The sequence below is a fragment of the Bufo bufo genome, chromosome 7, assembly GCF_905171765.1.
Source record: "Bufo bufo chromosome 7, aBufBuf1.1, whole genome shotgun sequence".
In the NCBI taxonomy this organism is placed as follows: Eukaryota; Metazoa; Chordata; class Amphibia; order Anura; family Bufonidae; genus Bufo; species Bufo bufo.
The window spans coordinates 14,561,348-14,633,436 of record NC_053395.1 but is presented as its reverse complement, the minus strand read 5'-3'; the positions used below and the strand labels follow the sequence as shown (position 1 = coordinate 14,633,436).

At 45.3% G+C, this 72,089-nt stretch overlaps 2 protein-coding genes across 2 annotated transcripts; both read right to left on the bottom strand.

Moving 5' to 3' along the window:
• Positions 1–18,822: 18,822 nt before the first annotated feature.
• On the bottom strand, positions 18,823–21,952 carry LOC121008699 (serine/arginine repetitive matrix protein 2-like). The gene is made up of 6 exons (XM_040441395.1): positions 21,701–21,952; positions 21,254–21,638; positions 20,904–21,193; positions 19,879–20,873; positions 19,232–19,498; positions 18,823–19,174 (listed from the first exon to the last, which is right to left on the bottom strand). Exons 1-6 carry the CDS (start codon positions 21,950–21,952, stop codon positions 18,823–18,825), a joined length of 2,541 nt encoding a protein of 846 aa, XP_040297329.1.
• Positions 21,953–44,368: 22,416 nt separating this feature from the next.
• On the bottom strand, positions 44,369–71,632 carry LOC121008698. Its single transcript, XM_040441394.1, has 8 exons — positions 71,505–71,632; positions 66,149–66,481; positions 56,990–57,292; positions 56,591–56,875; positions 56,293–56,379; positions 49,561–49,929; positions 49,101–49,433; positions 44,369–44,755 (listed from the first exon to the last, which is right to left on the bottom strand). The coding sequence occupies exons 1-8, from the start codon at positions 71,548–71,550 to the stop codon at positions 44,676–44,678; spliced, it is 1,836 nt and encodes a 611-aa protein (XP_040297328.1). The 5' UTR covers positions 71,551–71,632; the 3' UTR covers positions 44,369–44,675.
• Between the last annotated feature and the right edge of the window lie 457 nt (positions 71,633–72,089).

Sequence of the window (72,089 nt, the reverse complement as noted above, 5' to 3'; positions counted from 1 at the left end):
TCTGTGTTCCTCCTTCTAGACCTGTCCTCCACTTTCTACATTACTCTGTGCTCCTCCTTCTAGACCTGTCCTCCACTTTCTACGTTATTCTGTGCTCCTCCTTCTAGACCTGTCCTCCACCTTCTACATTACTCTGTGCTCCTCCTTCTAGACCTGTCCTCCACCTTCTACATTACTCTGTGCTCCTCCTTCTAGACCTGTCCCCCACCTTCTACATTACTTTGTGCTCCTCCTTCTAAACCTGTCCTCCACCTTTTACATTACTCTGTGCTCCTCCTTCTAGACCTGTCCTCCACCTTCTACATTACTCTGTGCTCCTCCTTCTAGACCTGTCCTCCACCTTCTACATTACGTTGTGCTCCTCCTTCTAGACCTGTCCTCCACCTTCTACATTACTCTGTGCTCCTCCTTCGAGACCTGTCCTCCACCTTCTACATTACTCTGTGCTCCTCCTTCTAGACCTGTCCTCCACCTTCTACATTACTATGTGCTCCTCCTTCTAGACCTGTCCTCCACCTTCTACATTACTCTGTGCTCCTCCTTCGAGACCTGTCCTCCACCTTCTACATTACTCTGTGCTCCTCCTTCTAGACCTGTCCTCCACTTTCTACGTTATTCTGTGCTCCTCCTTCTAGACCTGTCCTCCACCTTCTACGTTATTCTGTGCTCCTCTTTCTAGACCTGTCCTTTGCTGTCTACATTATTCTGTGCTCCATCCTAAAGACCTGTCCTCTGCCTTCTACCTTTCTACATTACTCTGTGCTCCTCTTTCTAGACCTGTCCTCTTCCACCTTCTACATTACACTGGACTTCTAAGCTCAGATGAGCAGAGACTTACATCAATAAATGTCAAGATATAGAGAATCTTCTCCTATAAAACAATACATGAATGTGCTCAGCTCCTTCTGCTCTGTAACATGCTACCAGCAGATTGACTCGCATTTGAAACGTGGGATTTTCCCTTTAATACATTGCTCCATGTTGATACGTAAGCAGTTTTTTAGCGGTCTAGAAAGTGGCTGGAAAATATTCCGATGGTGCTGTCAGGTATGCTGACCTTCGTATTCTATGGTGGTGAAAGGGTTGAGTCACAAGGAATATTATACCACTCTCGCAATGTTAATTGATCGTTTTTCTGCACTGATTGTGTTACACAGCGTATTGCATCCTATTCTCTGAACAAATAACATCATGAAAGAGGGAGAAATAAGTGACTGATGACAGGTGTCTGATAACCCTTTCCAGGCCTGCAACTTCATTCATATTTGTGGGCCCGTACATAACGCTCTGGATTGTCCCAGACAGAGGGGGCGTTCGCTGGTACTTCCTTCTTCTTCCTCTTCTGACCCACTGGTTCCTTTCACAGCTTGACGTTCCGCCTAGCTATCCTACCGGCTATGCCTGCCACTGACTGCTTTTTCACTTATATACCCAGTCTTTAATTAGTCTCAAGTGTGAACCACGCAGAATCTAATAGTTTACATTATGCAAGAGCCTTAGGCCGTATGCACTTGGCCAGGAATATATATTTTTTTTAAACGAAAGTTGCAGTAGAAATTCAGTGTTAAAGCTTGGATTTCAGCCACAGATTAGCTCAGGGATCCGTGTGTGGATTAGCCCACAGTAATTCATTGGAGCTAATCTGAGGATTTTCAACACAAAATCTACAGGAATAAAAAAACGGAACGGGGACTTAATAATGTAAACCCTCTGTTATTCTGCGCTATTAGATTCCTGAGCTTCTGAATAGGGTTTTCATTGATCGTCAGCGGATTCTGCTTGAATCTTCTCCTATATTCTGAATAGGTTTGGTATATGCTTTTCTAGAAAGGAACTCTAGAATTGTAGCCTCAGTAACTCTTTTCCTATATTTCATAACTTGGATTTTTCACTGAAGAAAAACTCCCTGTAGAAGAGAAGGTGAAGGCAAATATCATCCAGACATGTAGTCTATGCAATTCCTGTGTGTGCAAAATTCTCTTGTTAAGGCCTCATACCCACGAACGTGTGCGGTCCGCAATGCACGGGCACCGACTGTTGGGCAGCCGCATGCGGATCGCGGCCCCATTCACTTGAATGGGGTCCGCCATCCGACAGTCCTGCATGCACTACTTTTTCGCGGTGCGGAGGCACGTACAGTAAACCCACTCCGTAGTCCTTCCGTGGGCTTCCGATCCGTGCCTCCATTCTGCATCTCCCGGATTGAAGTGAATGGGTCCGCGATCCGTGATGCGGGATGCACACGGCTGGTGCCCGTGTATTGCGGACCCACCACAAAACGACCACAGCCAGCACACGACCCTAAGGCCCCTTTCACACGGGCGTGTATTCCGCGCGGATGCGATGAATGAGTTGAACGCATTGCACCCCCACTGAATCCCGACCCATTCATTTCTATGGGGCTGTTCACATGAGCGGTGATTTTCACGCATCACTTGTGCGTTGTGTGAAAATTGCAGCATGCTCTATTTTGTGCGTTTTTCACGTAACGCAGGCCCCATAGAAATGAATGGGGTTGCGTGAAAATCGCAAGCATCCGCAAGCAAGTGTGGATGCGGTGCGATTTTCACGCACGGTTGCTAGGAGACGATCGGGATGGAGACCCGATCATTATTATTTTCCCTTATAACATGGTTATAAGGGAAAATAATAGCATTATGAATACAGAGCATAGTACAATAGCGCTGGAGGGGTTAAAAAAAAATATAATAATTTAACTCACCTTAATCCACTTGATCGCGCAGCCCGGCATCTCCTTCTGTCTCCTTTCTTAGCTGTGTGCAGGTAAAGGACCTGTGGTGACGTCACTCCGGTCATCACATGATCCATCACATGATGTTTTACCATGGTGATGGATCATGTGATGGACCATGTGATGACCGGAGTGACGTCACCACAGGTCCTGTTGCTGCACACAGCAAAGAAAGCAGACAGAAGAGTAGCCGGGCTGCGCGAGCAAGTGGATTAAGGTGAGTTAAATTATTTATTTATTTATTTTAACCCCTCCAGCGCTATTGTACTATGCATTCTGTATGAAGAATGCTATTATTTTCCCTTATAACCATGTTATAAGGGAAAATAATACAATCACACAGAACACCGATCCCAAGCCTGAACTTCTGTGAAGAAGTTCGGTTTGGGTACCAAACATGCGCGATTTTTCTCACGCGAGTGCAAAACGCATTACAATGTTTTGCAATCGCACGGAAAAATCGCGCATGTTCCCGCGACGCACCCGCACCTTTTCCCGCAACGCCCGCGTGAAAGAGGCCTAAGGCTACATGCACACAAACGTATTTTGTTTCCGTGTCCGTTCCGTCTTTTTTTGCGGATAGGATGCGGACTCATTCATTTCAACGGGTCCGCAAAAAATGCTGGTGGCACACCGTGTACTATCCGCATCCGTATGTCCGTTCCGTAGCCCCGCAAAAGAAAAAAAAATAGAGCATGTCCTATTCTTGTCTGTTTTGCGGACAAGGATAGACATTATTGCTATGGATCTGCAAAAAAAAAAAAAAAACGGACCGCAAAACGCATGCATTCGTGTGCATGTAGCCTAAATGTTACTATTAATTAAATTAAAATAAGATGGAGCCCAAAGAATAAATATATCCCGCTCTCCACACCAAAGATTTCTTGTCAACAAGGCCGGCGACAGCTCTTGCAGAGACTGAAATATATTCCGCTCCGACAGGTGGCAAGATTCTGAGGATACCACTTGTCCACAAAGGCCACTTATAGACTTAGAAGTATGAAGCCAAAAATAAGTGTTACAGTAACTCAAAGGAGACCAAATTCCATCAACTACAAAGAAAAGCCTATTCACAATTCGGAGTGCATGATGCATACAAGGCGAGCCGATCAGATACATTTTTCAGTCCGCCGTGTGTGCGTCGCGCACTTTCCTTGGTCCCTATTACAGAAATGCTTATTCTTGTCTGCAAAACAGACGTTCTATAATTTGTGGAACAGCTGCACAGATGCAGACAGCGCACGCATGACATGTAATGTCCATGGTTTTTGCGGCCCCACAAATATTAACGGGCCCACATCCATCCAGACCGCAAAAAAATGCAGAATGGACGCTGACCAAAAATACGGTCATATGCTTGAATGCTAACTGTGAAATGTTACCCTACCTGAGACATGTAAATACTTTGTGTATTGTCAGGGCGCTTATACAGTGATTTGTGGAGCAATCAAACAACAGATCGCAGAAACAGCGAACGCCGGGAATTCATGGTGGAAAGTTTCTTCATAAATTCATGAAAGGTATTTGTGAGTTGTTGCCACTCAGTAAAGACGCTTTAAATTATTCACATTCGGGCTGCGTGCACATGGGACATAAAGCTGCGGTGAATCCATGGCATTTTGCAGATTTTGCTACAAATTTGCTGTGGATGTCACTCTGCATTGCAAAGGGTAATAAAACCCTTAGCATAAATTTAAATGCAGTGGATATCAAATCTGCCCTGCGGGTCAATACGGGCTGCAGTTTTCTCTCTGCGGCCTGTGGAGGACTTTACTGCTACTAGAATGTATTTTCTGTGAAGTCATACAACTGAATCTGGCAGCTCCATTGTCTAAGAAAATATTCCTGATGACATTATCGGCAGGGAATTTTGAACCTTTGGACTCTACATCCTGGACACTTGTGATGCGTAAAGGGATATTCCAATTGTAACAAGTTATTCCCAGAGGATACAGAATAAGAGCTCATGCACACGACCGTATGCCCTCCGTGAGCGGGCCATATGTCCCGGAGCGGCATGCATCGTGCGCATGGGAGCGCACAGCATCATAGATTACTATGATGCTGTGCGCATCGGGCCGACCGTGGGACTATTGTCTCGCACTCATAAGATCATATGAATGCAGGACAATAGTCCCGCGGGCGGCCCGATGTGCACAGCATCATAGTAACCTATGATGCAGAGCACGATGTATGCCGCTCCGGGACATATGGCCCACTCTCGGAGGGGATACGTCGTGTGCATGAGCCCTAACTATTAGGCCGGTGGGGGTCTGATTGCTTCAACCCCCATCGATCAAGAGAATGGGGACCTGGCATTGAATGGAGCAGCAGGTCATACATGAGCACCACCACTCTGTTCATCTCTATGTGACTGCCGTCGATAGCCAAGTACAAGTGCTTGGCCATGTTTGATAGCGTGCATGCTTGACTATAACACACCATTGAATCATAATAGCTCGATGCTCCAGAACTGTTATTGCATGGGGAATGAAATGATTTACTAAAACAGACATGTCAGGAGAGGTGACAGCTCCTAAACGAAGGGCATCCAATGAATGCTTGTATGGATTCAAGCAGAAGATGCATAGGTTGCTCCAGGGGCGGATTGGCCATAGACCTTACAGGGAGATTTCCCGGCGGGCCGATGCCCAGGGGGTCAGCCAGTGGAAGTTTTTGGGGATGTATTTTGTGCTGCTGTGGCAGTATTTTGTGACGGACTGTGGTATTTGGCTCTGTTGGGGCGGTATAATGTGCCACAATATGGTATTGCTGGCCCTGCCTTCCATCAATTTGGACCCAACTACAAAACGGGGCCACTCTTAGTCTTTTTTCCAGGGCAACTTTAAGTTCCCAGTCCGCCCCTGGGTTGCTCATTTTTACAACCCCCAAAGTGCAAGCATGCTCCATACCACCTCCTCTCAGCCTGAGGCTAATTTCACACTGGCGGGGAACAGCCTGCCAGATCTCTCTGCGTTCCGGCACTGCCAAAAGCTTAAACGTCGCTGTCTGACCCCATCAACTACACTGCTCAATAAAATAAAGGGAAGACTTAAACAACACAATGTAACTCCAAGTCAATCACACTTCTGTGAAATCAAACTGTCCACTTAGGGAGCAACACTGAGTGACAATCAATTTCACATGCTGTTGTGCAAATGGGATAGACAACAGGTGGAAATTATAGGCAATTAGCAAGACACCCCCAATAAAGGAGTGGTTCTGCAGGTGGTGATCACAGACCACTTCTCAGTTCCTATGCTTCCTGGCTGATGTTTTGGTCACTTTTGAATGCTGGCGGTGCTTTCACTCTAGTGGTAGCATGAGACGGAGTCTACAACCCACACAAGTGGCTCAGGTAGTGCAGCTTATCCAGGATGGCACATCAATGCGAGCTGTGGCAAGAAGGTTTGCTGTGTCTGTCAGCGTAGTGTCCAGAGCATGGAGGCGCTACCAGGAGACAGGCCAGTACATCAGGAGACGTGGAGGAGGCCGTAGGAGGGCAACAACCCAGCAGCAGGACCACTACCGCCGCCTTTGTGCAAGGAGGAACAGGAGGAGCACTGCCAGAGCCCTGCAAAATGACCTCCAGCAGGCCACAAATGTGCATGTGTCTGCTCAAACGGTCAGAAACAGACTCCATGAGGGTGATATGAGGGCCCGACGTCCACAGGTGGGGGTTGTGCTTACAGCCCAACACCGTGCAGGACGTTTGGCATTTGCCAGAGAACACCAAGATTGGCAAATTGCCACTGGCGCCCTGTGCTCTTCACAGATGAAAGCAGGTTCACACTGAGCACATGTGACAGACGTGACAGAGTCTGGAGACGCCGTGGAGAACGTTCTGCTGCCTGCAACATCCTCCAGCATGACCGGTTTGGCATTGGGTCAGTAATGGTGTGGGGTGGCATTTCTTTGGAGGGCCGCACAGCCCTCCATGTGCTCGCCAGAGGTAGCCTGACTGCCATTAGGTACCGAGATGAGATCCTCAGACCCCTTGTGAGACCATATGCCTGGTGCGGTTGGCCCTGGGTTCCTCCTAATGCAAGACAATGCTAGACCTCATGTGGCTGGAGTGTGTCAGCAGTTCCTGCAAGACGAAGGCATTGATGCTATGGACTGCCCGCCCGTTCCCCAGACCTGAATCCAATTGAGCACATCTGGGATATCATGTCTCTCTCTATCCACCAACGTCACGTTGCACCACAGACTGTCCAGGAGTTGGCAGATGCTTTAGTCCAGGTCTGGGAGGAGATCCCTCAGGAGACCGTCCGCCACCTCATCAGGAGCATGCACAGGCGTTGTAGGGAGGTCATACAGGCACGTGGAGGCCACACACACTACTGAGCCTCATTTTGACTTGTTTTAAGGACATTACATCAAAGTTGGATCAGCCTGTAGTGTGTTTTTCCACTTTAATTTTGAGTGTGACTCCAAATCCAGACCTCCATGGGTGACCTCCATGTGATTTTGTTGTCAGCACATTCAACTATGTAAAGAACAAAGTATTTCAGAAGAATATTTAATTAACTCAGATCTAGGATGTGTTATTTTTGTGTTCCCTTTATTTTTTTGAGCAGTGTATAATGGAGATCGGCAGAGATCTGGCCGCAACCTAGCAAATATGCAGAGAATATGGGGCTGAACGGCGACATTTAAGCTTCCGGCAATGCTGAAATGCAGAGAGATCTGGCAGGAGAATGTCCCCAAATGTGCCAGGGTTCGCCTAGCTTGATGGTCCTGGCAAGAGTGAAATTTTGGAACCTGCACCGACTTGCATGTTGGCTTTCTCTTGGCTGCATCGCAGTTTGACGACTACCTGGACCTGTACCCCATTGCAAACTAAGCTCACTTTTACTTGACAAATTCAGTTTCTGATAGCAATTGCGTTTTCTAAAAATACCTAACTTTTACTATGTTTTCTGTAAAGAGGTGCAGGAGGGGTAACCTTCACCACAAACATAGATATTTTGAGATTGCGGACACTGGGCAGAGGGCAGGGGGTTTATTTCAGACTTTTGTTGGCGCTTTGGGCTCTTGACCTGATTCTCTGTAATGCTTTTAAACCCAGGGCCATGGGAGCGATTAACGTAACATGATGCGGGGCATGTCCCAAATATAACCGCCTGGATCAGGCTTATTAGAGAACTCTCTTTACACAGTTACACTTCCTGCAGCCGCAATTCAATTGGAGATGAGAACATTGAACTATTTGCTTCCCCACATCTGTCTTCTTGAGGAGCACTCAGATCACTGATTTGTATTTGCTTAAACAGTTGAACATTTTCACGCCCTCTCTGCAATGTCATGAACAAGATTTTATGTCCAGAAAAGCACCTCATTGAGAGAACTATGCAATTAGCCGGTATTGCTGGGAGAAGCTGTGGCCACCACACGTCCACTGCAGGAGAAGTGTGATACAATTCATGGATGGGCCAGGTCCTCTAGAACAAGAGCTTTGTGCACTGGCTAGTAGAGGATGTCGGAGCCAGACCAATGTCTATGACATCTTTATGCCATATTACGACATCTCCATGACCGGGAATTGCTGACCATATGCTCTACTTTTCATTCGTGGGGTTCTAGAGTAAGAATTCTGTTGAAGATAACAACGTCTGTTGCATAAAACAATGTCATAGGATTGACTGCAATGTTTTGCTTGTTTTATAGCTAGATGAGGACCTAGAAATAATGTAAGCTAAGCTTCAAGGCCCAATGCCAATGCCTGAGAATGAATTAAGAGAGGGATATACACATTATCAAAATCTACTTGACAAAGGTATTGGCTATCAGGCTCGCTACCCTGACCCCCCCTTCCCCCCAACCACCAGTCTTTTCCAAATAATGACACAAACAACAGGTTGGATTGTATCGGCCACAGCAGCCATTTTATTGTTATATATTTTAATTTCCCACTAAACATTTTTAACCAAAAATCCATATGCAACGGCATATGACATCACCAACATATGTATAACATATAATAATACAGACGAGGGAGGTCCTCGAAGCCCCAACTGTTTTAAAAAAACCTCCTCCACGGGGTACTCCATCTTGCCCCAAGCCGATGATCGCCAGCTTGGAGGCACCACTGATGGACCAAAAAACCTGCCCTGAAAATACAACCATGGGAGTCCAGCCCCAACCATGGAGCCCTCCCATCCTCCATAACCTGATATTCCACCAACTCCGAGGACCTCCCGCCGCCTCGACTGCCATGACAAAAACATCACCCCACCCCAAGCTGCGGCCTGCCAACAAACCACCTGTCCACACCAATGACATAGCTACATACTAAAACAAGAAGACCAAAAAAGAAAAGGGGTGGGAGATAACTGACCTACACTGCGTCCTTAAAGGGTTTCTGTCACCCTGCAAAACTCTTTTTTTTTTTTGGGATAGTTAGATTGCTCATAGTGCGATATAGGAGAATATAATGCTATTACTTACTTTCATGCGGCCGATTCTTATAAAACGAACTTTTATAATTGTTAATGAGGGGCTCTACCAGCAAGTAGGGGCGTCTACTTGCTGGTAGCTGCTGCAGAAATCCGCCCCCTCGCCGTGTTGATTGACAGGGCCAGCCGTGATCTCCTCCTCCGGCCGGCCCGTCAGTAATTCAAAAAATCGCGCGCCTCGCGTCATTCGGCGCAGGCGCTCTGAGATTGAGGAGGCTCGTATCCTCAGCACTCCCTCAGTGCGCCTGCGCGATGACGTCTTCTCTTTCGGTGATGTCATCGGCGCAGCGCACTGAGGAGTGCTGAGGATACGAGCCTCCTCATCTCAGAGCGCCTGCGCCGAATGACGCGAGGCGCGCGATTTTTGAATTACTGACAGGGCCGGCCGGAGGAGGAGATCACGGCTGGGCCCTGTCAATTCAACACGGCGAGGGGGCGGATTTCTGCAGCAGCTACCAGCAAGTAGACGCCCTACTTGCTGGTAGAGCCCTCATTAACATATTATAAAAGTTCGTTTTATAAAGAATCGGCCGCATGAAAGTAAGTAATACCATTATATTCTGCTATATCGCACTATGAGCAATCTAACTAGCCCAAAAAAAAAAAAATGAGTTTTGCAGGGTGACAGAAACCCTTTAACCTGTTGGTTTCTTCACCTAAAATGGCCCCTTCTTCACTCCTCCCCACCTCTTTATTACCTCCCCATTTCTTCCCGCCCCTAACTTTTAAAAGCCACCAATCCCCTCTATTCTTGGCTTGTCGACGTCTCCCCTCGTCATGCTGGCCTCCCCCCAGGTTTTGCCCTCTAGCCCGGCCCCACTATCTCACTTCTTAAATCAATAAATATATCATGAAGTCACTTCATTGCCCTTCTCTGTCTTCAGTTCAGCGCCTATATGACTGCGTCATATGAAGAACCTGGTTGTTATCCAGTGTTTCCATCGGAACCAGTCAATCCCCAGTCACTGGGCTACTCACTGTATTTGGAAGGTTTGCAGTTCAGGTCCTCAGTCTGCAGCATCGTTTGGCATTGCTGCAGTAGAAGAGAGGTTAAAGGAGTCGTCACACGAAAAATATTGTGCATTTTTTGTAATTGTATTTAATTAAAATGAAGTATAACCATGGAGATATTTAGTAAAACATATCTGTATATCGCCACCTGCTGCTTGTTAATTTTTTTTTTTGAGGTGGTCGCACATGCTCAATTCCATTCTTCAACTGTCTCCAGATGATTTACTGTGCAAGCTGTGACAGTGACAGGGAAAGAGCTACCGCAGAAAAGACATGCCCACTGAGAAAGGACAACCCCCTGAGCTGTGATAGGGAGAGAACTGCAGCAGAAAAGACACCCCCCCGAGCTGTGATAGGGAGAGAGCTGCAGCAGAAAAGACACCCCCCCGAGCTGTGATAGGGAGAGAGCTGCAGCAGAAAAGACACCCCCCCGAGCTGTGATAGGGAGAGAGCTGCAGCAGAAAAGACACCCCCCTGAGCTGTGATAGGGAGAGAGCTGCAGCAGAAAAGAAACACCCCCTGAGCTGTGATAGGGAGAGAACTGCAGCAGAAAAGACACACCCCCTGAGCTGTGATAGGGAGAGACCTGCAGCAGAAAAGACACACCCCCTGAGCTGTGATAGGGAGAGAAGCTGCAGGAGAAAAGACACACCCCCTGAGCTGTGATAGGGATAAGAGAGCTGCAAGCAGAAAAAGACACACCCCCTGGAGCTGTGATAGGGAGAGAGCTGCAGCAGAAAAAAGACAACACCCCCGGGACTGTGATAGGAAGAGAGCTGCAGCAGAAAAGACACTCCCCCTTAGCTGTGATAGGGAGAGAGCTGCAGCAGAAAAGAAACACCCCCTGAGCTGTGATAGGGAGAGAACTGCAGCAGAAAAGACACACCCCCTGAGCTGTGATAGGGAGAGACCTGCAGCAGAAAAGACACACCCCCTGAGCTGTGATAGGGAGAAAGCTGCAGCAGAAAAGACACACCCCCTGAGCTGTGATAGGGAGAGAGCTGCAGCAGAAAAGACACCCCCCCTGAGCTGTGATAGGAAGAGAGCTGCAGCAGAAAAGACACTCCCCCTTAGCTGTGATAGGGAGAGAGCTGCAGCAGAAAAGACACTCCCCCTGAGCTGTGATAGGGAGAGATCTGCAGCAGAAAAGACACTCCCCCTTAGCTGTGATAGGGAGAGAGCTGCAGCAGAAAAGACACCCCCCTGAGCTGTGATAGGGAGAGAGCTGCAGCAGAAAAGACACACCCCCTGAGCTGTGATAGGAAGAGAGCTGCAGCAGAAAAGACACTCCCCCTTAGCTGTGATAGGGAGAGAGCTGCAGCAGAAAAGACACTCCCCCTGACCTGTGATAGGGAGAGAGCTGCAGCAGAAAGAACATGCTCCCTGAGCTGTGATAGGGAAAAAGCTGCAGCAGAAAAGACACTCCCCCTTAGCTGTGATAGGGAGAGAGCTGCAGCAGAAAAGAAACACCCCCTGAGCTGTGATAGGGAGAGAACTGCAGCAGAAAAGACACACCCCCTGAGCTGTGATAGGGAGAGACCTGCAGCAGAAAAGACACACCCCCTGAGCTGTGATAGGGAGAAAGCTGCAGGAGAAAAGACACCCCCCCTGAGCTGTGATAGGGAGAGAGCTGCCGCAGAAAAGACACACCCCCTGAGCTGTGATAGGGAGAGAGCTGCAGCAGAAAAGACACACCCCCTGATCTGTGATAGGAAGAGAGCTGCAGCAGAAAAGACACTCCCCCTTAGCTGTGATAGGGAGAGAGCTGCAGCAGAAAAGACACTCCCCCTGAGCTGTGATAGGGAGAGAGCTGCAGCAGAAATGACACTCCCCCTTAGCTGTGATAGGGAGAGAGCTGCAGCAGAAAAGACACCCCCCTGAGCTGTGATAGGGAGAGAGCTGCAGCAGAAAAGACACACCCCCTGAGCTGTGATAGGAAGAGAGCTGCAGCAGAAAAGACACTCCCCCTTAGCTGTGATAGGGAGAGAGCTGCAGCAGAAAAGACACACCCCCTGAGCTGTGATAGGGAGAGAGCTGCAGCAGAAAAGACACTCCCCCTGACCTGTGATAGGGAGAGAGCTGCAGCAGAAAAGACACTCCCCCTTAGCTGTGATAGGGAGAGAGCTGCAGCAGAAAAGACACCCCCCTGAGCTGTGATAGGGAGAGAGCTGCAGCAGAAAAGACACACCCCCTGAGCTGTGATAGGGAGAGAGCTGCAGCAGAAAAGACACTCCCCCTGACCTGTGATAGGGAGAGAGCTGCAGCAGAAAGAACATGCTCCCTGAGCTGAGCTGCCAGTCTCAAATAAATCTAGCAGGGCAGCATGGTCAAAGGGGATTCCACCCTTGAATCGGGTCACCAGTCAGCCCTGGGAACCTAGAAAGGACCATAGGGTAGTCTATCTAGTAATTCTGCTGTCAAGGAAAGCTAAGTATTATGTTATCAATGGTGACTCGGAGTGTAATGTGTCAGCACACTGTACTCTAATAAATGATAGGATTAAAATAGAAATATGAAACAATAATGTCTTGTGTGGATAATAAAAATTTAATTAAAAATTACTAAATCTACATTGGTCTTAAATTGTCCAGGGCGTTAGATTGCACAATTAAAGGGAACCTGTCATCAACTTTATGCTGACCTCACTGGGGGCATAATAAATTAGTGACAGAAATGCTGATGTCAGCGGTGTGTCCCTCATGAGCTAAAAGTAAGCGGTTGCCGAGAACCAGCATCATAATCATTGCAGCCCAGGCCTTGAAAAGAGTCAAATCTACCTGAGAAGAGTCCTGGTTATTATAATCTCCTGCTCTCCCCGACCATCTGCTGATGGTTGGCAGTTATCTCCTAGAGAGAAAGGGAGAAAACTCGGTAGGAGACGGTCAGTCATCAGCAGGTGGGCGGGAATTCATGAATAACCAGGACTCTTCTCCGGAGGCCGGGACTCTTTTCCAGGCCCAGTCTGCGATGATTGTGATGTCGGTTCTCGGGAACCACTTACTTTTAATTTATAAATGACAGACGCTGAAATCATCTCACCTGTCTCTACTTTATTCTGCCGTTAGTCTGGGCAGCATAAAGGTGATGACGGGTTCCCTTTAAGACCGGCACTTTGGGCTGCCCGCGCGCCAGAACTGAAATCTAGATTTCAGGTGTTTCCAGCACACATGTTGTTGAATGTGTCGGCCCGCGGGCGGCCACCTCCTACCCTCCTTTTTACAAAAGTGGTGAGATTGTTGGAAAGAGAGAAAAAGTCACTAATTATGGCATAAACCGGTAACTACATGAATCAAATGACCCGAAGAAATTACCAGGTCATTTGATGTAAACCATGAACGGTATAAAAAACCAACGGACACAAATGCAGTTCTGGAAAAAACAATATTACAATTATACAGTAATTTATTAGCGCACCCAAAACAGTGGTGAAAATGTGCGCTCTCTCCTGTGTAAAGCTGGCCTTGTACAGCTACGTCAATGAAAGCTCTAACTAAAGCTAGCCGTACACTGCCGTCATTGTCATACTCTTTACATGTTACCAAACAGCGCAACCCTTATAGCTGATTGGTCAAAGAGAATCACGTGACAGGCTCTACGGAAACATGTTGTGGAGTTGGGTTTTTAGCTGGGAGGCTCATGCTGCTTTGGCAGATCCATATCTAGGCCTTACCTCACCCAAGGCAACTTTTCATTTCATTGCCCTAACCTAGCACTTGAACACGTGCCCACCGGCTCCACCGACCTCGGATGGTCTCATTCAGTGGGTGCAGGTATTGTTATTGGGGATTATCAGAGACGCTTTGTTGCATACACGGTAACTGTCCACTGATTTGGGGAGGATAAACCAGAAACATACCGTTAGGCAGCTGAGGTTTAGGATCTCAATCCTGCCGATACCATAACCATCCGTCCCTGAAAAAGAAAAGAAGTGAAAGTCTGGGACTCTTCTCCAGCAGAACGTGTACACGGAGCGCCTCCATTCACTGTGCATGATCCTGACGTGCAGTGCATGGACAGTGAAGTCGTGCCCTTCAGTGGTGCTGTGTACATAAGCCCTATCTCACTGGATACGTTTAAATTTCATTTACTTTATTTTGTGGGAATGATTAGGTACGGTATGGGTAGGTTTGGGACCCTAAACCCCAGCTGCGTAACAGCGCGCGTGTCATTAGTGGACCCAAACCAGGTGACACATTCCCTTAAGGTTAGGTTCAGAGGATTTTGGGTGTAGGTTTAAGTGCGATTTTGGTACCGGAGACTGGTTCGGATCTGTGCAGTTCTTGTGGCCGAAGGTTTTTGGCATTGTTACTGCGTGGACCCCTCGCAAAGCTGCAGTGGGGGCCTGCTAGAGGTTTATCTCATACACTTGTGGAGCTTCTTATCCTATATGTCTTATTGCATCTGCTCCTTAATCTGTGCTTCTCCTGCTCTTCTCTGTGCTGTGTGTATATACAGTACAGACCAAAAGTTTGGACACACCTTCTCATTCAAAGAGTTTTCTTTATTTTCATGACTATGAAAATTGTAGATTCACACTGAAGGCATCAAAACTATGAATTAACACATGTGGAATTATATACATAACAAACAAGTGTGAAACAACTGAAAATATGTCATATTCTAGGTTCTTCAAAGTAGCCACCTTTTGCTTTGATTACTGCTTTGCACACTCTTGGCATTCTCTTGATGAGCTTCAAGAGGTAGTCCCCTGAAATGGTCTTCACTTCACAGGTGTGCCCTGTCAGGTTTAATAAGTGGGATTTCTTGCCTTATAAATGGGGTTGGGACCATCAGTGGCGTTGAGGAGAAGTCAGGTGGATACACAGCTGATAGTCCTACTGAATAGACTGTTAGAATTTGTATTATGGCAAGAAAAAAGCAGCTAAGTAAAGAAAAACGAGTGGCCATCATTACTTTAAGAAATGAAGGTCAGTCAGTCAGCCGAAAAATTGGGAAAACTTTGAAAGTAAGGGCTATTTGACCATGAAGGAGAGTGATGAGGTGCTGCGCCAGAAGACCTGGCCTCCACAGTCACCGGACCTGAACCCAATCGAGATGGTTTGGGGTGAGCTGGACCGCAGAGTGAAGGCAAAAGGGCCAACCAGTGCTAAGCATCTCTGGGAACTCCTTCAAGACTGTTGGAAGACCATTTTAGGGGACTACCTCTTGAAGCTCATCAAGAGAATGCCAAGAGTGTGCAAAGCAGTAATCGAAGCAAAAGGTGGCTACTTTGAAGAACCTAGAATATGACATATTTTCAGTTGTTTCACACTTGTTTGTTATGTATATAATTCCACATGTGTTAATTCATAGTTTTGATTCCTTCATAGTCATGAAAATAAAGAAAACTCTTTGAATGAGAAGGTGTGTCCAAACTTTTGGTCTGTACTGTATATATATCATTGTATCACTCTACTATTACTATATATGTATATCATTACTGTATATCTCATTGTATTACTCTACTATTACTATATATGTATATCATTACTGTATATCTCATTGTATTACTCTACTATTACTATATATGTATATCATTACTGTATATCTCATTGTATTACTCTACTATTACTATATATGTATATCATTACTGTATATCTCATTGTATTACTCTACTATTACTATATATGTATATCATTACTGTATATATCATTGTATTACTCTACTATTACTATATATGTATATCATTACTGTATATATCATTGTATTACTCTACTATTACTATATATGTATATCATTACTGTATATATCATTGTATTACTCTACTATTACTATATATGTATATCATTACTGTATATATCATTGTATTACTCTACTATTACTATATATGTATATCATTACTGTATATCTCATTGTATTACTCTACTATTACTATATATGTATATCATTACTGTATATATCATTGTATTACTCTACTATTACTATATATGTATATCATTACTGTATATATCATTGTATTACTCTACTATTACTATATATGTATATCATTACTGTATATATCATTGTATTACTCTACTATTACTATATATGTATATTATTACTGTATATCTCATTGTATTACTCTACTATTACTATATATGTATATCATTACTGTATATCTCATTGTATTACTCTACTATTACTATATATGTATATCATTACTGTATTTATCATTGTGTTACTCTACTATTACTATATATATATATCTCATTACTGTATATATCATTGTATTACTCTACTATTACTATATATGTATATCATTACTGTATATATCATTGTATTACTCTACTATTACTATATATGTATATCATTACTGTATATATCATTGTATTACTCTGCTATTACTACTTGTTAAAGTGTGACTTTTGTTTGATTTGAAGAGTCTTCTATAAAGGCCTCATGCACACAACTGTTGTCTGTTTTGCGGTCCGCAAATTGCGGATCCGCAAAACACAGAAGGCGTCCGTGTGCGTTCTGCAATTTGCGGAACGGCACGGACAGCCATTGATATAACTGCCTATTCTTGTCCGCAAAACGGATAAGAATAGGACAGGTTAAATATTTTTTGCAGATCACTGAACGGAGCAACGGATGCGGACAGCACACAGCTACTGTCTGCATCTTTTGCAGCCCCATTGAAGTGAAAGGGTCCGCACCCGAGCCGCCAAAACTGCGGCTCGGATACGGACCAAAACAACGGTCGTGTGCATGAGGCCTAAAGCTGTAACAGGGCATTGCTAAGGAGAGTCTGTCTTCAGAGTTTTACTGAGCACTAAAGATGCCTGTGTGTAACATGTCAGATAGGCAGGGGGTGATGGGCAGGTGATGGGCAGTGATGGGCAGGTGATGGGCAGGTGATGGGCAGGTGATGGGCAGTGATGGGCACTGATAGGCAGGTGATGGGCAGTGATGGGCAGGTGATGGGCAGGTGATGGGCAGTGAAGGGCAGGTGATGGGCAGGTGATGGGCAGTGATGGGCAGGTGATGGGCAGTGATGGGCAGTGATGGGCAGGTGATGGGCAGTGATGGGCAGGTGATGGGCAGTGATGGGCAGTGATGGGTAGGTGATGGGCACTGATGGGCAGGTGATGGGCAGGTGATGGGCAGTGATGGGCAGGTGATGGGCAGTGATGGGCAGGTGATGGGCAGTGATGGGCAGGTGAAGGGCAGTGATGGGCACTGATGGGCAGGTGATGGGCAGGTGATGGGCAGTGATGGGCAGGTGATGGGCAGGTGATGGGCAGTGATGGGCAGTGATGGGCAGGTGATGGGCAGTGATAGGCAGGTGATGGGCAGGTGATGGGCAGTGATGGGCAGTGATGGGCAGGTGATGGGCAGTGATAGGCAGGTGATGGGCAGGTGATGGGCAGTGATGGGCAGGTGATTGGCAGTGATGGGCAGATGATGGGCAGTGATGGGCCACAAGTCCTTAGGGCATCATACTCCTAGTGACAAGATGTGGCTGGAAGCCTCTGCAGACTGAAGACAGATTCTCGGTGGCAGCGCTGTTGAGCTTTGCTGAGAAGACTCTTTACCCTGTTTTCAAGTAGAAAGAAACCTCTTTCCCTAATAAAGTACATTAAGCTACTTTCACACCGGCGTTGTTAGAATCCGGAAATGCCGGATCCGGAAATCCATATGCAAATGGTTATCTTTTTCCCCCCGATCTGTTAAACTCATTCATTGAAATACCGGATTCGTCTTTCCGGTATTAACCGGAATAAGAGATCCGGTATTTAATTTTTTTCAAAGCTAGAAAGAACTGCACATGCGCAGACCGGAAAACCGAATACGGCGATACAGCAATTTCCGGAACACTTGGTACCGGATCCGGCATTAATACATTTCAATGTAAATTAATCTGGCAAGTTTCAATACCGGAAAAGAATAAACGCTAGTGTGAGAGTACATTACAAAGACGCTTACCATCCTTGTCCCTACACAATATTAAAACTGAGCCGAATCGACAGCTCCGAGGCTACTTTCACACCTGCGTTGTGCGGATCCGTCTGGTATCTGCACAGACGGATCCGCACCCATAATGCAAACGCTTAGATCCGTTCAGAACGGATCCGTTTGCATTAGCATGAACAAAAAAAAAAAAAAAAAATTTTTTTTTTTTTTGTTCATGATAATGCAAACGGATCCGTTTTGACTTTACATTGAAAGTCAATGGGGGACGGATCCGTTTGAAAATTGAGCCATATTGTGTCAACTTCAAACGGATCCGTCCCCATTGACTTACATTGTAAGTCTGGACGGATCCGTTTGCCTCCGCACGGCCAGGCGGACACCCGAACGCTGCAAGCAGCGTTCAGGTGTCCGCCTGCTGTGCGGAGCGGAGGACAAACGGTGTGCCAGACTGTGCATTCTGCGCGGGGATCCCTGGCGTCCACTCAGAATGCATTAGGGCTGGACGGATCCGTCGGGGCCGCTTGTGAGAGCCTTCAAACGGAGCTCACAAGCGGGAGCCCCGAACGCTAGTGTGAAAGTCAGCTTGTTCGCTCTCTTCCTACGGCTCAGCTTGTTCGCTCTCTCACTACAGCTCAGCTTGTTCGCTCTCTCACTACGGCTCAGCTTGTTCGCTCTCTCCCTACGGCTCAGCTTGTTCGCTATCTCTTCCTACGGCTCAGCTTGTTTCGCTCTCTTCCTACGGCTCAGCTTGTTCGCTCTCTCACTACGGCTCAGCTTGTTCGTTCTCTTCCTACAGCTCAGCTTGTTCGCTCTCTCACTACAGCTCAGCTTGTTCGCATCTTCACTACGGCTCAGCTTGTTCGCTCTCTTCCTACGGCTCAGCTTGTTCGCTCTCTTCCTACGGCTCAGCTTGTTCGCTCTCTTCCTACGGCTCAGCTTGTTCGCTCTCTCACTACGGCTCAGCTTGTTCGCTCTCTTCCTACGGCTCAGCTTGTTCGCTCTCTTCCTATGGCTCAGCTTGTTCGCTCTCTTCCTACGGCTCAGCTTGTTCGCTCTCTTCCTACGGCTCAGCTTGTTCGCTCTCTTCCTATGGCTCGCTTGTTCGCTCTCTCACTACGGCTCAGCTTGTTCGCTCTCTTTCCTACGGCTCAGCTTCTTCGCTCTCTTCCTACGGCTCAGCTTGTTCACTCTTTTCCTACGGCTCAGCTTGTTCGCTCTCTTCCTACGGCTCAGCTTGTTCGCTCTCTTCCTACGGCTCAGCTTGTTCGCTCTCTTCCTACGGCTCAGCTTGTTCGCTCTCTTCCTACGGCTCAGCTTGTTCGCTCTATCCCTACGGCTCAGCTTGTTCGCTCTCTCCCTACGGCTCAGCTTGTTCGCTCTCTCCCTACGCTCAGCTTGTTCGCTCTATCACTATGGCTCAAGCTTGTTCGCTCTCTTCCTACGGCTCAGCTTGTTCACTCTTTTCCTACGCTCAGCTTGTTCGCTCTCTTCTACGGGCTCAGCTTGTTCGCTATCTTCCTACGGCTCAGCTTGTTCGCTCTCTCACTACGGCTCAGCTTGTCGCTCTCTTCCTACGGCTCAGCTTGTTCGCTCTCTTCCTAGGCTCAGCTTGTTCGCTCTCTTCCTACGGCTCAGCTTGTTCGCTCTCTTCCCTATGGCTCAGCTTGTTCGCTCTCTCACTACGGCTCAGCTTGTTCGCTCTCTTCCTACGGCTCAGCTTCTTCGCTCTCTTCCTACGGCTCAGCTTGTTCGCTCTCTTCCTACGGCTCAGGCTTGTTCGCTCTCTCACTACGGCTCAGTTTGTTCGCTCTCTTCCTACGGCTCAGCTTGTTCGCTCTCTTCCTACGGCTCAGCTTGTTCGCTCTTTTCCTACGGCTCAGCTTGTTCGCTCTCTTCCTACGGCTCAGCTTGTTCGCTCTCTTCCTACGGCTCAGCTTGTTCGCTATCTTCCTACGGCTCAGCTTGTTCACTCTCTTCCTACGGATCAGCTTGTTCGCTCTCTTCCTACGGCTCAGCTTGTTCGCTCTCTTCCTACGGCTCAGCTTGTTCGCTCTCTTCCTACGGCTCAGCTTGTTCGCTCTATCACTACGGCTCAGCTTGTTCGCTCTCTCCCTACGGCTCAGCTTCTTCGCTCTCTCCCTACGGCTCAGCTTGTTCGCTCTATCACTATGGCTCAGCTTGTTCGCTCTCTTCCTACGGCTCAGCTTGTTCGCTCTCTTCCTACGGCTCAGCTTGTTCGCTCTCTTCCTACGGCTCAGCTTGTTCGCTCTCTCACTATGGCTCAGCTTGTTCGCTCTCTTCCTACGGCTCAGCTTGTTCGCTCTCTTCCTACGGCTCAGCTTGTTCGCTCTCTTCCTACGGCTCAGCTTGTCCGCTCTCTTCCTACGGCTCAGCTTGTTCGCTGTCTCTCTACGGCTCAGCTTGTTTGCTCTCTCACTACGGCTCAGCTTGTTCGCTCTCTCACTACGGCTCAGCTTGTTCGCTCTCTCACTACGGATCAGCTTGTTCGCTATCTTCCTACGGCTCAGCTTGTTCGCTATCTTCCTACGGCTCAGCTTGTTCGCTATCTTCCTACGGCTAAGCTTGTTCGCTCTCTTCCTACGGCTCAGCTTGTTCGCTCTCTTCCTACGGCTCAGCTTGTTCGCTCTCTTCCTACGGCTCAGCTTGTTCGCTCTCTTCCTACGGCTCAGCTTGTTCGCTCTCTTCCTACGGCTCAGCTTGTTCGCTCTCTTCCTAGGCTCAGCTTGTTCGCTCTCTTCCTACGCTCAGCTTGTTCGCTCTCTTCCTACGCTCAGCTTCTTCGATCTCTTCCTACGGCTCAGCTTGTTCGCTCTCTTCCTACGGCTCAGCTTGTTCGCTCTCTCACTACGGCTCAGCTTGTTCGCTCTCTTCCTACGGCTCAGCTTGTTCGCTCTCTTCCTACGGCTCAGCTTGTTCGCTCTCTTCCTACGGCTCAGCTTGTTCGCTCTCTTCCTACGGCTCAGCTTGTTCGCTCTCTCACTATGGCTCAGCTTGTTCGCTCTCTTCCTACGGCTCAGCTTGTTCGCTCTCTTCCTAGGCTCAGCTTGTTCGCTCTCTTCTACGGCTCAGCTTGTTCGATATCGTCCTACGGCCCTCAGCTTGTTCGCTCTCTTCCTACGGCTCAGCTTGTTCGCTCTCTTCCTACGGCTCAGCTTGTTCGCTCTCTTCCTACGGCTCAGCTTGTTCGCTCTCTTCCTACGGCTCAGCTTCTTCGATCTCTTCCTACGGCTCAGCTTGTTCGCTCTCTTCCTACGGCTCAGCTTATTCGCTCTCTCACTACGGCACAGCTTGTTCGCTCTCTTCCTACGGCTCAGCTTGTTCGCTCTCTTCCTACGGCTCAGCTTGTTCGCTCTCTTCCTACGGCTCAGCTTGTTCGCTCTCTTCCTACGGCTCAGCTTGTTCGCTCTCTTCCTACGGCTCAGCTTGTTCGCTCTCTTCCTACGGCTCAGCTTGTTCGCTCTCTTCCTACGGCTCAGCTTGTTCGCTCTCTTCCTACGGCTCAGCTTGTTCGATATCTTCCTACGGCTCAGCTTGTTCGCTCTCTCCTACGGCTCAGCTTGTTCGCTCTCTTCCTACGGCTCAGCTTGTTCGCTCTCTTCCTACGGCTCAGCTTGTTCGCTCTCTTCCTACGGCTCAGCTTCTTCGCTATCTTCCTACGGCTCAGCTTCTTCGCTATCTTCCTACGGCTCAGCTTGTTTGCTCTCTCACTATGGCTCTTGTAATGTGCAAGTGATGAGATAACAAGGTGAGATTTATCTCGATGATCAGAGTCTTGTTGTCTGGAGCCCCCTGTTCTCTCAGAGTGTGAAGGGAGCATGTTGTAGTGACACCAGGCCCGTCCTCCCCCTCTCTCTGTGTTGCCCCTGACCCCGTCCCTGTGAATGATTCTGAGACAGATGGAGCTGTCTCAGCACCAGCTCCTGTCTCAAGGAGCCGCTGTCAATCACAGGCCTCTGTCTTTTACCAAATTTGGCGAGGTGTCCCCTGCTCCTTGGGCTCAAAATAAATGTCCAGCAGTGAGGAGTAGAGAGGGGAGGTGGAGAGAGGAGCATGAGGGAGGAGAGCGCTGAGGGGAGCAGTTGCTTCTGACCCTGATGAAGGATTATAATGCTCTGATTGCGATACTTTGAGCACATCCCATCCATTAACTGTTTCTGTGCTAAAGATGTAGAAATACAAATATTTCCGTGGGCTGACAAGTTTCCAATATCTACATGTGGACAAGCATCTCCTCCTATACAGCAGTCTGCAGAACGCTGGCGCATCTGGTGTCCGAGCGTGTCTGCTTATTTTCCGAACCCATTCATTTCAATGAAAGGTTCTTGGACAGAAAAAGGACCAAAGTGCTGACAATAAGCTGATGTGTGAATGACACACTTCAGGGTGGGTTCACACTAGCGTTAGGGCTTTCGTTATGGTTATAACGGAATATAACGGAATCCATAAAACGGAATGACGGATCCGTTCTTCTGCCCATAGACTTGCATTATGACGGAATGCAAAACGGAAGCCTTTTTAAAAAAGGCATTCCGTTTGCTTTCCGTCCTAATAGAAGTCTAAGGGAATCAAAACGGATCCGTCACCGTCCTGTTATGCAAGACGGAAAACAAAGACTTCCTTTTCCGTCTTGCATACCGGGACCCAGACGGATCTGTTATGCTTTCCCATAGACTTATATTAGGACGGAAAGCAAATGGAATGCCTTTTTAAAAGGCTTCCGTTTTGCATTCCGTCATAATGCAAGTCTATGGGCAGAAGAACAGATCCGTCCTTCCGTTTTGCATTCTGTCTGGGCATTCCGTTATAACCATGTTACAATAGAAAGCCATATCGGAATCCCTAACGATAGTGTGAACCCACCCTTACTTTAAAGGGGTCGGTCCATTTGGGACATTGATGGCATATAGCTAGGAAATGCCATCAATGTGAGATAGCTGCGGGTCCCACCTCTGAGAGTAGCCTCCAACTTTTCATCGCCATGAGATTTCCATAAACAGCCGAGCGGGCTCCTTTGGCTAGAACTCTTACAGTGATGAATGGAGAGAGTACACCGCGCATGCATGGCATTTGGGGGGCCCTGTTTTGGAGATAGGAGTGGGTCCCAGAATTGGCATATCCTGGTGACACGGCATCGATGTCCTAGATGGACCGACCTCTTTAATGGGTCCATGTAATGTGTGGGTGTAGCCTGGATAGCAGGATAACCGAAGCAACAGAAGGACGGAAATGCATGCTGTCTGATCAGAGCGAACACTTCGAAGCCGGCTAGTGAGATTACGTGGAACTAGAAATCCCAGTACAGATGTAGTAGAGTTAACACACCGGTTTTATGAGACGTGTTATCCAAACTGAATGCGTTAAGCAAACACCTTCAATTGCTTTTCAATGGCTTTTATCTCAAGATAACGCGATGAGGTAAGAGTTTGTGTGTTAACCCTGCTACATCTGTATTTCACATTTGCATCATGGAGCCTCCTGTTCATTACGTATTAAACTTACTGAACACAAAACGTATCAATCCACCTTAAATTCAGGAGAGATGGGGTCTGTATCTGTATGATGGAAAAAGGGTGACAATCAACAGATTATATCAAAACCCGTATCATATAGACATTCACCGTATAAAAGTGTCAGCACTCTCTTAATAATAATAGATTGCCTTTAGACAGCAGCTGTCACCCCCGAGCGCTCACTACAAACTAAACATACATTGTGCAGCTGCTGCGGTACCTCTCGTCCGCACCATTCTGGACACTACATGACTTTTATGTTCGCACATCTATAGAGGTTGTTCCACACCGTCTCCAGTGCTGAAATCTGCTCGCAATTTGGGGCTCATGCTCACAATCGGGATCCGCAAAACATACAGATGATGTCCGTGGGACATCTGCATTGCATCCGTTTGTTTTTTTGCAGATCCATGCAGATTGGATTCTGACCCATTCATCTCAATGGGGCTGCAAAAGTTGCTGTCCGTATCCGCAAGTCCGTTCCGCCACCCTGCAAAAAAAAAAAAATAGAAGATGTTGTATTCTTGTCCGTTCTGCTGTCGAGGATAGTACATTTCTGCAGGAGTGTAAAATAAATAATGGCAGCAGACTCTCAGCCGGTATCCTAGTTTTGCGGATCTGCGATTTGCGGACTGCAAAGCCCTTACGGCCGTGAGCACGAGCCGATCACAGAGCCGGGACCTCAACAACACATGATGAACTCAGTGCACGGTGCCCTTCACAGGGAGGTCCTAGTAGGCCAGAAGCAAAAGTAACACAAGATAGACTGTAATCTAATCTGTAATAGGCCTCGTGAATCCCAGATGAGACTAATCACAACAAGAGTAATAAAGATCTAGTTATGATCCGTGCCTGAGGCCGTATTCACACTATCTGTAGTCTATCTATCTATTATCTATCTATTATCTATTATCTATCTATCTATTATCTATCTGTCTATTATCTATCTTCTATCTATCTATCATCTATCTATCTATCTATCTATCTATCTATCTATCTATTATCTATCTATTATCTATTATCTATCTATTATCTATCTATCTATTATCTATCTATTATCTATCATCTATCTATCTATTATCTATCTATCTATCTATCTATCATCTATCTATTATCTATCTATTATCTATCTATTATCTATTATCTATTATCTATTATCTATCTATCTATTATCTATCTATTATCTCTTATCTATCTATCTATTATCTATCTATCTATCTATCTATCTATCTATCTATCTATCTATCTATTATCTATCTATTATCTATCTATTATCTGTCTATTATCTATCTATCTATCTATCTATCTATCTATTATCTATCTATCTATTATCTATCTATCTATCTATCTATCTATTATCTATCTATTATCTATCTATTATCTGTCTATTATCTATCTATCTATCTATCTATCTATCTATCTATTATCTATTATCTATCTATCTATTATCTATCTATCTATTATCTATCTATCTATCTATCTATCTATCTATTATCTATCTATTATCTATCTATCTATTATCTATCTATCTATTATCTATCTATTATCTATCTATTATCTATCTATCTCTCTATCTATCTATTATCTATTATCTATCTATTATCTATATCTATCTATCTCTCTATCTATCTATTATCTATATCTATCTATTATCATCTATCTATCTATCTATCTATCTATCCTTCTATCTATCTATCTATCTATCTAATCATATCTATTATCTATCTATTATCTATCTATTCTCTGTCTATTATCTATCTATCTATCTATCTATCTATCTATCTATCTATCTATCTATCTATTATCTATCTATTATCTGTCTATTATCTATCTATCTATCTATCTATCTATTATCTATCTATTATCTATCTATTATCTATTATCTATCTATCTATTATCTATCTATCTATTATCTATCTATCTATCTATCTATCTATCTATCTATCTATCTATTATCTATCTATTATCTATCTATCTATCTATCTATCTATCTATCTATCTATCTATCTATTATCTATCTATCTATTATCTATCTATTATCTATCTATTATCTATCTATCTATCTATCAAATCAAATCAAATCAAAAAACCTTTATTGGCAGGTCTAAAATTATACATTAGTATGGCCAAATCGTGTGGGAAATAGGGGGTTGAGAAATGGGGACACACCTGGGGTCGGTGTATAGGAGTCCATGGCTTATCATGAATGAATGGGGCTGCATGAAAATCGCAAGCAAGTGCGGATGCGGTGCGATTTTCACGCATGGTTGCTAGGAGACGATTGGGATGGAGACCCGATCTTTATTATTTTCCCTTATAACATGGTTGCATAGTACAATAGCGCTGGAGGGGTTAAAAAAATTAAATAATTTAACTTACCTTAATCCACTTGCTCGCGCAGCCGGCATCTCTTCTGTCTTCTTCTTTGCTGTGTACAGGAAAAGGACCTGTGGTGACGTCACTGCGCTCATCACATGGTCCGTCACATGATGTCATCAAAGGTCCTTTACCAGGTCCTGAAGAAAGAAGAGATGCCGGGCTGCGCGAAAAAGTGGATTAAGGTGAGTTAAATTTTTTTTTTTTTTTTTTTTAACCCCTCCAGCCCTATTGTACTTTGCATTCTGTATTCAGAATGCTATTATTTTCCCTTATAACCATGTTATAAGGGGAAATAATACAATCTACAGAACACCGATCCCAAGCCCGAACTTCTGTGAAGAGGTTCGGGTTTGGGTACCAAACATGCCGATTTTTCTCATGCGCGTGCAAAACGCATCTTATCCGGCCGAAAAACATGACGCCCGCGTGAAATAGGCCAAAAAGTACTCCGCTCCTGACAGCAGTAGAAAAACGTGTAAGGCGTTGTCTGAGTCAACAGTAAAATGGCTAAGTGGCAGTGAAAATGTTAAACAAGTTATAATGATGGGTCAAAACCCCCTCTTTTCCTGCGCCCGCTCTAAACCTCCCTGACTTTGCAGCACTTGTGCACCTTATCACTGGTATACAGCACATGACCGCTGAGTCCAGTGATTGGCTGCAGTGGACACGTTACACAGACACATCGCCGCTGCAGCCATGTAAGCAGAGCCCATCCAGAAGGACACATGGATGGTGCTGGGGTGGAAGGGGTTTGAACCGATATAACTTCTCTTATTATTTTAACTCCTTCCCTTTCGTTTTATTCAGAAACCCCGGGATTTAGAGCCCCTGCGACATGACTTTTTCCTAAACTTTTTCAAACTATAAGGAAGTGAGAGATTTTGTTGACACCAGTGACATTAACAGACTTAGGCCTCATGCACACGGCCGTTGTTTGGGTCCGCATCCGAGCCGCCGTTTTGGCGGCTCGGATGCGGACCCATTCACTTCAATGGGGCCGCAAAAGATGCGGACAGCACATGGAGTTGCTCCAATCTGCGGCCCCGCAAAAAATATATAACGTGTCCTATTCCTGTTCGTTTTGCGGACAAGAATAGGCATTTCTACAATAGGCCGCCCGTTCCGCTCCATGGGCGGCTTCCGTTTTTTGCGGTCCGCAAAGAACGGTCGTGTGCATGAGGCCTTAGGGTGGAAGTTTTTTTTATTTGCGGTGGTTTTGGTGTCAGTTTTAAGTCTGCTTTGTGGGGTTGCACCAAATTCATTAAATGGCGCACAGTAACAGTATATTTGGCACAAGTGCAATGTGATGGCGATGCGACTTTTTGTGACTTTTTAATCCTGACCTACTTTTCACTCCACTTCTAAAAGCGGTGAGGATCACAAAATGTTGAAAATGGTCGCCAAATGTCACAGGCGGTTTTTGTGAGTTTTTGTATGGCACAATACTGGCCTAGCAGATTTGATAAATGGCCCCTTATTCTCTCTGGACACAGCCGCTCAGTTAGGTTACTTATTCCTTGAAGATGTTCCTGGGGAATGATCCTGAAATCCGGCCTTTGGGCGATATTTCCAAGGTTATAGCGAGGTCAGGGCTGCATGCTGGGATTCCCTGCCATGCGTTCAGGGAAGGGGGGGATACTGCGGGATCATACTACATGAAATCATTTGCTTCGACAGTTATGTCATGAATGTGTGAGCGGGGTAACCCGGAGACCGCTCAGATCATTCTTACTGTGTTGAAATGGTGGTAGCTGCACTCCAATATCCAACAGTGTTAGACCCTAAAAATAGTAGGGGGTTACTGAATGGGCAAGGAAGAGACCGCTTGGACAATTAGAAAGGATGTCCACTTGGACAGCCACCGGCTCTACGATACCATCAGCATCCTAATATCAAGCTGCACTTTACCCAACTTCATTTTGACATGTAATATAGATCATCAGGTTCTGTGCACAGGATGTATCATTATATAAGAGTCATATCCCCAACCTGGAAGAGAAGTTCTAGAAGGTTGGATTAAGGGGTCGGCCACTTTCTGGTTATTGTTGACCAAAGTGTCTATAGGATGATTATATGACACTTACTAATATAGCCTATGTTGAAATTCTGCACCATTTTCTATATTTCATAAGTCTTTTGTGCTTGTCCATAAAATGGCTGCCGATGGAGGGTCATGTGACCGGGCAAATCACCTCCATGTGACGTCTCCTGCGCTCAGATACACTGCCCCACCATTTGCACTTGTTCTGTTTAGTGCAGGTGCAGTGTGTTCGGATGGAGGAGACGTCACATGGAGGTGATTTGCCTGGAGACGTCACATGACCCTCCATCGGCAGCCATTTTATGGACAAGCACAAAAGACGTTGTGTACCTTATGAAATATAGAAAATGGTGCAGAATTTCAACATAGGCTATATTAGTAAGTGTCATATAATCATCTTATAGACACTTTGGTCAACAATAACCAGAAAGTGGCCGACCCCTTTAACTGATTGTACATTATATGGAAAGTAGAGAAGAATCGCAATTCGTAACAAAGTATCTGCAGTGTAGGAGAATCCAGGACGAAGGTGTCAAAAGAGTGAGTATTCATATATCAATTATCTTTTTATCTATTTTGTCAATAAAATGTCTGTTTTTTTATTTACTTTTATTTATTTTTTTAATAATTATTTTTTTTTTTTACATTTTTCATTTCTTTTGCAAATACTGTAGTGTTTTAGTGCATGCATTTTTTAAAATTATTTTTTGCACAAACCAAACCTTTTAAATAGGAAACTATGCAGCCAGCTCGCCATCCTACTTCCTTTGTAGATCTCAATAAAGAAAAGCGATTGTAAAAAAAAAAAGGAAAAGGCAATGTAAAAGCACAATAAGAAAAACGCAACGCTCATCAAGGCCAAGTTCACACTTCAGTTATTTGGTTGGTTATTTCCATCAGTTAGGACTCGTTCACACAAACGTTTTTTGCGTTCCGTATACGGAACCATTCATTTTTAATGGGTTCGCAAAAGATGCGGACAGCACTCCATTGTGCTGTCCGCATCCGTTGCTCCGCTCCGTGACCCTGCAAAAATTACGAGATTATGTCTTTTTCTTGTCTGTTTTGCGGACAAGAATAGGCAGCTCTATAATTGCCTCCTGTTTCCGTTCCGCAAATTGCGGAAGGCACATGGGCGGCATCCGTGTTTGGCGAATCCGCAATTTGAGAACCGCAAAAAACGGCACAGTCTTGTGAACGAGCTCTTATTGTGAGCCAAAACCAGGTGCAGTTTAAAAACAGAACAGGAGGAAATTTTCCCTTATACCTCATGTCTGTGGAGGCTCCACGCCTGGTTTTGGCTCACAATCACTGATGGAAATCACTGACCAATACACAAAGCAGGGATAACGTTTTCTATCCCATATCAATAGCTTTCATGATTTGGGGACTATTACAGTTGAGTTGCAGTTAAACACTGCATTAAAAACCATATTGGAAAAAAACACATTTGTTGTTGTTTGTGAGTTTTTTTTCTGGGTGAAACACATTTGCCGTATTTTTCACCCCATAAGATGCATTTTTTCCCCCCAAAAGTGTGGGGGGGAAATGTCCCTGCGTCTTATGGGACGAATTCTAATGAGCGCTTCCGTTATGGAAGCGCTTATTAGTATTGGAGGATTAGGAAGTGGTGAAGGCTCTGTACTCACCGCTTCCTGGTCCTTGGCTGTAGCAGGAGGAGTGCTGGAAGTGAGGAGCGGCGGTGTCCGGAGCAGGAGAGGTAAGTGGATTATTTTTATCTTATGTGCTCTGAGGCATGGGGGCTGATGAGAGGTACGGGGCTCTTATCCGAGGGCTGATTGTGGGTCATTCACATTGGCGTCTGAACTGAGGTCTGATTGGGGGTCTGATATGAGGTCTTATTGGGATCTTATTAACGTTGGGGGTTTGCTGAGGTCTAATGAAAAATATATTTTTTTACTGTCTTCATCTTAAACCTAGGTGCGTCTTATAGGGCAAAAAATACGGTATATGCACTGCATTATAATAATTGATAATGCTGTGTCTATGTGTGAGCTTGCATCTACTGATTTGTACTCCCATAATGCTGTCAGTATAATTCAGTAGATGTAAGGTCTATGTCACGCCTTGCCCTGTGAATGTGCAGAGGTCTGTCAGACTGGCTGCACATGTCTGACTTCTCTGTTTGTTTTGATTTGGGTTTGAGCTGGATCCACCTTCCCTCAGGTGTACTGGGTTTCATTGTTAGTGAGGCTATTTATCTCTCCTTCCCCCAGTGTCCTGTGCGGGTTATAGTTCTTTCCTGGGAGCTCTTGATTTGTGGTGGATCGTCTGCTCCAGCTCTGCTCAAGATAAGTCCTCTCCGTTATTTCCCTTTGTGTGATTTTATCTAGGCCTCTAGGGAGACGCTTGCTTCCTCCTGGTTTGAAGAAGCAGGTAGCCTTCTTCCCTTTTTCGCTGCTGCTTAGGGTTTGCCCAGGGTATTAGGGATCGCTCAGAGGTGACCCTTTTCTACCTGCTTTTTTGGGCCTCTAGACGTTTGTTATGTTTGTTTTCCCGTGTTTGGTTATTTCCCCACCTTAACGACACTGTTTAGTCGGTCTTCATTGTTAATGGCCACTCGGTAATGAAGGTGCCGTGCCACTATTAACAATGAAGACCGACTATATCATTAGTTAAATGAAAGCCAGCTGTGGGCTAATTGGCCACATGGTTCATTACGCAGCACAGCCGTGCCTTGTTGCCTGGGGCTTAGCTATAGGGGGTGCAGAGGTAGCAGTCGCTACTGGGCCCAGGAGCCTGAGGGGGCCCAAAGACCCTTGTGCCACATAAGAACGACACCAGTGTTATAGAAAGTGCTTGCTGGTCAAGTTACACCTCTGGCTGGAGGGAAGGGGTTGGGATTAGGGGGGGGGGGGGGCCCGATTCAATTTTTGCCTCAAGCAGAATGAAGGCTACGTGCTTCCCTGGCCATAAAGCACTGAGGAAAGGGGGGGCCCAAGCTGAACTCTTGCACCAGGGCCCACGAGCGTTTAGCTATGCCCCTGCTTGTTGCTGTACCTTAAAGGCTATGTACACCTTTGGGGGCATTTTTTTTTATTATTGCATTGTACATATTTTGAGCTAAAATCATTTATTCAATTGATCTTTATAAAAAATATGGAATCCTTTTTTGTGTACAGAGCTGACATGCCTGTAGATTTTTGTATTTTCCGTCAACTGTGGAGCAGACAGACTCTTTATCTCTGACATTATAAACACTCATCAACGCTCAATCCTTATCTTACTGATAAGAATGTGGCTTAAATAAGTGTTTACGACCTCTTAGTAATTTAGAGATAAGGGTTATTAGATTAGGGCACAAAGTGAAAGTGAATGTACCAGTCACACATCTAGAAAAACAGTTAACCCTTTGTGACAGAATGGTTCAATATTTTTTAATAAAGGCCAACTGAAAATATGATTTCAGCCAAAAATGTGTAAAATGCAATTATAAACAAAAATTCCCTCCAAAGGTGTACATAACCTTTAAAGAGCAGGATCATCCCTATTAAACCAGACATACTGCCTGGTAGGGCTCATCATGCTGATTAAAACTATACCCTTCTTTTTGTCGGTACGATTAATGAGAAGTTGGAACGCCAGGAGGCGGGGCTGAATCCTTTGAGCACTGCCTTGTAAACACCCCCTGTGCTCTGCCCCACTCCCCCCTCCCGTTGATTGACAGAGCTAGACATGTCGAGGGCAGAGCTGTGTCGAGCATCTACATATCATAGACCACTTTGTACTATAGCTTCACACACTGAGATCTGCTCAGAAAGCTAATGTACATATCACTGCTTTAGGGCTCATGCACACCAACGTATTTCTTTACGTGTCCGTTCGTTTTTTTTGCGGACCATATACGGGACCATTCATTTCAATGGGTCCCGCAAAAAATTACGGACAAGGATAGTACTGTTCTATTCGGGGACCGGCTTGTTCCGAAAAATACGGAATACACACAGACGGTCATCCGTATTATTTGCGGATCTGTTTTTTGGGACCGCAAAATACATATGGTCGTGTGCATGAGCCCTTATTCACAGGCACAATATATGATTAGAAAGACACCAGTAATACAGGTGAAACTCAAAAAATTTGAATATGGTGCAAAAGTCCATTTATTTCAGTAATGCAAATTAAAAGGAATTGCATTAATGCATCTTAAAATTAGAATTTTGAGAAAAGGTTTCAATATTCTAGGCTCAAAATGTAACACTCCAGTCAGCTCATGAATCCATACCCCCTGAGCAAAGGGGACCTCAAAATTGTGATTTTGGGGTTTCATAAGCTGTAAGCCATAATCATCCAAATTATAATAAATAAAGGAATGAAATATCTCGCTTTGCCTGTAATGAGTCTCATCTGTTAGTTTCACCTTTTAAGTTGCATTACTGAAATAAATGAACTTTGCACGATATTCTAATTTTTTCGAGTTTCACCTGTATGTGCTAGCTTATAAGCCTAGAAAAAAAAACATGTATCTGTCTATGGTAATGTTTAGGCCTCTTTCACACGGGCGTTGCGGGAAAAGGTGCGGGTGCGTTGCGGGAACATGCGTGATTTTTCTGCGCAAGTGGAAAACATTGTATTCCGTTTTGCACTCGCGTGAGAAAAATCGCGCATGTTTGGTACCCAAACCCGAACTTCTTCACAGAAGTTTGGGTTTGGGATCGGTGTTCTGTAGATTGTATTATTTTCCCTTATAACATGGTTATAAGGGAAAATAATAGCATTCTGAATACAGATGCAAAGTAAATAGGGCTGGAGGGGTTAAATTTTTTTTAAAATAAAAATTAAACTCACCTTAATCCACTTGCTCGCGCAGTCGGCAATCTCTTCTGTCTTCTTTTTTACTGTGTGCAGGAAAAGGACCCGTGGTCACTCCGGTCATCACATGGTCCATCACATGATCCATCACCATGGTAAAAGATCATGTGACGGGCCATGTGATGACCGGAGTGACGTCACCACAGGTCCTTTTCATGCACACAGCAAAAAAGAAGACAGAAGAGAAGCCGGGCAGCGCGAGCAAGTGGATTAAGGTGAGTTAAATTTTTATTATTTATTTTTTTAACCCCTCCAGCCCTATTTTACTATGCACTCTGCATTCAGAATGCTATTATTTCACTTATAACCATGTTATAAGGGAAAATAATAATGATCGGGTCTCCATCTCCTAGCAACCCTGCGTGAAAATCGCACCGCATCCGCACTTGCTTGCGGATGCATGCGATTTCACGCAACCCCATTCATTTCTATGGGGCCATGCGTTACGTGAAAAACGCACAAAGAGGAGCATGCTGCGATTTTCACGCAACGCACAAGTGATGCGTGAAAATCACCGCTCGAGTGCACCTCCCGCATCGCACCCCGCGCTGAATTACTCGCCCGTGTGAAAGGGGCCTTATAGGCTTGGTGGTTCAGTGGTCTCCCATGCATTAGAAGCCCCAGGAAAGGTACGGAACGGAAGCACGGAACAGAACCCTACAGAAGCACTACAGGGTGCTTCCGTGGGGGTTTCGTCCCGTACTTCCGTTCCGCAAAAAAGATAGAACATGTCCTATCTTTTTGCGGAACGGTCCGTATCGCGGACTCATTAAAGTGAATCCGATGTGGCTGCCCCACGGACAGTGTTCGTGCAGCACGACCACGGGGCGCACACGTTCGTGTGCAGGAGGCCTAAAGGGAATATACAATTGCCTCCTGGTTTGGCTTCCAAGAAATCGGAATGTGCCCTTCGCTTTGGGATTTCAAGATCGCGGTGTGCGTCGTACAAACATATGCAAGACACATTCGGCAGGTTAGTGTATATTCACCAGCCGTGTCCTAAAGAGGTGGTAGAAATAAAGTTTAGGTGCTGTTTTTTTATTATTGTGGTATTAGGATGGATTCACACACAGTTTTGATGCAGTTTTCTTGAGCCAAAAACCAGAATTTGCTTCACAGAGTATGGGGAATATAAGCGGAGGTCTCCCACTTCTCATTCCTGGATCAAACACTGCAGTGAAGGTGCTCCCGAAATAGCTTTGTGTGAAACCAACCTTCGAAATTTTCTTGGAAATCAACCAAGTAAAATACAGTCAGCCTTAAAGGGTCGTCTCACTTCAGCAAGTGTCCTATCATGTGGAGAAAGTTAAGACAAGGCATTTACCAGGGACGTAACGTTCGCGGTCGCAGAGCGTGCGACCGCGAATGGGCTTGACGGGGGGGGGGGGGGGGAGATAGTATAGTATAGCGGACGGAGGCTCGCGGAGGGGGGCCCAATTCGAACTTCCATAGAACTCTAGTTACGCCACTGGCACTTACTAATGTATCGTGATTGTCCATGTTGCCTCTTTGCTGGCTGGAGCCATTTTTCATCACATTAACCACGGCTTGTTTCCATGGTTACGGCCACCCTGCAATTTCAGAACTTCACACTTTAGGAAAAAGTGCTGCTGGCTTCTCTGGACCGTGGGAGCTCACATAGGGCGGCACTTTTTCCTATAATGTGCCACCACTGATGGATTGCAGGCGGGGTGGTCGTAACCATAGAAACGAGCCGTGTATAATGTGATGGCAAAATGTATCCAGCCAGCAAAGGAGGCAGCATGGAGAATCACAATACATTAGTAAGTGGCTTGTATTCACTTTCTCTACATGATAAATGCTGTTTGCTGAAGTGACACAACCGCTTTACACTGCCCGATGTGGCAGACAATTGTCGGGCGGGAAGGGTTCACTACCGGCAATCGCCAGCTCGCTAGCAGAGGAGACAGCTGCTATTCCATGCAATACAGTATAGTGGTTTGCTGGCGGCAGATCGCCATTAGACACCACGATCTGCCACCTGCAAACGATAATTTTTTACGATGTCAAAAGATTTGGATTGCCCAATGATTGATCTTAGGGCAATCGGCGGAAGTATTACGCTGCAAGATGATCGTTATGCGATCACAAGCATTATGCGAAAATAAATTAGGTAGTGTTACACAGGCTCTATTCTGAAATAGAATATACAGAATTGTGTGCGATTCAGAATATATTCGCGATTGCGCAAATCGGCACTAATGATGCGCATATTTTGGCGCAATACATGCAACTTCACATTTTATCAGGTCTGAGTAGATATTACTGATTGGTGCACTAACTATTGTTGTGACATCCCAGCACTATGTCTGTAGCATGTATGTATGGACAGCAGAGAAACAGTAATCCCTATCACACTACCTAACACCCTGCACTGGAACCTATCAGCTCCACTATATCACTATCTAACCTACACTGACTATCTCCCACTAACTATCTGTATTATATACAGTACAGACCAAAAGTTTGGACACACCTTCTCATTCAAAGAGTTTTCTTTATTTTCATGATTATGAAGGCATCAAAACTATGAATTAACACATGTGGAATTATATACATAACAAACAAGTGTGAAACAACTGAAAATATGTCATATTCTAGGTTCTTCAAAGTAGCCACCTTTTGCTTTGATTACTGCTTTGCACACTCTTGGCACTTCTCTTGATGAGCTTCAAGAGGTAGTCCCCTGAAATGGTCTTCAAACAGTCTTGAAGGAGTTTCCCAGAGATGCTTAGCACTTGTTGGCCTTTTGCCTTCACTCTGCGGTCCAGCTCACCCCAAACCATCTCTATTGGGTTCAGGTCCCGGTGACTGTGGAGGCCAGGTCATCTGGCGCAGCACCCCATCACTCTCCTTCATGGTCAAATAGCCCTTACTTTCAAAGTTTTCCCAATTTTTTCGGCTCTGACTGACTGACCTTCATTTCTTAAAGTAATGATGGCCACTCGTTTTTCTTTACTTAGCTGCTTTTTTCTTGCCATAATACAAATTCTAACAGTCTATTCAGTAGGACTATCAGCTGTGTATCCACCTGACTTCTCCTCAACGCAACTGATGGTCCCAACCCCATTTATAAGGCAAGAAATCCCACTTATTACACCTGACAGGGCACACCTGTGAAGTGAAGACCATTTCAGGGGACTACCTCTTGAAGCTCATCAAGAGAATGCCAAGAGTGTGCAAAGCAGTAATCAAAGCAAAAGGTGGCTACTTTGAAGAACCTAGAATATGACATATTTTCAGTTGTTTCACACTTGTTTGTTATGTATATAATTCCACATGTGTTAATTCATAGTTTTGATGCCTTCAGTGTGAATCTACAATTTTCATAGTCATGAAAATAAAGAAAACTCTTTGAATGAGAAGGTGTGTCCAAACTTTTGGTCTGTACTGTATATGAGCTAACTAACTATCTAATGTAATGAGAGGAAAGCACAGAGCACAGCAATGTCACTGCTCTCTCTTTCAGAATTTAAAAAACTGTAGAAAAAGGGATGTTGCTGAGCTCAGACAAAGACATTTCTGCCTTCTCATTGGCCCACACGCGAGAAGCAGGGAGGGATCATGGGTACTGCTGGAAAAAAAAACTAGAATATTCACAATTACAAATATATAGCACTATATTCTAGATTTTCGCGAATTCTCAAAGTGCCGATATTTGAGATAAAAATTTGCGATTTGAATATTCGCGCTCAACACTAATCTAGACTACTTGTATTCACATCCTACTGATTGTAAGGGATCGTCTCTTATCCGGGGGTCATTCTCACAGACTTCGCTACGGACACCAGATTGAAGTCCAAACGACGCTTTATTTTCAAGCAGGTCAGCACAAAACAGCAACCAAAACATAAATCCTCAGCCGTCTGGCCACTGACTAGACAGTCTTTCTCTTTCTATCGGGATCTAGGTCTACCACCCAGCCCCCCAAAACACATCACCAATGCTTACCCCATGCACAGGGTTAGAGGGTCCCGACTACCACAGGCCTCGACACAGCCTGCTCCTTTCCCAAACTGGGAGCCCCACCCAAGTCCAGCAACAGGATTAAAGCATCCCTGGACATGGGCATATTCCAAAATCCTGGACTGGAGCACGGGGAACAGGCACCCACCCAACACATTGCCTGTTCCTAGTAAAAGCCCACCCTGGACTAGCGGGAGCCAGCTAAGCTAACTAACTTAGTGGCCACCTGTATCTAGGGCCTTTGCTCCACCAAGGCCGGGCCCCTTGGTGACACGCTCCTGGTGCAACCACACCAACCCCCTTTTTCATGCTTCCCCGGGACTTTACTGCACCCATCACTATTCACATTGCCACAAGATATATCTAGACTACTTGTATTCACATCATACAGAATAATCTAGACTACCTGTAATTACAGGCATATGCGATCGTGTGTCCGTCATCTGCGGACCTGGACCCATTCATTTGAATGTGGTCCGCGATCTGCATCCGACAGTTCACACCCATGGAAGCACTCTGTACTTCCGTGGGCTTTCGATCCATGCCTCTATTCCGCACCGCAATGTATGTGTAGGGTCGCGGACCCATCCAAGTGATACGGTGTGCACACAGCCGGTGCCTGTATGTTGCAGACCCGCTGTTTGCGGTCCACAATACGGGCACGGACCTTCTACGTTCGTGTGCATGAGCCCTCACAGTGTGTGATGGGGAATCTGCCATATGTAAAGTTGCACCTGTTCTTAATTCTAAATTTAGGGAGTAAAGAGTGTTAGGAATCCCTGCAATCTCTTTGGGAGACAGCATTAGTTAAATGGGTAAAATTTCCAGGGTGGTTGGAGGGCGCCAGAATGCAAACTGTAGCGGTTCCAGTGCCAGAGATCGCGTCTCCGTCGTTTCCCCAGCGGACCAGAAATGACAATGTGATTGGCTGGCATGAGTCATGTGTGTGTATGACACATCACTCGTGGTCTGACACATCACTCGTGGTCTGACACATCACTCGTGGTCTGACACATCACTCGTGGTCTGACACATCACTCCTGGTCTGACACATCACTCCTGGTCTGACACATCACTCCTGGTCTGACACATCACTTCTGGTCTGACACATCACTTCTGGTCTGACACATCACTCGTGGTCTGACACATCACTCGTGGTCTGACACATCACTCATGGTCTGACACATCACTCCTGGTCTGACACATCACTCCTGGTCTGACACATCACTCATGGTCTGACACATCACTCATGGTCTGACACATCACTTCTGGTCTGACACATCACTTCTGGTCTGACACATCACTCCTGGTCTGACACATCACTCCTGGTCTGACACATCACTTCTGGTCTGACACATCACTTCTGGTCTGACACATCACTTCTGGTCTGACACATCACTCCTGGTCTGACACATCACTCCTGGTCTGACACATCACTCCTGGTCTGACACATCACTCGCGGTCTGACACATCACTCGTGGTCTGACACATCACTTCTGGTCTGACACATCACTTCTGGTCTGACACATCACTCGCGGTCTGACTTTTCTTTTTTGAGCTAAAGCCAGGAGTAGATTCATGAGGAATGGACAACACTGTATTAAGGAATACTTCTCCTTGCTGGATTCACTCCTGGCTTTTGCATCAAAAACTGCAGTACCATTTTCCCCAAAAAACTGTGGGGGTCATTTATTAATCTGAAATATGCCTAAATTAGGCGTATTTCAGACACAGATTGCGGCACAACAGTTAGTTGTGCCGCAATCTGTGACCCCCCCATGCCTGGTCTAAAATTGTGAACGGGCAAGGGCCGGCGGGCCTGTCTCATTTACCATTTTCTACGCCTGTTTTACGCGAGGACGCCTTCTTACATTTAGAAGTGGCGCATGAGGGCGGCTCCTCTTCATAACCTCGGTGGAACCACTGCCAACCTAGGGCTTTATTAAGACCAGCATCTAAAACGTCAGTCTTAATAAATGTGCCCCTGTGTGTGTAAAATCGACCCTAAATCCTCACATTTTTAACCAAATTCGTGATTTTATGACAGCTCAGCCTCTCTTATTAACACATTGAATACTAGTACACTCAAAAATATCAAAAATATTTAAAATATAACTGCAGAGGCAACATTTTCCTAATATGATAAATGACCATGAGTGCGATCCGTCCAACGCTGAGCAAGGCGGCTGAAGACCTTTTCCGTGTTTTCTCACGCAGTTGGTCAGCAGGCTGTGCACTGTACTATCACTGTGTATGGAGCGCTTAGCCTGACATAAAATGTGATCTGTGGTTTGCTGATGTGAAGTCAGGGTAACCTCCGGGATTTTAAAATCTTACAGCTCCCCTGCTCTATTTGTGGATCATCTCTACAGCCAGTGGCAGCTCTTCCATATATCTAAAGGGGTTTTCCAGAATTTATATATTGATGGCCTGCAATACCAAGCACGGCCACTATCAAATTGACAGCGCTGTGCTTTGTTTGCCGAACGCTGCGGTCTCCTCAAAGAGCTGATTTCATATTGATGACCTATCCTAAGTATAGGTCCTCAGTATGAAAATCCCATAAAACCCCTTTACCAGCATTGGATACTTGTTTATGCAATTGTGTAATGTTCCAAGGGTCGCTCCAGATGAGAGCTGCTCTTTATTTACCATTTATTGTGTAAATGTATCACAATAATTATACATAATTACATTATTTCATAATGTTGTGGAGTTTTGAACAGCCAAATAAATAATGCCACCTGGAAATAAAAGGTGCAGACATGTAAGTGACAAGTGAGTTGTCGGAGGGAGGTCATCCACCCAGGACTGTAAGTATTTAAGGCTTTTGCATATATTTTGACCCCGTTTTTTACTGGGCTATGTGGTTTGTACAGAATCCAGCAGAAAATAATATTGTAACATCTTTCATGGAAACATTTCTTCTAGGGCAGACATTTTCCATATCGGTGGCAGCCTACAGACCCTGCACGCTGAGGCTGGACGACTCTATGGGGTGTTTCCACTGCTGATTTGTTGTTGATTTTGCTGAAGATTTGATCCTCTTGCAAATGGTGGAATATTCAGCATATTCTGACATGTTGCAGATTAAAAATCTGCAAAACAGGTCAATTTACACTTAGTATGGATGACATTTCTTAAAGGGAACCTGTCACCATGAAAATGCAATGTAAGCTACAGGTCCCATGTTATAGAGCAGGAGGAGCTGAGCAGACTGAAATATAGTTTTATGGAAAAGATTCAGTAAAATGTGTAACTGATACATTTAAATTCCTGCTCATTCTGGGCTTTGAAGTCCAGGAGGCGGTCCTATCAGTGATTGACAGTCTTCCCTCTATAAGGAGGCGGTCCTATCAGTGATTGACAGCTTTCCCTCTATGAGGAGACGTCCTATCAGTGACTGACAGCCTTCCCTCTATGAGAAGGCCCTATCAGTGACTGACAGCCTTCCCTCTATGAGGAGATGGTCCTATCAGTGACTGACAGCCTTCCCTCTACAAGGAGGCGGTCCTATCAGTGACTGACAGCCTGCCCTCTATGAGGAGGAGGTCCTATCAGTGATTGACAGCCTTCCCTCTACAAGGAGGAGGTCCTATCAGTGACTGACAGCCTTCCCTCTATGAGGAGGAGGTCCTATCAGTGATTGACAGCCTTCCCTCTACAAGGAGGAGGTCCTATCTGTGATTGACAGCCTTCCCTGTATGAGGGGGAGGTCCTATCAGTGACTGACAGTCTTCCCTCTATGAGGAGGCGGTCCTATCAGTGATTGACAGCTATCTCTGTATACACAGTCATAGAGGGCAGGCTGTCAGTCACTGATAGGACTTCTTCCTTTAAAAGGTAAGGCTGTCAGTCACTGATAGGACCGCCTCCTCATAGAGGGAAGGCTGTCAGTCACTGATAGGACCGCCTCTTCATAGAGGGAAAGCTGTCAGTCACTGATAGGACCGTTTCCTCATAGAGGGAAAGCTTTCAGTCACTGATAGGACCGCCTCCTCATAGAGGGCAGGTTGTCAGTCACTGATAGGACCGCCTCCTCATAGAGGGAAGGCTGTCAGTCACTGATAGGACCGTCTCCTTATAGAGGGAAAGCTGTCAGTCACTGATAGGACCGTCTCCTCATAGAGGGAAGGCGGTCAATCACTGATAGGACCGCCTCCTCATAGAGGGAAAGCTGTCAATCACTGATAGGACCTCCTCCTCATAGAGGGCAGGCTGTCAGTCACTGATAGGACCTCCTCCTCATAGAGGGAAAGCTTTCAGTCACTGATAGGACCGCCTCCTCATAGAGGGAAAGCTTTCAGTCACTGATAGGACCGCCTCCTCATAGAGGGAAAGCTTTCAGTCACTGATAGGACCGCCTCCTCATAGAGGGAAAGCTTTCAGTCACTGATAGGACCGCCTCCTCATAGAGGGAAAGCTTTCAGTCACTGATAGGACCGCCTCCTCATAGAGGGCAGGTTGTCAGTCACTGATAGGACCGCCTCCTCATAGAGGAAAAGCTGTCAGTCACTGATAGGACGTCCTCCTCATAGAGGGAAGGCGGTCAATCACTGATAGGACCGCCTCCTCATAGAGGGAAAGCTGTCAATCACTGATAGGACCTCCTCCTCATAGAGGGCAGGCTGTCAGTCACTGATAGGACCTCCTCATAGAGGGCAGGCTGTCAGTCACTGATAGGACCTCCTCCTCATAGAGGGAAAGCTTTCCGTCACTGATAGGACCGCCTCCTCATAGAGGGAAAGCTGTCAATCACTGATAGGACCTCCTCCTCATAGAGGGAAAGCTGTCAATCACTGATAGGACCGTCTCCTCATAGAGGGCAGGCTGTCAGTCACTGATAGGACCTCCTCCTTATAGAGGGAAGGCTGTCAGTCACTGATAGGACCATCTCCTTGACTTCAAAGCCCCGAATAAATGTGTAAAACACAAGTTTTACTGAATCTTTTCCTATAAAACTATATATCCATCAGCTCCTCCTGCTCTATAACCCGCTGCCTGCAGCTCAGACACCATGTTCAACATGAGAAGTTTTTTTTTAAACATTTATCTGCATTGCTTATACTGTAAAACACTGCAGTGTTAATGCACACAAACCCATGTCGGCAAATCGGCAGCGCTTGTCCCTGTGCGTACGTGTCCTACTTATGATTTATTAGCATTATTGACGGATGCTGTGTTAGCTATTTCATTTTTAGTAACACATGCCATTCAGGAGTGGACTGCAGTATTTTGCAAACAGTAAAAAAAAAAAAGCATTTTATCATATGCAGAAATGATGTTAGATAATTATTAAGGGTATCTATAAAGATAGGAAAGACCATCAGCATAGGGTAGTATTAGAAAGGGAGGGAGCCCTCTCTGCGCACCCATTGACCTTGGGTTCGCCATCCCACAGGTCTGCCATGCAAGTCAGGACCTAATATGCTGCCTGTCAGTTTAACACTGATAGCCATTAATACACTATATACAGAAGTATTGCAGTGTATTATAGAAGCGATTGATTTTTCAAGTATCATAATGGGACTAAAGAAATTGTTAAAAACAAGATTTATAGACAAAAAGCACAAGTAATAAAAAAAAATACAGAAAATTGTCATCTCCACGTCCATAATGACCCAAACTTTAAAGTGATCGCTTTGGCAGTGAAGTGGAAACATTGCCAGAATTGCAATTTTTAACCCCCCGTCTCCCGCCAAAAAATAAAATAAAATGAATAAAGTCGATACATTACATGTACCCAAATATACAACTCATCCAGCAAAGAAAGCCTTCCCATGATGGGAATAAAAGCTTGGCAGGTGCAGAATTAGATGAAGTAAGAGTATGGTGACCGGTTTTCGTGTTTCGGGTGCATTTACAGAGTTTTTTTTACTAGTTATGTTATGGCTAATGTAAAGGTGAGAATATCGGGTGGTTCAGCCTCCCTGCAGACATATTATGGTTGTGAACATGTATACTGGAGAACACAGCAGAAGTAGTCTTCAGCGTGGTTATGTTTTCCAGGCTGTTGAGGATTGGTGTAATTGTTCAGGATTTCTGCCTGTAAAGAAGTTGGATTTGCCTGACCCCAAGTGGTTCGGTTGTATTGCTGCAGGTGCCCCCGAGTGGTTCGGTTGTATTGCTGCAGGTGACCCCAAGTGGTTTGGTTGTATTGCTGCAGGTGCCCCCAAGTGGTTCGGTTGTATTGCTGCAGGTGCCCCCGAGTGGTTCGGTTGTATTGCTGCAGGTGCCCCCGAGTGGTTCGGTTGTATTGCTGCAGGTGCCCCCGAGTGGTTCGGTTGTATTGCTGCAGGTGCCCCCGAGTGGTTCGGTTGTATTGCTGCAGGTGCCCCCAAGTGGTTCGGTTGTATTGCTGCAGGTGCCCACGAGTGGTTCGGTTGTATTGCTGCAGGTGCCCCCAAGTGGTTCGGTTGTATTGCTGCAGGTGCCCCGAGTGGTTCGGTTGTATTGCTGCAGGTGCCCCCAAGTGGTTCGGTTGTATTGCTGCAGGTGCCCACGAGTGGTTCGGTTGTATTGCTGCAGGTGCCCCCAAGTGGTTCGGTTGTATTGCTGCAGGTGCCCCCAAGTGGTTCGGTTGTATTGCTGCAGGTGCCCCCAAGTGGTTCGGTTGTATTGCTGCAGGTGACCCCAAGTGGTTCGGTTGTATTGCTGCAGGTGCCCCCGAGTGGTTCGGTTGTATTGCTGCAGGTGACCCCAAGTGGTTCGGTTGTATTGCTGCAGGTGCCCCCAAGTGGTTCGGTTGTATTGCTGCAGGTGCCCCCAAGTGGTTCGGTTGTATTGCTGCAGGTGCCCCCAAGTGGTTCGGTTGTATTGCTGCAGGTGACCCCAAGTGGTTCGGTTGTATTGCTGCAGGTGCCCCCAAGTGTTTCGGCACTGTCTGACCATCAGCTCTTTGGCAATCATCCAATAATTACCCATCATCCAAGTCATTTTTCACAGAATGTTTCTTTAGATTTGAAAACCAGAACTGAGAGAAATCAGACGCTTCTCACGCCAGCGCAGGGAGATCAAGACTGGCGGACAGATCCCCCCCCCATTATGTTACCACATCAGGAATATCGTATCTAGAAGAGATGAGCGAATTTCATATTTTGAAATTCGTTCACGCTTCGTTTTGGTGGTAAAAGCAGAATTGCTTTATGGATTCCGTTGCCACGGAGCATTCCGTTATTCATTCCGTTATTCATTCCGTCATATGGGCTGCATGACGGATCCGTTTCCACTATGCAGGGGAGTCCATAACGCATTTCTGCCTTTACCACCAAACGAAGCGTGAAGGAATTTCGGAACATTGTATCACATGGGCATCCCAAGTCCTGAAACAAATATTTGACATTTTCATTTATTTTCCTTTCTTTTTATTTAGCATACATGTTTATAATATCAATAAATACATTAAAAAGGAGTGATGGTGTAAATACGCCGCAGCCTATTGCAGCGAGACAGATGTACGGATCCGTGTTTCTTCACACAGGCGTTCTCCTGAATCTGTCTGCCTTCTGATTGCTGCCTAATGAAATATTGCTATAATGTGATGAAATAGCACAGCCCCTGTGACGGTGTAAGTCCAGACTGTTACACGAAGAATACAAGGAATGACGCGGGCTACGTACCAGCCACCACCGGGCGCTTCTTACTATGTTTGTAGAATTCAGTCTTTTAAGAATGATCCTAATGATGGATGCAGACCATTCATTGTGTGGGACCAGTCCTGGGAGGTGAGGGGGCGGATGCAGGAGAAAAGCAAATGGGGGTTAACTTCTTGGTGAAAAGACGTCACAACGTCACATCTCCGTGATCACGCTTTCATCAAACGCCCGGAAACCCCAGTCCTGATAAGTCCGAGACCAGTTGTTCTTTGTTTCTGCGAAACATTAGACAAAACACATTGATATCAGTCAGTGCCGGGATTTCTATCAAGCAGTAATTGCTGTGTAAGGCCCCTTTCACACGGGCGAGTTTTCCGCGCGGATGCGATGCGTGAGGTGAACGCATTGCACCCGCACTGAATCCGGACCCATTTATTTCTATGGGGCTGTGCACACGAGCGGTGATTTTCACGCATCACTTGTGCGTTGCGTGAAAATCGCAGCATGCTCCTCTTTGTGCGTTTTTCACGTAACGCAGGCCCCATAGAAATGAATGGGGTTGCGTGAAAATCACAAGCATCCGCAAGCAAGTGCGGATGCGGTGCAATTTTCACGCACGGTTGCTAGGAGATGATCGGGATGGGGACCCGATCATTATTATTATTTTCCCTTATAACATGGTTATAAGGGAAAATAATAGCATTCTGAATACAGAATGCATAGTACAATAGCGCTGGAGGGGTTAAAAAAATAAATAAATATTTAAACTCACCTTAATCCATTTGATCGCACAGCCGGCATCTCTTCTGTCTTCTTTTTTGCTGTGTGCAGGAAAAGGACCTGTGGTGATGTCACTCCAGTCATCACATGGTCCGTCACATGATCATTTACCATGGTGATGGACCATGTGATGACTGGAGTGACATCACCACAGGTCCTTTTCCTGCACACAGCAAAAAAGAAGACAGAAGAGATGCCGGCTGTGCGAGCAAGTGGAATAAGGTGAGTTTAAATATTTTTTATTTTATTTTAACCCCTCCAGCTCTATTGTACTATGCAGTCTGTATTCAGAATGCTATTATCTTCCCTTATAACCATGTTATAAGGGAAAATAATAAAATCTACAGAACACCGATCCCAAGCCCGAACTTCTGTGAAGAAGTTCGGGTTTGGGTACCAAATATGCACGATTTTTCTCACGCGAGTGCAAAACGCATTACAATGTTTTGCACTCGCGCGGAAAAATCGCACATGTTCCCGCAACTTTCACACTTGTGGCAGAGTGATCCGGCAAAACGTATGGCAACTGATGGCATTTGTAAGACTGAACAGTCAGAAAATGCATTGAAATGCCGGATCCCTCTTTCCGGTGTCATCCGGAAAAACTGATCCGGCATTTATTTTTTTCACCTTTTTTCGGTCTGCGCATGCGCAGACCAGAAGGATAGATCCGGCATTCCGTTATTTTTAATGCGGCATTCAGGCAAGTCTTCAGTTTTTTTTGGGCCGGAGATAAAACCATAGCATGCTGCGGTTTTATCTCTGTCCTGATCAGTCAAAATAACTGAACTGAAGACGTCCTGATGCATCCTGAACGGATTACTCTCCATTCAGAATGCATGGGGATAAAACCGATCAGTTCTTTTCCGGTATTGAGCCCCTAGGACGGAACTCTATGCCGGAAAAGAATAGCGCTAGTGTGAAAGTATCCTTATACACATCCAGATGTTTTTTCCTACGTGATGCATTTCTGATTGATCCACGGGATGCACGAGCTCAGTATTCAGGGGCCCCTCATTCCATCATCAGTGGGGGCCCAGCTTGTGGATTTCTACTCATGGTAACTTATAATAACGAAATAAGATGTAAGAGATGATAGGGGTGCCCTAAACATTGACAATAAATGGGGGGGCTTTGTATATCCTCAGGATGGGACCTCAACGTCAAGGTCCTGACACCCCGGATCGGTTCTGCCGTAGCTCCAGAAGCATCAATCAGAACTGCACCACTGAGTCCGGGGTACGGAGCGGGTTCCTGCAGAACTGTCTCCATTGAAGTGAATGGCTTCATTGCTGCAGTGAGCGGCTCCATCCACTACACATGACGTGGATACACAGGAATGCGGGGTGTCGGAGCCCCACCGTTCAGATATTGATGACCTGTCCACGAGGGATAACCGAGAGATGGCAGAACACAAGAGTTTCTACAGAATTATTTTCTGGGGAACCACGAGCGGACAGGAGTCCTTTAACATCGAGTGATTGATTTCATTTTTTGTTCCAGAGTCCCCCCTTGAGTTCAGATCTGTCTCGTAGTCGTACGTCAGTGTTTTGCACCTGTTTTAGCACTCAGGACTGTTACCGTCGCAAAATAGATGTGTCCTTGTGACATGAAAATAGATTCGTCCTACAAATTCTGCATCAGTATGCAACAGCAAAGAGAACCGTAAAGCCCGTCACATGGAAGCGCCGGAATATTATTACAGGTTTACTGTGCATCATGGGAATCTGCCGCCGCCATTCTGAATTATCTGCAGTATTACATGAGTCGTGCTGCACATCACCTACTGCCCCCCGTCCCCCGCTGTTAGCACTTAGAAGAAGCTGAAATATATTGTCAGGAATGCTGTGCCATGCTAACAGAATGGAGAGATCCCGCGCCTGCACACTGCTTCGCCGGCTGGCGCATGCGCTCTAGTTGAATTGATGCCGTACCCAAAATGGGCGAAGCTGTGCGCAGGCGCAGGATCTCGTCCGGACCTAGTGATGATACAAGGGAATAGGAGGGCGGAACACTGCCCCTGGGCACCTACACACGGAACACCGCCCCTGGGCGCCTACACACGGAACGCCGCCCCTGGGCGCCTACACACGGAACGACGCCCCTGGGCGCCTACACACGGAACGCCGCCCCTGGGCACCTACACACGGAACGTCGCCCCTGGGCGTCTACACACGGAACACCGCCCCGGGGCACCTACACACGGAACGTCGCCCCTGGGCGCCTACACACGGAACGTCGCCCCTGGGCACCTACACGCGGAACGTCGCCCCTGGGCGCCTACACACGGAACGTCGCCCCTGGGCACCTACACACGGAACGTCGCCCCTGGGCGCCTACACACGGAACGCCGCCCCTGGGCACCTACACACGGAACGCCGCCCCTGGGCTCCTACACACGGAACGCCGCCCCTGGGCACCTACACACGGAACGCCGCCCCTGGGCACTTGCGAGTGCTCATTTGCATATGAAATAAACATAGTTTTTCCTGCTTCTGGACGTCTGAAAATAACAAAGGTGCCATTAGAATCCTGTCTAGGTGTGCTACAGCGCCATGTAAGCGCTGTATATGGTCATATAGTGGTGGCAGACTCCCTTTAAACGCAAACTTAAACGCAATACACTTTTTTGTAAATCACAGCTTCCTCTGGCGATGGTGTTTTTTTGCTCATTTGCTGCCATTTTTGTGTCATCGACATCCATTGTTTCAAAAAAACATTTGTGTCAATGTTTGTTGTGCTATTATAGCATTTTTACATCTCTTTTACCAGTCGCTATTTTAAACTGTTTACAGAGGAAGTGACATCGGAGGTGGGTACTTTCCAACATATGCAAGGCTAGCAAAAAAAAAAAATGCATTTTTTGAAACCTTTTGTAAAAAGCCACAAAATGATTCAAAGCACCTTAAAGGATAACTGTCACACTTAGACCCTAATTTCAATTTTCATATATGTAGTTACTAATAACATGATATTCCAGAATCAGTTACTATTAGACTGACTTACCCTATATTTAATAAGATTCAGCCCTTAGCAGCCAGTCTGCATAAAACTGCAATTTCACTATTCAGTTTAGGCCTCTTTCACACTTGCGTTGTCCGGATCCGGCGTGCACTCCGTTGCCGGAGGTGCCCGCCGGATCCGTAACAACGCAAGTGAACTGAAAGCATTTGAAGACGGATCCGTCTTCAAAATGCGTTCAGTGTTACTATGGCAGCCAGGACGCTATTAAAGTCCTGGTTGCCGTAGTAGTAGTGGGGAGCGGGGGAGCGGTATACTTACAGTCCGTGCGGCTCCCGGGGCGCTCCAGAATGACGTCACTCTGAAGCGCCCCAGGAGCCGCACGGACGGTAAGTATACTGCTCCCCCGCTCCCCACTACACTTCACCATGGCAAACAGGACTTTAGCGTCCTGGCAGCCATGGTAACCATTCAGAAAAAGCTAAACGTCGGATCCGGTAATGCGCCGAAACGACGTTTAGCTTAAGGCCAGATCCGGATTAATGCCTTTCAATGGGCATTAATTCCGGATCCGGCCTTGCGGCAAGTGTTCAGGATTTTTGCCCGGAACTGAAGACATCCTGATGCATCCTGAACGGATTTCTCTCCATTCAGAATGCATTAGGATAAAACTGATCAGGATTCTTCCGGCATAGAGCCCCGATGACGGAACTCTATGCCGGAAAAGAACAACGCAAGTGTGAAAGAGCCCTAAGATGGGTTGTGGGTTTTATTTTGATTGATTCATTGCATTTAGCAATGAATCTATCGTGTGGCAGGATCCACTGGACAGTGTCGAGCTGCACTTATGTAGGCGCTAGTGGCACTTAGAGCTTTTACCGGCTACTTTCAGAGGCGCCGAGCTGCGCTCTGCGAGGATCCTCCCCTCGTTTTCGGAGAACGAAGCTGTAAACACGGCACCGGACTCTTCACAGCTTGGGCAAAGTGTTAGGAAAGCGCAGATCTGTCCTTGCGATTTGTTCTCCGTGACCTGGTAGTTGGCGTCCTCTTCCATTAAGATTAGTGTCCGCTCTTCATTCAGGCTCTTTTCCCATGTAACGCTGATGTCCCGGGGGATGTTCCCTCTCATAATGCAGCTAAGGGTTAATTTCTCTCCCTCATTGCATGTTTCAGGTGCACAAATGTCCGATACGGAGTAGAAGCCATAACTGTCTGCAGGGAGAAAATGACGTAGCGTGGGATTATTGACATGGCGAATTTTACACATTGAGGGGGAAAACAGATTATTAAGTGCTGGCGACAAAGATTCCAAATATAAGGACATTTTGATACAACGTACCCGGGACACTGCCAATGTATTTCTTCTCCAGCAAAACCTTTCCTGCTCTCATGAAGCGGCAGATGAACTCTGCCTGGTCGTGACGCTCCTTGTCCACCTGGAAGCTAAGGATAGAGCAAAGCGAATGGCGTATTCCACCCACAAATCGGCTCTTAATGATATTCCAACACTTGTAGGAATCCTGTTCCTGCAGCTCTTTGTAGTCGCCAGCCGTGTACAGGGAGCCTTTCTCTTTTATCTCAATCTCCTTGTCCCCTTGTCGGATCAGCCACACTGCAGTTATGGTTTTGGGGTATCGGCCTGCAATACTACATTTTAGAACAGCAGTGCTGCCTTCAGTCCAGTCTTTGCAAGTCGAGATGTCATTCACTGGAAAGACAAAATATATATATACAGATTTTAACACGATTACCATTTTGTTGTCTGTAATAATGATAATAATAATAATATTTATTTCTATAGCGCCACCATATTCCGCGCTTTACAAATTCATAGGGTTCATGAACAAAACAAAAGTAACTGGCTAATATACAACTGAAACACTAGGAGTCAGGGCCCTGCTCGCAAGAGCTTACAATCTATGAGGAATTAGGGGTGACACATAAGGTAGTTGATTGTGATAAGTAGGATTCAAGACATTATTGAACTGACAGGAGCGGTGCGGCCGATCTGCTTCGGGTTTGGGACTACTAGAGGATCGAGTTCAGGCCAGAGGAGATGGTGGGGGAGAGGTTTACTCGATGAATAGTCATTTTAGGTAGCTTGATAAGCCTGTTTGAAAAGATGTGTTTTTAATGCACGTTTGAAGGTGGAGAAGTTGTGAATTGACCTGATTTTGACCTGCAGCCCAAGAAAAGTCTTGAAGACGGGAGTGAGAGGTACGAATTATGGAGGATGTTAATCTTAGGTCACTAACAGAATGGAGAGCACAAGTAGGGTGGTAGATGGAGATGAGGGAGGAGATGTATGGAGGTGCAGCACTGTGGAGAGCACGAGTAGGGTGGTAGATGGAGATGAGGAGGAGATGTATGGAGGTGCAGCACTGTGGAGAGCACGAGTAGGGTGGTAGATGGAGATGAGGGAGGAGATGTATGGAGGGGCAGCACTGTGGTGAGCACGAGTAGGTTGGTAGATGGAGATGAGGAGGAGATGTATGGAGATGCAGCACTATGGAGAGTACGAGTAGGGTGGTAGATGGAGATGAGGAGGAGATGTATGGAGATGCAGCACTATGGAGAGCACGAGTAGGGTGGTAGATGGAGATGAGGAGATGTATGGAGGTGCACCACTGTTGAGAGCACGAGTAGGGTGGTAGATGGAGATGAGAAAGTGATGTATGGAGGTGCAGTACTGCGGAGAGCACGAGTAGGATTGAAGATGAGGAGGAGATGTATGGATGTGCAGCACTGTGGAGAGCACGAGTAGGATGGTAGATGAAGATAAGGAGGATATGTATAGAGGTGCAGCACTGCGGAGAGCAGGAGTAGGGTGGTAGATGGAGATGAGGAGGAGATGTATGGAGGTGCAGCACTGTGGAGAGCACGGGTAGGGTGGTAGATGGAGATGAGGAGGACATGTATGGAGGTGCAGCACTGCGGAGAGCACGAGTAGGGTGGTAGATAGAGATGAGGAGGAGATGTATGGAGGTGCAGCACTGTGGAGAGCACAAGTAGGATGGTAGATGGAGATGAGGAGGAGATGTATGGAGGGGCAGCACTGTGGAGAGCACGAGTAGGGTGGTAGATGGAGATGGGGAGGAGATGTATGGAGGTGCAGCACTGTGGAGAGCACGAGTAGGGTGGTAGATGGAGATGAGGAGATGTATGGAGGTGCAGCACTGCGGAGAGCACGAGTAGGGTGGTAGATGGAGATGAGGAGGAGATGTATGGAGTGCAGCACTGTGGAGAGCACGAGTAGGGTGGTAGATGGAGATAAGGAGGACATGTATGGAGGTGCAGCACTGCGGAGAGCACGAGTAGGGTGGTAGATAGAGATGAGGAGGAGATGTATCGAGGGGCAGCACTGTGGAGAGCACGAGTAGGGTGGTAGATGGAGATGGGGAGGAGATGTATGGAGGTGCAGCACTGTGGAGAGCACGAGTAGGGTGGTAGATGGAGATGAGGAGGAGATGTATGGAGGGGCAGCACTGTGGAGAGCACGAGTAGGTTGGTAGATGGAGATGAGGAGGAGATGTATGGAGGGGCAGCACTGTGGTGAGCACGAGTAGGTTGGTAGATGGAGATGAGGAGGAGATGTATGGAGATGCAGCACTATGGAGAGTACGAGTAGGGTGGTAGATGGAGATGAGGAGGAGATGTATGGAGATGCAGCACTATGGAGAGCACGAGTAGGGTGGTAGATGGAGATGAGGAGGAGATGTATGGAGGTGCACCACTGTTGAGAGCACGAGTAGGGTGGTAGATGGAGATGAGAAAGTGATGTATGGAGGTGCAGCACTGCGGAGAGCACGAGTAGGATTGAAGATGAGGAGGAGATGTATGGATGTGCAGCACTGTGGAGAGCACGAGTAGGATGGTAGATGAAGATAAGGAGGATATGTATGGAGGTGCAGCACTGCGGAGAGCAGGAGTAGGGTGGTAGATGGAGATGAGGAGGAGATGTATGGAGGTGCAGCACTGTGGAGAGCACGAGTAGGGTGGTAGATGGAGATGAGGAGGAGATGTATGGAGGTGCAGCACTGCGGAGAGCACGAGTAGGGTGGTAGATAGAGATGAGGAGGAGATGTATGGAGGTGCAGCACTGCGGAGAGCACGAGTAGGGTGGTAGATGGAGATGAGGAGGAGATGTATGGAGGTGCAGCACTGTGGAGAGCACGAGTAGGGTGGTAGATGGAGATGAGGAGGACATGTATGGAGGTGCAGCACTGCGGAGAGCACGAGTAGGGTGGTAGATAGAGATGAGGAGGAGATGTATCGAGGGGCAGCACTGTGGAGAGCACGAGTAGGGTGGTAGATGGAGATGGGGAGGAGATGTATGGAGGTGCAGCACTGTGGAGAGCACGAGTAGGATTGAAGATGAGGAGGAGATGTATGGAGGTGCAGCACTATGGAGAGCTTTGTGGGTGAGGGTGAGAATTTTGAACTGTATTCTGTGGTGGATGGGCAACCAGTGAAGTGACTGGCACAGACTAGTAGCATCAGTGTAGCGGTTGGATGGATAGATGAGCCTGGCTGCTGCATTTACGACAGACTGAAGGGGGAGAGCTTAGTGAGAGGGAGACCGATTAGTAATGCGTTGCAGTAGTCAAGACGAGAATGAATCAAGGCAACAACAAGAGTTTTTACAGTTTCCACAATAAGAAAAGGGCAAATTCTGGCGATATTCTTAAGGTGCAGACAAAGAGCGTGTAAGTGATTGAATATGGGGAACAAAGGAAAGATCGGAGTCAAATGTGGCCCCAAGACAGCGGGCATACTGCCCAGGAATTATGAGTGCTGCAGACTGAAATTGAAATATCAAGTTTAGGTGAGTTAGTAGATGGGGAAAGACAAGAAGTTCAGTTTTTCAGAGGTTCAGTTTTAGATACAGAGGACATGATGTTAGAGACAGCTGCCAGACAATTACTGGTGTTTTGGAGTAGAGAGGATGAAGTGTATAGTTGGGTGTCGTCAGCATAGAGATGGTACCGAAAGCCAAATCTACTGATAGTCTGTCCGATGGGGCTGTGTAGAGGGAGAAAAGTAGAGGACCTTGTACCGAGCCCTGAGGAACACCAACATCAAGAGGAAGAGAACAAGGAGAAGAGCCTGCGAATGATACACTCAAGGAGCAGCCATAGAGACAGGAAGAGAACCAAGAGAGAGCAGTGTCCTTAAGGCCAATTGAGTGGAGCATGGTGAGGAGGAGTTTATGGTCTACAGCAGTGTTTCCCAACCAGTGTGCCTCCAGCTGTTGCAAAACTACAACTCCCAGCATGCCCACACAGCCAAGCTGTGCGGGCATGCTGGGAGTTGTAGTTTTGCAACAGCTGGAGGCACACTGGTTGGGAAACACTGGTCTACAGTATCAAACGCTGCAGAGAGATCCAGAAGAACCAGTAGAGAATAGTCACCATTTCTTTTTGCTGTCAGGAGATCGTTAGACACTTTAGTAAGGGCAGTTTCTGTATGTTTTTCTCCCACATTTCATGTATACAAACGATGTATACGCTAAACAGATGCTTCAGATGGATGAAACAGTGTAGCATCCCTCACCATAGGGTTCCGCTGTACAAAAGAAAATCATCCGTTTAACATATACGTTTTTGGCTGGACCGTTTTTTCCAAACTTATAAGCTTAGTTTAATCAGCAAAAGCAAGATAATGGAATCCGTTTGCAGCAGGGGGTATGTCAGACATACATATATCGTACACAACACTCTCCTTCTATCAAAACTAGAACCAGCCCTGTACCTCACATGGATCAAGAGATCTCCACATTCATTGCTCCAGTTGTTCTATGAGTTCTATTTTAGGCTGGCAGCTCAGGGGGTGTATCCTTTCTGCTTCGGCTGGTGGGAGTTGAAGTATAGAACTGAGCATATGTGTCACAGTGCAGTTCATTGTGTCACTGGGGGATTGCGCGAACTATGTGTGAACTATGTCCTGTGCATGTGTGTACTCCCCGCTTGACGCTGTTGCCGTCCAGGCTGGCTGCAGGTTCTCTTGTGTACTGGCTGCAGGTTCTCTTGTGTACTGGCTGCAGGCTTTGTCCTGTGTATGCTGGTTGCTTGGGTAAGCGTGCCGGCTGCGGCCTTTCGTGTGTGAACATTGGCCTGTGTATGTGGATACTCTTTTACTTGTTGTTGTCTGGGGTTAACTATCCCTGTTCTATCTGTGTGTCTGCTAGGTGGACAGATGACCTCATTACTCTGCTATAACATCCTGTGTGCTGTGGGGTTGAGGGTCAGTCTGTCCCCAGCTTTGCTGAGTGCAGGAGCTATTCACCTGACCTGGGATAATTCCATCTGCCCTGTCTGTGTGGGACAACTCCTTTAGCTGTCACAAGGTGACAGACTCCCTTTAATTGTGACGTTATTTTGATTTGTTCCACCAATTGGTCTTACTATCTTGTAAGTCTTCAATCACTCAGCCCTTTTTTTCAGACTTTTTCAGACCGCGTCTGGTTTTGGCTAAAACAGGAGACTACTAAAATTGCACATTAATAGGGCTTTAGAGTAGTTAAGACTTCTAAAAGGGATTTTCTGAGACAATTGACGATAGTGGGAGCTGCTGCAGGTTCTGGAATCAAAGAGTGTACGGAGCCAAAACATCACATCTCCAAACGCTGTATAGTTGCCATTTGCATTTGGGATGTTTCATCCGAAGTCGATTCGCATAAAACTTTGTTAGAATACTGTACGGAACGAGCGCTACGTACAGTATTAGAATGTATTGTCTCCAATAAGCCGAAGTTTTTACTTTGCGAAGTCTCGCGAAACTTTGGGTAGAAACTTCGTAAATGAATTTCTACTGTAAAAAAACCTTTGTACCGAACTCTGTTTCTGTTCCAGGTGGTACCTTGGAAACGAACCCAAGTTTGGTACAAAGGTTTTTTTACAGTAAAAATTAATTTACGAAGTTATTATCCAAAGTCTCGCGAGACTTCGCGAAGTAATAACTTCGGCTCATCGGAGCCAATACATTCTAATACTGTACAGAGCGCTCGCTCCGTACAGTATTCTAACAAAGTTTTATGCGAATCGACTTCGGATGAAACATCCAAAGTCGAGTCGCTCATTATTCTAACAAAGTTTTATGCTTCATCCGAAGTCGATTCGCTCATCCCTAGTTGCCATCCTTAGGCACTGAATTAGAATGTATTGGCTTCGATGAGCTGAAGTTATTACTTTGCGAAGTCTCGTGAGACTTTGGGTAATAACTTCGTAAATTAATTTATACTGTAAAAAAAACCTGTATCGAACTCTGTTTCCATCCCAGGTGGTACCTTTTAAACAAACCCGAGTTCAGTACAAAGTTTTTTTTAAAAGTAAAAATGAATTTACAAAGTTATTACCCGAAGTATCGCGAGACGTTGCAAAGTAATAACTTCGGCTTATCGGAGCCAATACATTATTATTTATTATTAAAGCGCCATTCATTCCCTAGCGCTGTACATATGATAAGCGGTGCACATACATAAAACAGACAATTGCACTAATCATAAACAAGACGAGTTACAAACTGGTACAGAAGGAGAGAGGGCCCTGCCCGCGAGGGCTTACAATCTACAATACATTCTAATACTGTACAGAGCGCTCGCTCTGTATAGTATTATAAAAAAGTTTTATGCCTTATCCGAAGTCGATTCGCTCATCCCTAGTTGCCATCCTTAGGTACTGTGTTCACTTGAATTGGAGCATCAGCTGCAGTACCTGAGGACGGCCACTGCTGGGAGTACGGAGCTATCATGTTTCGGCTCCATACACTGTTTGCGCCTAGAACCTGTGGCTGCTTCTGACAGCTAATTGGTGTAGATGACGGTGGTGGACCTTAACCTTTACATTGCATAGGTAACCAGTATATTAGTCCTGGAAAACCTCTTTAAGTACAAGTCAACTACTGAAACAACCGCCAACCTTTGCGTGAACTGACGTGAAATGTAATTCAGCTAGTTCTCTACATTGATGTTGTAGTTTGTCCCAATAGCTGGTGTAATCCACCGTATGCAGGTGACAAGTGAACCTCGACAATTTTTTAAAATATTTTTAGACAATATTTAATTATGTCTTACCATGTCTGCAAAAAATGTGAATAACCGTTATCAGTAGCAAGCCACAAGAAGCTGAAATCCACAACGCTTTTGGTATGTAAGCATCAACTGCAAGAAAGGACAATAAATTAGTAACCCAGCCTGCATCTGTAATCCACTGCACATTAAGTAAATGGTAAAATAACACCTGCGATGACCACCAAAATATGTTAAATTTACTAACGCACTACGATGTGCGATTACATATGTATCCAGTAAATTATAGTGTTTAATTGCAATAGATTTTCTACGTGCGGTTATAAAACGGTAGTACACTTACCCAGAAACGTCAGTCTCTCTGTTGTACCGTCTGGGATGGAGGGATGGTGGACAGTACAAGTGTAGTCAACTTTGTTATCGCTATATGTCACATTGGTCCGATAAGTGGCTTCTAATGAGTAGGTGCCATTGGCGTTCCTCCATTTATGGATTTTGCATCCTAAGAGCTCTCCGTCTCTTTTCATGGAAAGGTTTAGATCGTCAGGATAAAAACCTGACACCAGGCAGATTATAGATGAGTTTTTTTGCCCTTGGCTTGAGAGGTGGAAGAAGACTTCTGGTTGAACTGGAAAACAGCATGAAAAATGTGCACCCGTAAAAAATGAAATTTGCAAATAAACAATTGGGCCAGAAAGGCGATTTATCGTTTCATCCAGAAACATTTTTAATATATTCTTACCTCCAATGGAAAGTTGAAATGTTTTCTTGAGTGGAGGGAATATCTTTTGCACAACTTGACATGAATAGTAAGCCTTGTCATCCACGACTCCGAGGACAGGAGTAAAGCAGAAGGAACCTTGAACCTTAAAGCCTTCACTAGGACTACCTTCTACCAGATGTGGGGTGGAGGTGCTGAGAACCACTCCATCTCTCATCCACGTGAACGTAACTTCTGGAGATGACAGATTATGTGCTGAGCAGCGTAATTCATTCGATTTGTTCATAATGACCGTAGTTCCTTCAAGGCTTATGTAACGGAATTCTGAAGAGATAATGAAATTATACGGAATAATGAAGAAGAGTCCATTGAGAGTGATTAAAAGATTGTCTCTTCAAGCATAGGCACTAGGTATATAAATACAATGTATGAACACGCCCGCAGTGCCCCTTGTATGAAGTAAACAGGAGCTCCAATATAGGAAATCTGAACTCTCTATAAAAGCACATAAGTAAATACATTTCCTTCACTTGGAAACTATTGCTTTAGCTACAGTATATGTAAAGGTGCAGGCGTTTATAACCCTCTTAGGCCTCATGCACACAATCGTACGTGTTTTACTGCCCGCCATTTCCTTTTTTTTCATTATGCCTTAGAAAAGGTCTTCAGCATAATGCAAACACAATATCCGAGTGGTTATTAATGCTGCACCAGAACAGATGTTGAACGTAATGCACACAATACAAAAACTGATGGCTTTAATGCACCATCAAAATCCCAGGAAGCAAAGGATAAGTCTGTACTAAAGGCCTAGGGAAATATGTCAGCAGAAATGGGCAAGAATAGAAAGTAGGGAAAGGAACAGAAAACACCATGTTTAAAGGTTGTTATGGAAATTCAATGTTAAATGCCGATTAGTGTTGAGCTCGAATATTCTAATCGTGAATATCGGCACTTCGAGAATTCGCGAAGATCTAGAATATAGTGCTATATCTTCGTAATGGAGAATGTTCTACATTTTTTTAATCATTAAATAAACCTATTTTTTTTAAACTTATTGTATATAACTTCTCTTTATCCTTATTATGCTATTTATCATCCAAACTTTTTTTTTACCTATCATTAATAAAGTTTTATTATAAAATTTTTCCTACCTATGGTTAATATTTTTTTTTATAGATACTATTATATTATTTTATTTTTAAAATAAATCATTACCTATAACATACAATAGACAACATATAACAGACAATCACACAAAGGCTGCATGCCAAAAGCCAGGTATGTGCAAACCAACAACCTATCTATGAGACAGATACAGTCAGCATACCTTACAATGGCAGCCTTGTGTGCAATGAGACATTCAAGACCAGCTCTCATCTGACTCAAGCTGGTAAGCCTCAAAGATGCTTGATTTGAGTTTGATGGCTTGGGGGGGACCTGCACACCTAGACCATTATCATTAGGGTGCATTCACACGACCGTATAAATAGATCCGCATCCATTCCGCAAATTTGCTGAACGGTTGCAGACCCATTCATTTCAATGGGGCCGCAAAAGATGCGGACAGCACACCGTGTGCTGTTCACATCTGTTGTTCCGTTCCATAGCTCCGCAAAAAAGATAGAGCATGTCTTATTCTTGTCCGCAACCGTGGACAAGCTTAGGCATTCTCTATATAGCGCTGGCCATGTGCATTGCCAAATTGCAGAACGCACACGAACCGTGTTTTGCGGAACTGCAATTTGCGGACCGCAAAACACTTGCGGTCGTGTGAATGCACCCTTAGGGTGACAAAAATATTTTTTTTTGGGATGCCAGCTAACTCTTCTCTCACTGCTTAGGAGGGCTGCATAAAAATTTTCAGTTTTCTAATTGTCCTAAAATTTATATTCAATAACCTTTCTATACTGTTTTGTCATGTAAACTCATTTGCATAAACATGGTCATATGGGAAAGACATGCAAATAGTGTTTCAGCTGAAAAAAAAGGCAGATTCTGCTAGTTTGCATGTCTTTCTCATATGACCATGTTTATGCAAATGAGTTTACATGACAAAACAGTATAGAAAGGTTATTGAATATAAATTTTAGGACAATTAGAAAACTGAAAATTTTTATGCAGCCCTCCTAAGCAGTGAGAGAAGAGTTTTTTTATTTTTTTCAGTTTTGAAAATACTTTATTCTGAATCATGAGCAGAAAATACAAACGATACATCAACCCCACAATAGGGTACTTATTTCCATATCATACAGTAATGGGGAAGAGGGGGGGGGGAGGAAATAAAAGAAAAGAAAAGAAGGAAATGAGGAAGGGGGGGGGGGGGGGGGGGGGATTCCTACTATCTCTATATCACCTGATACAAAACCCTATCAACCTTATGAGGAGAAATCTCTATATTTTTTCCACGAGGACCATGTGGCTTCGAACACCTGTGTTCTTTTGGACTCCCACCCTGCAATCTGTTCCAATCTATATATGCGACTTTTCCACTTAAATGCTATCAGAACTCTTGCAGCCGCGAGAAGTTGGCCTAGTAAAGAGGAGATATATCTGTTTCCTTTAACTTTTCCTATTAAGCCTAATAAACATCCTTTAGCTGAGGGTGTAAACTTTACACTACTGATCTGTGAACATATTGAGCAGACCTGTTTCCAGTATTCAGATATAGTAGGGCATGTCCACCATATATGTAGCATGGAGCCTTCTGCATTAAGACACCTCCAGCACTTGGAATCACAATCCGGGTAAATGAGATGTCATTTCTGGGGTGTGTAGTGCCACCTAGTGATCACCTTGTAAAGGTTTTCTTGCAACTTGACACATCTGGATACCTTGGGTGTGTTAGAGCAAATTTGCGCAACTTCCCTGTCTGAGAATTGGACTCCTAGATCCTTTTCCCACCTACGGATGAAGCTGTATGAGTCAGGTCTGGTCTGGGAAACAAGCACAGAATATAGCTGTGCCACTTTTTTCCTAGGGGGCACCTTGGAAAGTGTCATCTTTTCAAACTGTGTCATAGAAGCTGATGGAGAGATTTTCTTTTTCCCCGAATATTGCTTAATGTACAGTTTGTGGATAAAGGACAGCGTTTGCAATTTAGGATGAGTATCCCATCCGTCTACTAAAAGTCCCGAAGGGTCTAATAAATCCACTAACTGAAGGGACATTTCTTGAATACCCCCTGGCAAAGTAGAGCCAAAGACTCCCCCAGAACTCCACAGAACATCCCTCACCTGAAGCACAGGCAACACCTCGTGGTCTGAAAGCAGCACCTTAGAAAGCTCAGAATGCCATAGTTTCAATCTATTTTTCGTCATGTTGCTAAGTGACCTGATCTGCTGAGGCATATCTTTAGGGGGCGAGAGAAGGAAAGATCTCAAAGGAAGTCTAGAATCACCTGCCTCTGCCAAAGTGTCAAGTCTGTTCTCTGAGTTTCTAATCCACCCCAGACATCTCGTCCCCTGAATAGCCCTGTAATATTCTGCCATATCAGGAAGACCCATTCCCCCTAGCTTGTTTGGCTGTATCATTGTTGAGTGCGGGATACGGGGTCTAGCTTTTTTTCCAAAGGAATCTAGAAAAACATTGTCTCAGTTGGGCAAAAAAGGATTTTGGCAGGTGCACAGGCAATACCGACCTATAATACAGTATTTTAGGGACTAATACTGATTTAATCAGGGTACGTCTTCCAAACCACGAAATGAAGGGGATGCTCCATGAGTCAATAGTGGCTGTTATAGACTTAGGTAAGTTACGGAAATCTACCTCAAATAAATCACTTGGAACTGAGGTTATATTCACCCCTAAAAACTTAATTGAACTCGTTGTCCAGACATATTTAAATTGCGTCTCTAAGGACGACTGCAAGCCCCTACCAGCCGTTACATTTAAAGCTTGGGATTAATAAGGAAGTTGGACATGGTTCCAAATTTCAGGAACAGGTCCTGTATGGCCGGAAATGCCTCCACTGGATTGGTTATGATAACCAAAAGATCATCGGCGAAAGCCGCTAACTGGTGATAAGTGTCTCCCATACCCTGGACTTTATCTTCCTGTCTTATCGCTTATCTACCACAAGAATAAAGAGCAGGGGGGACAGGGGCCAACCCTGTCTTGTACCATTACCAATAGTAAAGCTGGGAGATAGAATGCCATTTACCATTACTCTGGCCGAGGGGGTAGCATACATAGCCTAATGAACTGGGGTGGTATCCCAAATTTAGCCAAGGCCAGAGGCATAAAAAGCCAATCTATGCGATCGAACGCTTTCTCTGCGTCTGTCCCTAGGAGGACCAGTGGAATGGATTTCTCCCTAGCGTGATGTATAATATTGACTATCCTAGTGGTATTCATTCTTCCCTCCCTGCCGGCTACAAATCCCACTTGTTCCGCATTGATCAGCTTGGGTAAAAAGGGTTGTAACCTAAGTGCAAGCATTTTCGCGTATAACTTCAGATCCACATTTAAAAGCGAAATAGGTCTGTAGCTGGCACAGGATGAAGGATCCTTACCTTCTTTCGGCAGGATAGTAATTAGGGCAGACAACATTTGTGTCGGGAGCGGGTTACCCTTATAAACTTCATTGTATACTTTGAGCACTCTGGGTAACAGTATTGAGGAAAAGGTGGTATAATATCCTGCGGTTAGTCCGTCAGGCCCAGGGAACTTGTGCTTAAAGCCTTGTTCAATTCTTGCAACGAAAAGGGTTTAGCGAGGGTTTGAGCTTGATCCTGGGAAATAACCGGGAGGCGCAAACCTGAAAGCCACTTTTTAATGTCCCCTGAACTTATTTCATTTTCTGCCGTACTACCTCTCTCCCTAAGATTATATAGCGAGCTATAATAGGTACAAAATTGCTTTGCAATAAGGTCAGTGGACATAAAAGATCTGGCAGATGCATCTTGAATAGAATGTATGTAAGATTTAAGTCTACGCTTTTTCAAACTGGACATCATGAACTTCGATGCCTTATCCCCATGTGCGCAGTATTTAAATTGTGCCGACAAATAAAGTTTGGCTACTCGGCCATTCAGTATATTCTTAAGCTCCGCCCTTAATCTATATAAACTTTCCAACACTTCTGGTGATATTTGCTTTTTGTGTAGTAACTCCAATTTTTGAATCTGATCCTGCAATGACACAATAGAGGCTTCCCTTTTCTTTTTGATATGTGAATTTAGCGCAATAAAATGCCCTCTCACAACCGCCTTGTGAGCTTCCCAGACCAGACCCGGCGACATACCCTCCGTCTCGTTGAGACTGAAGTACTCCTCAATTTGCTTACGTATATCTAGAACATGTTCATGTTTGCTCAGCAGAGTCTCATCTAGTCTCCAAGTAAACTGTGCTCTAGGGATAGATTTAACCCTAATAGTCAGGTATACAGGGGCATGATCTGACAGTAAAATATTGCCTATTGAAGCTTGGGAGCAATCGCTTAGAGACCCTGGGGGGACAAACAAGTAGTCTAATCTCTGGTAGGAAACATGTGCTACTGAGTAATATGTGTAGTCTCTCGAGGTTGGGTTTATAGCCCTCCAGACATCCACTAATCCCAAATCTGCTAGTTTTTTCTTAATCCGCCTAATATTGATTTAGGATAATGACGAGGAGCCTGTAGATGTATCTAGATACGGTTTCAATGTCTCCCCCTACTACCAAGGTACCCTCAACAAAATCCTGCAGTTTTGTTAAAGTGCTTTCAATCCACACTGCCTGAGCTACATTTGGAGTATACAGATTGCCTATTGTGATTTTCTGGTTACCCAAGGTCCCCTTCAAAAACAGATAACGGCCTTCTTCATCTTGGAGGGTTGAATGCACCACCAGCGGAACATTTTTATGAATCGCTATAGAAACCCCTTTTGAGGCCCCAGAAGAAGAGGTGCATTGGAACCACTGGTTATGAAAGACGCGGACCGTGTTCTCTCTTGAAATGGGTCTCCTGCAAGAGAGCGATACTCACTTTTTGTCTATTAAGGAACTGGCAAATTTGAGTACGTTTGGGTGGTGCATTCAATCCTCTCACATTATAAGTACACAGTTTTAACTCAGCCATACTGAAGATACAGTGATCATTATATGCCCATAATATCTTCTACCTATGTAACCTCCGGGTATTGCATCAGAAGTAGGAAGGGGGGAAGAAAGGGAAAAAAGGAGGAGAAAATAAATACAAAACATACAAAACAATTAAACCTCATTAAGATTAGCAACGATAAAGCTTCAGTGACCCGCTGCCTGATTTTAACAGCGCATTTAAACACTTGAAGTGCTACCGTGGTCATCGAGAGGGGGTAGAGAGGACCAAAGAACGGGTCCTAAATGTGAAGAACGAGTATATAAATGTTAAATGGAGAGACATAGCTTTATAATAACATAACAAATGGATCATTGATGGAATGATCCTGCAGCCAGCCGAACGCTGGAAGAAACCCCTAAGGGGCAGTGCTATTACCATCCTGATGCAGAGAACAGGTATATAACCAACCAAATGGATTGAGCATGAAAAACATAACAACCAACTGTCCCTAATGACGGTCAACTCACGAAAACTCAGGTATCGGTAAAGGACCTGTCAAGCCTTTGAGAAAGTCCCACTTTGGTGAAGAATACAGCGAGTCTTGTCACTCTATATCCATTCCTGGCGTAGTCATCATGGGGTCGCCCGATCTCCTTCCCCTGTGTCGGTTTTTCGGACGACTCACCGGATTCCATGGATCCACTCCCGGTAAGTCCGGTAAATCTGTCAGGTCTTTCGCCGAATGCCATATAGGGATGTCCAGAGAGGCTACTTCCAAAACGTCGCATACCAATGGAATGTCAGCCGGGGAACGCACCGTTAACTTTCGGCCTGGCGCGTTTATCAATAATCCGAAGGGATGGAGCCAACAGTAAGTAATGCTCTTGCTTCTTAAAACATCCAGGAGCGGTTTCAACAACCTTCTTTTTTGAAGGGTAATCGGGGATAAATCTTGAAAGATCAGCACCTCTGCATCTCCAAAAGGGATAGATTTCTTGGATCTGGCTGCCTTCATTATCTGGTCTTTAGCTAAGAAGCTGGATAACCGTCAAATCACATCGCTTGGAGGTTCTCCATGTTTTGGAGGGGGGCGCAAAGCCCTATGGATTCTGTCCATGGTGAGGTCTCCCACAGAATCGGGGCCTACCAGCGCTGTGAACATTTCAGTTACCGCACCTCGCAAGGCCTCAGGCCCTATTTCTTCCGGCAAGCCCTTCAGCCTTAAATTATTGCGGCGACCACGGTTATCCTGGTCCTCCACCATTTCATACAGATGGTTAATGTGCGCCTGTGTTCTATCTAGGCTTCCAGCTACTGCTGCGCTGTGCTATATAACAGCTTCTTGCTGACTCTCCACCCCTTCCACTCTCTCCTTCACTTGCTGCTGCTGGGGTTTCTGCTCTTGGCGCCATCTTGGAAGCCTGCTTGCCTCCGGCCACACTTTGTTTGCGGACAAATTTGTCCATTTCCCTGTGGCCAGTACCCGGTTTGTTCGGTCCTAGAGTGTCCTTGGACCTGTCTCTTAAAGTCTTGCCCATTTTCTGGCTTTTAAACGCTCACTAGAAACTCGTTTTCACAGGACCCAGAGCAGAGCTCACAGCGGCATGTGTCTCTCGCTCTGCTGCCAAGCTCTGCCCCCACAGTGAGAGAAGAGTTAGCTGGCATCCAAAAAAAAATAAAAAATGTGATTTTTGTCACCCTAATGATAATGATCTAGGGGCGCAGGTCCCCCAAGCCATCCAACTTAAATCAAGCAACTTTGAGGCTTACTGGCTCTCAGTTACATGAGAGGTGCTCTTGAATGTCTCATTGCACACAAGACTGCCACTATAAGGTATGCTGACTGTATCTGTCTCATAGATAGGTTGTTGGTTTGCACATACTTGGCTTTTGATATATAGCCTTTGTGTAATAGTTTGTTATAAGTAATAAAATTTTGTGCGCAATATGTGTTTATTACTTTGCCGATTTTTTCAATTGCTAATTTATGACGAATATTCAGCTAAAAATTCGCAAAATATTGCGAATTCGAATATTGACTATGCTGCTCATCACTAATGGTGATGACATCTTGATCTTTTTCTTGTGCTTCTTATATTTTCTTTTGCAGGAGGTTCAGGTCAATGCTCTGATCCTCTGATATCAGTGTTAGGCCTCATGCACACGACCGTTGTGTGTTTTGTGGTCAGCAAATTGCGGATCTGCAAAACACGAATGGCATCCGTGTGCGTCCTATTGATATAACTGCCTATTCTTGTCCGCAAAACGGACAAGAATAGGACAGGTTATATTTGTTTTGGGGACCACGGAACGGAGCAACGGATGCGGACAGCACACGGAGTGCTGTCCGCATCTTTTGCGGACCCATTGAAGTGAATAGGTCCGCATCCAAGACGCAAAAACTGCGGCTTGGATGCGGACGAAAACAACGGTCGTGTGCATGAGGCCTTATAGTTGCTGAGCTACATCTGTTTGTGTGTTGGACCCATATGCTTCTTCTGTGCTAATCTAGGATCTCTTTGAACCCACCACTCACATCCTATTATATAGAGACCATTCGAATACAACCTATAACCCTGAGGATTATAAATTGACCATAGTTTGTCAGATTAAACCTTGTATCCCTGTAAACCCCACTGTGAATGTACCTCATCACTGACTGGTCCATTTTTATTTTTTACATTGGTGGTTATGTGGCCATTATTTATGTTGTCACAGTCGCCACTCAAGTTTTTTTCATGTGACAAGGCACTGAAGCATTCCCTGTCCTAAAAAAAAATAAAAAAATAAAAAATGCAGTGCTCAATGAGGGCACAGTGTCCACAGCTGCAACACCACAATTATTCTAAGTTATTGTACAAGTAAATCTGTTATTCCAAATAATGAATTAACAACCACGCCATATACTTATTTTGATGAGGCCATCCAACTACTGTTCACTATGTCTACATGAGGTCAAAACTTTTTACCAAGTGAATAAATGGGGTAACTTTGGACCCCATTGCGGTACCTGTAAACTACCATCTGCAATTAATTATTACCAAAATACAAAGAGGAACCACCCTATCACAGATATATAAAGTATTGTATCCATTTCTGTGACTCACTGGGGGCGTATCACATTAGTTTAAGTTTCATCAGGACAGGACACTTACCACTAACAATCAGGTTCATGCTCTGTGTCACCTGTTCAGATCCCAGTCGGATACTACAGGTGTACAAACCTTCATCTTCCTGTGTGACATTAGAAAGAGATAATGATGCGTCTCCTTTTGCAAGCTCCTCTTCTGAGATATGTGCTCCAGGTCTAAAAGCAGTGATTCTCTCAACGTATGATAATACTTTCTTTCCTTCATGCTTCCAAAACACATGCACCTGGGCAGGATCCACTGGGGTCACACCCAAAGAAAACAGACATTGCAAGACAGCTGTGCTTCCAGTCTCAGAAGCAATGGGTGCAGTGGAGGTGGTGATCCGTAACTGAGCACCTGCAAGACACAGACCATTTGTTGTAAGAACCACTATAGTAAATTCAGTTTAAGGCTGGTTTCACACGGGCGTTGCGGGAAAATGTGCGGGTGCGTTGCGGGAACACGTGCGATTTTTCCGAGCGAGTGAAAAACATTGTGATGCGTTTTGCCCTCGCGTGAGAAAAATCGCGCATGTTTGGTACCCAAACCCGAACTTCTTCACAGAAGTTCGGGCTTGGGATCGGTGTTCTGTAGATTGTATTATTTCCCCTTATAACATGGTTATAAGGGAAAATAATAGCATTCTGAATACAGAATGCATAGTAAAATAGGGCTGGAGGGGTTAAAAAAATAAATAAAAAATTTAACTCACCTTAATCCACTTGCTCGCGCAGCCCGGCTTCTCGTCTGTCTCCTTCTTTGCTGATTGTAGGAACAGGACCTGTGGTGACGTCACTCCGGTCATCACATGGTCCATCACATGATCCATCACCATGGTAAAAGATCATGTGATGGATCATGTGATGACCGGAGTGACATCACCACAGGTCCTGTTCCTACAATCAGCAAAGAAGGAGACAGAAGAGATGCCGGCTGCGCTATCAAGTGGATTAAGGTGAGTTAATTTAAAAAAAAAAAAATTTAACCCCTCCAGCGCTATTTTACTATGCATTCTGTATTCAGTTTGCTATTATTTTCCCTTATAACCATGTTATAAGGGGAAATAATAATGATCGGGTCTCCATCCCGATGGTCTCCTAGCAACCGTGCGTGAAAATCACACCGCATCCGCACTTGCTTGCCGATTTCACGCAACCCCATTCACTTCTATGGGCCGTTGCGTGGAAAACGCGTGAAAATCACCGCTCGTGTGCACAGCCCCATAGAAATGAATGGGTCGGGATTCAGTGCGGGTGCAATGCGTTCCACTCACACATCGCATCCGCGCGGAATATTCGCCTGTCTGAAAGGGGCCTAAATGTGGGGTTTCTGAGGGGCAGCCTGAGGTCTGAGAGCCAGCCATGCATGGAAGTGTTGCCATGTATTATATGGATTGCATGTTCAAGTCCTTTACACAGACTAAACTCAAAGTGTGGGAAAATTAAAAAAGAGAATTCAAGTAATTTTTTTCTTCTTCTCACAATCACCTTTAATTACATAAAGAAATAAAAATAAAAAACCTCAAAAACATAAATGGTATCACTGTGTCTGTAATGAGCCATAAAACCAAAAGGTTGGTGAACATCATAAAAAATGCCAAATTGTTTTTTTTTGTTTTTTTTCCAAAAACACAATAAAATGTGCTCAAAAGTTATACATGCCCCAAAAAAGGCACCAATGAAAACTACAACTCATCCTGTAAATAAAAGAGCTAGCCATCACGCAGCTCCGCCAAGAGAAAGGTCAAAATGAATGATAACAATAAGGGTTCACACGTGGTAGCAGAAAAGTAAATCATTAAAAATTCTTTATTCAAAAGTAGAAAATCCTAAAAACTCAGACTAAAAATACATACGGAGTACATTCCGTTTTTTTGCGGAACCATTGAAATTAATGGTTCCGTATACGGATCATATACGGAATGCAAAAAACGGCCCGCAAAACGGGAAAAAAAACGGTAGTGTGAAAGAGGCCTAACGTATTTTGCGTTCAGTATACTGGCCATTTTTTGAGTTCAGTATGCGGTACATATTAATGCAAATTAATGAACCATTAATTTCAATGGTTCAGCAAAAAAAAGTGTCTCCGTGTGTATTCCGTTTCAGTATTTCAGTATTTCCGTACCATGAAAAGATAGAACATGTAATATTCTTGTCCGCAAATCACGGTGCTTGGCTCCATTCAAGTCAATGGGTCCGCAAAAAAAACGGAACACATACTGAAATGCATCCGTATGTCTTCCGTATCCGCTCCGTTTTTGCGGAACCATCTATTGAAAATTTTATGCCCAGCCCAATTTTTTCTATGTAATTACTGTATACTGTATATGCCAGAAACAGAAACACAACGGGAACAAAAACGGTAACACAACAAAAACAAAAAATGGAACAACGGATCTGTGATAAACGGACCGCAAAACACTGAAAAAGCCATACGGTCATGTGAAAGAGGCCTTAGGGTACTTTCACACTAGCGTTTTTCTTTTCCGGCATAGAGTTCCGTCACAGGGGCTCAATACCGGAAAATAACTGATCAGGCATATCCCCATGCATTCTGAATGGAGAGCGATCCGTTCAGTTTGCATCAGGATGTCTTCAGTTCAGTCATTTTGACTGATCAGGCAAAAGAGAAAACCGCAGCATGCTACGGTTTTATCTCCGGCGAAAAAAACTGAAGACTTGCCTGAATTTTCCCCGTAGGAATGTATTAGTGCCGGATACAGCATTCAAAATACTGCAATGCAGGATGCGACCTTCCGGCCTGCGCATGCGCAGACCGGTAAAAATGTGAAAAAAAATACAAGACGGATCCATCTGTCCGCATGACAAGCGGAGAGACAGATCCGTTCTTGCAATGCATTTGTGAGACGGATCCGCCTCACAAATGCTTTCAGTCACATCCAGATCGGCGGATCCGGCGGGCAGTTCCGATGACGGAACTGCCTGCCGAGTCACACTGCCGCAAATGTAGAAGTAGCCTTAGGCTCCGTTCACACGTCCGCAATTTCGTTCCGCGTTTTGCGGAACGGAATTACAGACCCATTCATTTCTATGCGGCACACGACGTGCTGCCCGGATACGGAATTGCGGAGCCGCACTTCCGGGTCCGCAATTCCGTTCCCGAAAAAAAAATAGAACATGTCCTATTCTTGTCCGCAATTGCGGACAAGAATAGGACATGTTCTATTAGTGCCGGCAATTGTGCGGTCCGCAAAATGCGGAACGCACATTGCCGCTGTTCGTGTTTTGCGGATCCGCAAAACACACACGGATGTGTGGATGGACCCTGAGGACATCAGAGTCTGCTTCAGTAAGTACATATATCCTGCAGAAAATAAATCTGAGGCATTTGTACCTTGTGCATCGAGAAACCATAGGAAAGGCTTTTGTGCAGCACTCGGGAAGATTCCCATTCAAAACCTTATTGAATTATAGTAAAATCCATTAAAAAAACAAGTCCCAAAGCAGAGCAACCACCAGCGAGGACGGGGAGACCTTCTGAAAGGCCTTGTCTTGTAAACGTCATTCTTTGATGAATGAATAATTAATATGCTTGAGCAGAGTAATGTTTTCTTCTTCTTCTCATAGCGATGTTCCTCTTTTATTCTTCCTAGAAATTTAGGAATAAATTGACAACTGGCTTTAGCCATTCCCCTTAGGCCTATTGCACACGACCGTATGGCTTTTTCAGTGTTTTGCGGTCCGTTTTTCACGGATCCGTTGTTCCGTTTTTTTGTTTCCATTTTTTTGTTCCGTTTTTCCGTTCCGATTTTCCGTATAGCATATACAGTATACAGTAATTACATAGATAAAATTGGGCCGGGCATAACATTTTCAATAGATGGTTCAGCAAAAAACGGAACGGAAACGGAAGACATACGGATGCATTTCCGTATGTGTTCCGTTTTTTGCGGACCCATTGACTTGAATGGAGCCACGGAACGTGATTTGCGGGCAATAATAGGACATGTTCTATGTTAGAACGGAAAAACGGAAATACGGAAACGGAATGCATACGGACTACATTCCGTTTTTTTTGCAGAACCATTGAAATGAATGGTTCCGTATACGGACCGTATACGGAACGCAAAAAGCGGCCAGTAAACGGGGGGAAAAAACGGCTGTGTGCAGGAGGCCTTACCAATAATGGATGTTCCTACACAGTCTAATTGGCCAGGGTTAGGCCTAGTTCACACGACCGTATGGCTTTTTCAGTGTTTTGCGGTCCGTTTTTCACGGATCCATTGTTCCGTTTTTTGCTTCCGTTATGTTTCCATTTCTGTTCCGTTTTTCTGTTCCGTTTTTCCGTATGGCATATACAGTATACAGTAATTACATAGAAAAAATTGGGCCGGGCATAACATTTTCAATAGATGGTTCTGCAAAAAACGGAACGGATACGGAAGACATACGGATGCATTTCCGTATGTGTTCCGTTTTTTTGCGGACCCATTGACTTTAATGGAGCCACGGAACGTGATTTGCGGACAAACATAGGACATGTTCTATCTTTTAACGGAACGGAAAAACGGAAATACGGAAACGGAATGCATACGGAACACATTCTGTTTTTTTTGCGGAACCATTGAAATGAATAGTTCCGTATACGGAACACAAAAAAACGGCCCGTACACTCGCAAAAAAAACGTTCGTGTGAACTAGGCCTTAGAGCGTGGAGGTACACCCCCCTCCCCCCCCCCAACTCGGAACATCCAGTTGTCAATATATTCCTACATTTCTACATTTTCAAGATAAATAAATAAATAAAGATAATAACAGAGGACGGCAGAACACAGAGTTCCAAAAAATATAAAAATGTATCCAGAATTGTTACGTTATGGGTTATTTATGTAGTAAAACGCCTCTTTAATAATCCAGATAATATGCATTTCCTAGTACGGACATGTTCACACACAGCAGATTTGTTGCACTAAATTCTGCCGCTGACATTCTCTTGCGCGCATCTGAAATCAGGTTGTTTCTGCAGCAGGTTGGTGGATTTCTGCTGGTGAATGTAATAGAACATATATTTTCTACTAAATATGGATTAGAATATCATTTCATTATAATTAATGCTAAACTAAACATCAGCCCACGAGCACGCAGCCCCCCGATCCCTAGAATAGTACACAGACGGTCTACAGGCTCGGGTCTGTCCTATGTTTTCATGGACTGGAGCTGTACACAACATGACAGGTATGGGTATGCTGGGCTGCACAGCCGTTCTACACATTGTGTGGCCGGGAAATGCTGCTGACACTCCAGTCCATTGTGAGAACAGCCTGCCTGCAAAGCATCGCAAGGACAAATGCTGGAACAGGAATCTGCAGCGGCGGTGGTCTGCAGAATGGATGCCCCTCCGTCAATAATGTCATACTCACACACAACTGTCACCAGCGGCAGCAGGATCAAGAGCAGGGAAGACATGGTAGCTGGAAATAAAGGAACCAGGGCCTCGTACTACACACGATTGTCAGTCACATCACAGCCAGTTCCATAGCTGTGTCTCCTCCTACCGGGGCTGGCAGACCACACATGAAAGATGTGAGTGGTGCAGGGATGCAGTCCCATGTAATAGACAGGCTTTCTGCAGCCATAATGAGGGGGTATACATGAAACGTGGGAGGATGGGACTGCGCCGTGTAATACCGGTGTATCACCCAGCACTATATATATATATAAATGTAACATTGTCTTGTGTGACCGTAATATTCTGGACCTGTTACACCTTCGTGTAGAGGAAGAAATTACTAATGATACCCGTAACCTCGCTCACATTCACTATTAAGTGCCCCCCTCAGGACTCCAGTCCTTTAGAAAGATTTCAACCCATTGTGTTCCACGATCTTTTTTTTTATAGACAGACAACAACCGGGGTAAATGTCAGCCCCGTGTTCCCAAATACTAAACCCTATGCGTAATTCTTAAAGAAATCCTAAAATACTCCTTTCTGCCCCTGCACGCTT

What these genes read in the sequence shown, in the direction of transcription:
- LOC121008699 (XM_040441395.1), bottom strand. Translation starts at nt 21,952, where the DNA reads ATGCTCCCTTCACACTCTGAGAGAACAGGGGGCTCCAGACAACAAGAC. An exon ending in GAGAGCGAACAAGCTGAGCC is followed by an intron (nt 21,194 to 21,253) that starts GTAGGAAGAGAG and finishes GCTGAGCCGTAG; the next exon opens with AAGAGAGCGAACAAGCTGAG. An exon ending in AGAGCGAACAAGCCTGAGCC is followed by an intron (nt 19,499 to 19,878) that starts GTAGGAAGAGAG and finishes AGCTGAGCGTAG; the next exon opens with GGAGAGAGCGAACAAGCTGA.
- LOC121008698 (XM_040441394.1), bottom strand. Translation starts at nt 71,550, where the DNA reads ATGTCTTCCCTGCTCTTGATCCTGCTGCCGCTGGTGACAGTTGTGT. An exon ending in CATGAACCTGATTGTTAGTG is followed by an intron (nt 57,293 to 66,148) that starts GTAAGTGTCCTG and finishes TTATCTCTTCAG; the next exon opens with AATTCCGTTACATAAGCCTT. An exon ending in AGAGAGACTGACGTTTCTGG is followed by an intron (nt 56,380 to 56,590) that starts GTAAGTGTACTA and finishes CCTTTCTTGCAG; the next exon opens with TTGATGCTTACATACCAAAA.